Source organism: Gallinula chloropus (assembly GCF_964237585.1).
Source record: "Gallinula chloropus genome assembly, chromosome: 25".
Classification (NCBI taxonomy): Eukaryota; Metazoa; Chordata; class Aves; order Gruiformes; family Rallidae; genus Gallinula; species Gallinula chloropus.
Window position 1 is genome coordinate 4,268,459 of NC_140110.1, and position 71,345 is coordinate 4,339,803.

Below are 71,345 nucleotides of genomic sequence, written 5' to 3' on the forward strand. Positions count from 1 at the left end.
CCAGCAATAACTCCCAAACCAAAGGAGCCAGGACTGAAAGACATAGCTGGCCTGAAACCTCCCCAGGCAGCCCACAAGCAGCCCCTAGCATTGTGGCTCTGAGGGCTTTAGTTTGACAGAAAACCTTTGAGCTGTCTCCATAGGTGCTGTTCACGGTGGGTCAGGGGAGGTGACAGGTCAGGTCAGGTTGCGGGTTAGGTGGCCACCATGCACACTGGCTGCCTGGCCTGACCGGCCGCCTTGCCCAACCGGCCACCTGAGTGACCTGCTGCCTTAGTGACTGGCTGCCTCACTGACCGGCCACCTGCCTCACTGGCCACCGTCACTGACCGGCCGCCTCGGCGACCGATCGCCTTGCCTGACCGGCCGCCTCGGCGACCGATCGCCTTGCCTGACCTGCCGTGCCTGACCAGACACCTTGTTTGACCAGCCTCCCTGCCTCACTGGCCACCTTGCCTGACCATACACCTGCCTGACCAACTACCTTGGTTACCGGCCTCCCTGCCTGACCAGCTGCCTACCTGACCTGATACCTTGCCTGACCAGCCACCATGTAGACCGGTCTCCTTGCCTTACTGGCCGCCATGTTGACCGGTCTCCTTGCCTGACCGGCCGCCTTGCTGACTGGGCCTTACCTGACCGGCCGTATGTGGGGAGATCACATGGGGAGAAAGTCAGAAGGGCTGAAGCCCAACTGGGACTCAGCCTGGCCAGTTCTGTACCAGAGAATCAAAGTCCTTCTCTAGGGAGATGAACAGGAACAGGAGGGTCAAGGGGAATCTCCAGCCCTGACTGGACACAGGGGGAACAGGAGTGACAAGGGATGAGGACAAGGCTGAGGTCCTGAATTCCTTCTTTCCCTCAGCCTTTACTAGTCAAATTATTTGCAGGAGACTGCGGGCGCTCCACTTACAGTGCCTTCCTCCTCCTCCTCCTCCTCTGCATGGGGGTGCAGCGGTGCAGGACAGAGCGGCGCCCTGGGTAAAAAGGGAATCTGTGAGTCCCCTGCCTCGCTCCCTGCTGCCAGGCCACCCTTGCGTCGCCCACCGCCCGCAGCCCCAGGACATCCCACAATGCCTGGGGACGGGCCCCCGTTTCCATGGCCTCCATTGGCATTGCTGCCTGTGGCTGGCAGCTGGCTGCCTCCCCCTTCTCCGGCTGTGTGTCTGCCGGGTGCGCCTGGAGCGGGGTCTCTGCCGGCGGCTGCTCCAGCTGTGGCTGCAGCGGTACCCAGCCATGGCTCCTGCTGCCACGGCTGCTCCTGGCCTTCTGGCAGCCCCACAGCCGCAACACCCCAAGTTATAGTGGAGGGTGAGTGTGACGTGTGATGACATCACAGTGCCGAGAGGTGACGGTGCAAGGGGCAGCCAACCACGTGCCACCACCTGGGCAAAGTCAGTGCCTGGCGTCGCCTGGGAGACCAAGAGGAGCTGGCCCTGGCCCCCCAAATGCCCCCAGCCCTTTGCCCGGGGGGTGAGGGTCAGCTGGGGGCCTGCTGAGGCTTTGATTCTGGCTTTTCCAGGATTCAGGATGAGTCCCCAAGCCTGCCAGCTTCCCAGAGGCCATGTAAAAGCCACGGTAAGAAGATGGGAAAGGGAGTGAACCTCTGGGTCAAAGCCCCCCCCAAGCACAGCACTTGGTCTGAGCAGCCCCTCTTCTCTCCCAGCACCCAGCGACCCAGAACTGGGACAGAGCTGGAGGAGGCCGAGCTGGGAGCAGGACGCCAAAGCTGGGCCACGCGTCGCTCCAAGGGCAGATGGCTGGCGTGACCAGTGGAGGGTTGGGGTGGAATGGTCATGGCTGGGTCCTTTGACCGTTCCCCTCATTGCTCAGCCGTATTTGCCCCAAACCCCAACCCAAACCTTGACCCCAGGAGCCATGGCAAAGGCTCAGCCCAGACTTGCTCCCCTTGAAGGATGAGGACACGGACGTGGAGGCGACTTCTTGGATCTCTCTCCTCAGCCAAGCTGGCTTCCTTCCTGGCCGACTCCTCTTCCCACAGCCTGGGACAGCCTGTTCTTGTGCCGCCAAGTTTTCCTTCAAGGGATCGGTGGGCCCCACAGTTGGGTTCTGAAGGAAACTGGGGGAGATTTTGGCCAGAAACACTCCAAGTTGACTTAAAAGAGATCGAGAATGGGACAAAATGGTTCTCCAGGGAGGTGGGGATACAGGGATGGGGTCAAGGCCACCACCAGCACCACCAGTAGCACCACCAGGAGCTCTGGCTCAGTAGTAGGTGGCCATGTCACCATCCCTGAGGCTGTTCATCTGCAGCATCACCGTGCTCTGGGAGTTGTCCTTGGAGATGGTGAACCGGCCCTTGACCGATGACCCGTAGTCAGTGCTGCTACCATCGTTACTAATGTGTGTGACCCACTCCAGCCCATTACCGGCGGCCTGGTGAGCCCAGAATATGTGGGTGCTGCTGAAGTCAAAGCCAGACGCCTTGTAGAGGAGGCGCAGGGACCCCCCGGGTGTCTTGAAGCCCCTCTGTACTCGACCACTGTCCCAGCTGGAAAAATTAGAGGGTTTTGGAGGAATATAAAGGAATTTTGGGGGAAATGAAGGAATTTGTGGAAAATATGAGGGAATTTTGGGGTAAATTAAGGAAATTTAAAAGATAATTAAGGAATTTGTGGAATAATTATGAGAATTCTGGGAAAAATTAATAGAATTTGGGGGTAAATTAGGGGTGAGGCTGTTTGAGAGAATGGGGGCTGCAGAAAATGGGTGCTGTAAGAAGCAGCCAGAAGCTCTCTGCAGACCCCAGAGAGTAAACATTGGCTGATTCAAGGCCAGAGCTGCTGCTGACTAAGGCCGAGCCAATTGGCGATGGTCACAGCGCCTCTGGGAATCACATACAGGAGAAAGAGAAACACAAGCAGCTGCATTTACCGCCAGAGAAGGGAGCAAAATCCTGACTAAAATTAAGTCTGCTAAGAAGGGAGGGGTGGGGGAAGGTGCTTTGAGATCTGGTCACGCTTCTGACTCGACTCTGGTGTCACTGTCTGTGTAGTGCAGTGTCATCAATCAGAGAGTTTTCTTTCCTTCACTCTGTGTTGAGTCTGTTCTGCCGTGTTGTTGATTACAGGATGATCTCTCCCTGTGCTTATCTTGACTCCTGAGCCTCTCTATATCTATTTTCTCCCCTGTCCAAAAAAAGGGGAGTGATAGATCGACTTTGGTGGGCGTCTGGCCTCCAGCCAGGCCTAAACCACCACACATACTAATCTCACAGAACTGGGGCCTCATTGTTTCCTTGCACCCCCTCAGGATGCTGGGAGCTGTGGTACCCTTGTACCACACGCTGCATCACACACCCCATGTGACACTGGCCCAGGAAGAGCCCTGAGGCAGTGCAGGGGGCAGAATCCCACTTCTGTGGGGCTGGCTCTTCTGCTTGATAAAATACATCAAGGCTTTACTCAGCATCACATCCACCTGCACAGTGCCTTAGTCTACCTTAAATCACAGACTCCAATTTTCTGCTCTAACCCCTTCATGAGGAGAGAGGCTTTCTCAGTAACGGGCCTCAGTGGGGCCAATTAACACTCTACAGCAGTCCAGCTTTTTCTTCTGACCTTAACTCTTGGAGAGACTGCTTCCATCTCCTCACAGGATCTGCAGTTCATGGAATCAGCACCAAATACACCATGGGGCTCATTAAAATTGAAAAAGCCCTAACAAGCTTTGTGTCTTTTCTTCAGGGTTTCAAGACTTGTACAGCTAATTGGAGAGGTTTCAGGACTCGATTTAAAGTGGAAGATTTCAATAAGCACTTAATTAATAAAATAAAAAAGAAGTTTTAATATTTTTCAGGCTTTTTAGTTTTTCAATTTACAGAAGTGACAGGAGCTTTCTCCAACTAAAATTGAAACAGAGGATCTCCTAAGGAGGTGTGGAAAGATCATAACAGCTGTCTCCCTGAGTTCCCACACTGCCTAGACACCTTTACACCTCCCCAACTCCACCATGTCTCCAAGGGATGTTTGGGAGTTGCACGCTTTTCCTCCATCAGGCTTCTGCTCTGAGTCTGCAGCTGAATGTTGCAGCCCCTTTGCTGCAATTCCCACCACATTTACCCTGAGGACTGGCTGGGAATAGAAACAGAATTCTTCCTCATTTTGAAAAATGTTATAAAAGAAATAAAACACATTCCCCAACTAGGAGTAAAAAACTGTAAGGGGGTGGAGTAAATCCCAAAAGCAAAGGACAGGGCACATGGCCAGAGAGTCTGCTGAACAGGGGCCCTGAGACACAGTCGGTTTCCTCAGGGCAGGTGGAAATACCCGAAAGGCAAGTTTCAGTGCACAGTGTGACAGTGTCCTGACACCCCAAGGACTCAGGAGCATGTGTATTTCCCCTCCTACTTTTAATACATATCCCCAGAGCTCCTAACTTAGTCTGAGTTGAGAGGCAAGAATAAACTGATGATAGTGGCTGCACACTGACAAGCTTCCAGGGGAAAGGCACTGAGTGTGGAGAGCCATGGCAGGAATGAAGATTCCTGGAGGTTTAGTAGAAGCTGCTAAGGGCTGTGGGTGATGAAACTCCTTCAGAACATTGACACGTGCCTTATGAATGCTGATTAGAGCAGGAAATCAGAGGGAGCAATTTCAGGACGACAAAGTGAGAAGATACAGACGTGCTGTGTCATGGAGCCACTTGGATGTGTCCTGGCACACCACAGGGCCCAGTGGTAGTCCAATGCCCAGTGAAATGGGGAGGCTTTTGGTCATCACTTCTCCCCCTCCTCTTTTCCTTTAAAGAGCAGGCAGCTGCCTGGATCTCAGCTCTCAGCTGGGGTAAAACCATGACCCTCAGGTCTTTCCTTGGCAAGGGAATGGTCCTAACGATGCCTCTGTCATTCCGTGTGCTAACAGTGTCCATATTTAAACTGATAAAGGTCCAGCAGTAGCTCCCAAACAAGAGGATTGAGGGCAGAAATATGTTCCTGTCCTGAGATCATCCCACGCAGCCCAGTAGCAGCCCCAGTAACCTTGGGACTCATGTCTGTCCCTACCAAGAGATCGTTCCTAACAGTGCCTGACTTCATCACCTGGGAAGGAATAACTGCTGGAATCAGTACAGGCTGGGGGATGACCTGTTGGAGAGGAGCTCTGCAAAGAAGGACCTGGGGGTCCTGGTTGATGACAGGTTGGCCATGAGCCAGCAGTGTGTCTTGGGGGCTGAGAGAGCCAATGGGATCCTGTGGGGCATCAAGAGAAGCGTGGCCAGCAGGTCAAAGGAGGTGATCCTCCCCCTCTACTCTGCCCTGGTCAGGCCCCACCTGGAGTATTGTGTCCAGTTCTAGGCTCCCCAGGACAAAAAAGCCAGGGATCTCCTGGAGAGAGTCCAGAGAAGGGCTACAAAGATGATTAAGGGCCTGGAGCATCTGCCCTATGAGGAAAGGCTGAGTGAGCTGGGACTATTCAGCCTTGAGAAAAGAAGGTTAAGAGGGGATCTTATCAATGTTTATAAGTATCTGAAGTGTAGGACACAGGGGAAAATTTTCAGCCTCTTATCAATGGTCTGTGGGGGCAGAACAAAGGGCAATGGTTTCAAGTTGGAGCACAGGAAGATCCGCACAAACATGCGGAAAGATTTTTTCCCAGTGAGGGTGACAGAGCCCTGGGACAGGCTGCCCAGGGGGGTTGTGAAGTGTCCCTCTCTGGAGATATTCAAGACCCCTCTGGACACTGACCTGTGCGACCTGTCCTAGGGAAGCTATTTTGACAGGGGGTTGGACCTGAAGATCTCTCAGGGTCCCTTCCAACCCCTAAAATTCTGTGACTCTGTGACTAATAGATAGATTGTGAGGCAAGGGGATTGACTGATACATTGAAAGATGAGGTAAGGGGATTGACTGATATATAGATAGTGAGGTAAGCCAGTAGACGGGGATTCACTGATAGATAGATGTGAGGTAAGGGGACTGATAGAGAGATTGTGACATAAGGGGATTGTGAGGTAAAGAGATTGATAGATAGATTGTGAGGTAAGAACATGGACTGATAGATAGATGTGCGTTAATGAGATTGATAGATTATGAGGTAAGGGGATTGTGAGGTAAGGGGATTGTGAGGTATGATGACTGAGAGGGGGATTATGAAGTCACAGGATTGATTGACAGACAGATTGTGAGGTAAGGGGATTGAATGAGATAGATTGTGTGGTAAGGAGAGTAACTAATAGATTTTGAGGTAAGGGGATTGTGAGGTAAAGGGGATTTTGAGTTAAGGAGTTTGTGAGGTAAAGAGATTGATTCATAGACAGACTCTCAGGTAAAAAGATTGAGAAATAGATTGTGAGGTCAGGAGTTTGACTGAGAGATAGTTTGTGAGGTAAGGAATTTGTGACTGTCACAGTTTTGTGTAGCTGGGTACTGGGAGAGAACTGGGGCTCCAGAAAATGTCTGGTGTAAGGAACAGCGAGAGCTCTCTGCAGGTCCTGAAGAGCAAACATCGGCCAATTCAAGGCCATAGGTGCTGCTGACCAGGGCCGAGCGAATCTGCGATGGTCACAGAGCCTCTGGGAATCACACAGAGGAGAAAAAAACCACAAGCAGCTGCAACGCCCATCGTGAAGAGTGGCCAGAGGGAGGGACCAGAGAACTGCAGGCCTGTCAGCCTGACCTCGGTGCTGGGGAAGGTGATAGAACAAATCATCTTGAGTCCCATCATGGAACACATGCAGGACACTCAGATGATCAGGCCCAGTCAGCATGGGTGTAGGAGAGGCAGATCGTGATGGACCAACCTGATCTCCTTCTATGACAAGGTGACCTGCTGCTCAGGAGATGAGGGGAAGGTTGTGGATGTGGTCTATCTAGATTTCAGTGAAGCCTTCAAAGCTATCTGCCAAAGCATTTCCCCCGCTGTAGAAACTAACCGCTCATGGATTAGATGGGTACACTCTGTGCTTGGTTAGAAACTGGCTGGGCAGCCAGGCCCAAAGGGATGTGGTGAACAGAGTTAAGCCCAGTTGGCAGCAGGTCAAAAGGTGTATTCTCCAGGACTCAGTGCTGGGACATGTGCACCCTCAGTAAGTTTGCAGATGACACCAAATTGTGTGGGAGTATTAATTGTCTGGATGACACGTAGGCTCTGAAGAGTGATCTGGACAGGCTGGATCGATGGGCAGAGGCCAACTGTATGAGGTTCTTGGGTTCTTGTGGCCAAGTGCCAGGTCCTGCATTTTGATCAGAATAACCCCAGGCAACGCTACAGGCCTGGGTCAGAGTGGTTGGAGACTCCCTGGAGGAAAAGGATCTGGGGGTGTCTGTGGATACCTTGGCTGAACATGAGCCAGCACTGTGTCCAGAAGAAGGGCAAGAAGGCCAACAGCATCCTGGCCTGGATCAGGAATAGTGTGAACAGCAGGAGTAGGAAGTGATTGTTCCATTATCCTCAGCTCTGGTGAGGCTGCACCTCAAGTGCTGTGTCCGGTTTGGGCCCCTCACTACAAGAAGGACCCTGAGATGCTGGAGCATGTCCAGAGAAGGGCAACAAAGCTGATGAAGGACTTGAAGGACAAGTCCTCTGAGGAGCAGCTGAGGCAACTGGGGCATTTTAGCCTTGAGAAAAGGAGGCTGAGGGGGAGACCTTGCCGCTCTCTCCAACTACCTGCGAGGAGGAATGTAGAGAGGTGAGAGCCAGTGTCTTCTCTCAGGTAACATGTGACAAGATGAGAGGAAATGGTCTCAAATTGCACCAGGGGAGATTTAGGTTGGATATCAGGAAGAATTTCATTACTGAAACATTAGTCAAGTATTGGAACAGGCTGCCCAGGAAAGTGGTGGAGTCACCATCCCTGGAGGGAATTAAAAGGTTCCTATAGATGTTGTGCTTGAGGACATGGCCTAGAGGTGGACTAGGCAGGGGTTGGCTTTGGTTGGACTCAATGATCATAAAGGCCTCGTCCAACCTAAGTGATTCTATGATTCTGTGGTACAGTTCCAGGAAATTCCTGTTCTGTCATGGTGGGAAAACACTGTCATTTCAGAAACATAGTTGAGTGGTTCTGCTGTTGGAAATGTGCTTGTAAAGCTTTTATAAATGTCGGGGGGGGGGGGGGGCGGGGAAAGAAGAAAATGTTGTGCCCCTTTCCAGGCAGACATGATGGAATTTGAGCACAGCTCATCATCGCGCAGTGTTTGGGTCACACAAGACCAGGAGATACTGCATTAGCAATGGGATGAAGCTGGTCCGTGTTATTAAAGCTTAGACAAACTAAGAGGGGGAAAACAAAACCCAAACCCAACAGCTAAAACCCCTACTAAATACAGACTGGTCCTAAGGTGAGTTACATGGCCAGTGATATGCAGAATGAGCAGTTTGTTGCTGCTTAGAGACATCCAGTCATCACTTTCCAAAGGGCATCATTGAGCTCCTGGTTCCTCATGCTGTAGATGTGAAATTTTAATTCTGGAGGAACCACTGACTAAAAACTGTCACTACCAAGTGCAAATGATGGAGAGAAGCTTCAGGTAGGTGAACACAGCAGTGATGAGGAACAGGGAGACCACGGCCAGGTGAGGAAGGCAGGTGGAAAAGGCTTTGTGCCGTCCCTGCTCCAAGGGGATCCTCAGCACAGCCCTGAAGATCTGCACATAAGACACCACGATGAACACAAAACACCCAAAAGCTAGACATGCTCTGATTACAATTTCACTGAGGTAGGACCATGAGTGAGAGAGCTTGAGGATCTGGGAGATTTCTCAGAAGAACTGGTCCCAGGCATTGCCCTTGCAGAGGGGCAGTGACAATGCATTGGCCGTGGTGATCAGAGCACTGTGAATCACAACGCTGGGACAGTATTTTTAAGAAGGGAAATAAAAACCAGCAGCTGCTTTTTGCCACCAGACAAAGGAGTGAGAAAGAGTAAGGGAATTTGCAGAGAACAAGGTCGGTGATGTAGGGGGAGAAGGTCCTCCAAGCCTCACTGCAGAGATTCCCCTACAGCCTGTGGAGAAGACCATGGTGACTGAGGCTGTACCCCGCAGCCCATGTTGGATGATGTGGAACAGTGATTCTACCTGCAGCCTGTAGAAGTCCCCAATGTTGAGCATGTGAGGACACTGAAGGAGGCTGTGACCTCATAGGAAGCCTGTGCTGGAGCAGGTTAGCTGGCAGGGCTTTGGAGAACCCACGCTGGGGCAGCCTGTTGCTGAAGGACGGCACCCCACTAAAGTGACCCACCCTGGAGCAGTTGGTGATGATTTGAAGCCATTTGGGAAGGACTCACGTTGGAGGGGTTCATGGGGGACTGTCTCCTGTGAGTGGAACCAAATGCTGGAGCATGGGGAGACTGTGAGGAACCCTCCCCCTGACCAGGAAGGAGCAGCTGAGATGATGTGTGATGAACAGACCCCAACCCCCATTCCCTGTCCCCCAGTGCCACTCACTCAGAGAGAAGAGAGAGTTAAAGAGTGAAGTGGACCCTGGGATATGAAGGGAGGGTCGTAGGTGGGTGTTTAAAATTTCATTTCTTTAGGTTTTGTTCTCATTTCTCTGCTCTCTTTGGATTGACTAATGAATTAGATTGATTTTATTGTTGGTGTCAAGTCTGTATTGCCAGTGAGAGTAACAGCTGCATGGCCTCCTCCTGTGCTTTCTCCCTGCATGATATCTCCCTGTCCTGATCAATCTGCTCCCAGGTAGAATGATCTCAGAGATGAGGTCATAGAATGATCCCCATGAGGCCTGAGACACCAAGAGGGAGCCTACAAGAACTGGTCTTCTGCTGAGCTGGGCCAGGCTCCTGGGATGGAAAGAGCTCATGGCAACCCAGCAGTGCTGCAGAGACAGCTCTGCCCAGGAGCAGCTCCTCTGCCAAGCACACAGGGCTGGGGACACTGCCTGTAGGCACCGAGGGGAGACCTGTGAGGCTGAGAGAGCTGATGGATGCTGAGAGCTCTCAGAAGGAGAAAGGTAAAGAGACTTTGCTTTGTATTTTCTGCTCCTGGTGACTGGGTGGGAAGTGGGAGCTGAGCTTTTATTAATAACTTTGCAGCAGGCAGTGCAAACTCATTGGTCATTAAGACTTGTCTGAGCTTCTCCTGAGTCCTGCACACACAAAGGTTCCCAGGGCAGTGCCCTGATGACAGGAGGGCTCTGCAGAGCAGAGCTGAGCACAGGGCAGTTTGGATGAGGTCTGTGAGCACAGAGCAGGAGGTGACATGTGCAAAGAGAAGTAGTTCCAGGGACAGCTCCAGGCAGCAGTAACATTGTTAGGGAGGGAGAAGGAGCTGCTCCCAGAAATGCCTTGACAGTGGGGATTTGGTACGTCCTGACAGCCCCGCAGTGCTGATATGATGAGGGCATTCCATGAGAAGTAGAAAGAGTTTTCCTCAAAGAAGCATTTCCCAATTTCTCACTGCATTTCCCTCCTTGGACAGGTCTCCACATCTGACAGCAGCAGATGTCCAACAGCAGCTCCATCAGCCGGTTCCTCCTCCTGCCCTTTGCAGACACACAGGAACTGCAGCTCCTGCACTTCTGCCTCTTCCTGGGCATCTACCTGGCTGCTCTCCTGGGCAATGGCCTCATCATCATCACCATAGCCTGTGACCACCACCTCCACACCCCTATGTACTTCTTCCTCCTCAACCTCGCTGTTAATGACCTTGGCTGCATCTCTACCACTGTTCCCAAATCCATGGCCAATTCTTTTTGGGACACCAGGGCCATTTCCTACACAGGATGTGTGGCTCAACTCTTTTTCTTTGTATTTTTGATCATCACAGAGCTCTGTCTTCTCACTGTCATGGCCTATGACCGCTATGTTGCCATCTGCCACCCCCTGCACTACGGGACCCTCCTGGGCAGCAGAGCTTGTGTCCACATGGCAGCAGCTGCCTGGGGCAGTGGGTTTCTCAGTGCTGTGCTGCACACAGCCAATACATTTTCAGTGCCCCTCTGCCATGGCAATGCTGTTGACCAGTTCTTCTGTGAAATCCCTCAGATCCTCAAGCTCTCCTGCTCAGATGCCTACCTCAGGGAAATTGGAGTCATTGTGGTCAGTGTCTGTTTAGGTTTTGTGTGTTTTGTGTTCATTGTGGTGTCCTATGTGCAGATCTTCAGGGCTGTGCTGAGGATCCCCTCGCAGCAGGGACGGCACAAAGCCTTTTCCACCTGCCTCCCTCACCTGGCCGTGGTCTCCTTGTTTGTCAGCACTGGTGTGTTTTCCTACCTGAAGCCCCCCTCCATCTCCTCCCTATTTCTGGACCTGGTATTGGCATTTCTTTACTCAGTGGTTCCACCAGCAGTGAACCCCCTCATCTACAGCATGAGGAACCAGGAGCTCAAGGATGCCATGTGGAAAGTGATGACTGGATGTTTCTAAGCAGCAATAAACTGCTTGTCTTCTGCATACCACTGAAAATGTAACTCCTGATCAGTTCATTTTTAATAGGGGTTTTAGTTGTTCTTTTTTGGTTTCACTCTAGTTTTGTTAAGCTATAAAAACACAGTCAACGTTCATCTCATTCTTAATGCAGTATCTCCTGCTCTTCCATGTAATGTCGAGCTGTGCTTTCTTTGCATCATGTCTGCTTCCACAGAGCCATTTTTTTCCTCTTTTTTTTACCCTTTTATTAATAAAAATATTACAAGAACATTTTCATCAGCTGAACAAATTGAGGACGTGCCTGTAATGTTAATGCTTTCCCACCTTGACAGAAGGGGATAAGGACAGTTTGCTGACAAAATTCACCATGAAGGTAGAATAATATTGGCCATTTACACTGACAGCCAGTGCTAACACTGAGTACCTTATTGACCTTACAATTAGAGAGTGCTGTCTGACAGCAAAGACAGACTGCCAGAACCAGGACATTATCCACCCCTGTTTCCACACCATCCACAACATGGCCAGATCTTACATGTTCAGAGTATTGGGGACGCTCATAACATCACCGATCTATTATGTAGAACATCTGCCATGGACCCATTTAGTTATACACCAAAAATTTATTGTCTATCCTTACCTAGAACTACAACCCCTTTGGGTACACACTGGACTTCCCCATTCTTTCACATCCCCCACCAAGTGGACCAAAATCCCTGAGCAAAAGCAACCCCATCAATGGGTTTGCCTTTGTCTGAAGAAGGAACATCCCAGAATGTCTTCCCTAACATGTTTTTCATGTGTAATACAGGCACTTTATGCCCCTCCACAGTCTGTGGAGGACTGAAATGGTTTGGCCCTGGCTAGAGGCCAAATGCCCATCAAAATCCCCCTATCACTCCCCTTTTCAGCCAGAAAGGGGAAAACACATGTACTGGGAGGCTTAGGATTTGACATAAGGACAGAGAGGTATCACTCTGCAATTAGTGTCACGGGCAAAACAAACTCAACACAGAATAAAGGAAAAAAAGTAATTTATTACACTACAGCTACACACCCAGTGACACCAGAGTCAGGTAATGAGAAGAGTGACCAGGTCTTGAAGCACCTTCCCCCATCCCTCCCTTCTTAGCACACTTCACTTTAGTCATGATTTTTCTCCTGTCATCCACCCCACAGTGACACAGGGAGGGGCAGGGCCTGGGGGAATGTGGTTTCAGTCAGTTGCTCCCGAGTTGTTTTCCTTCTTAGTTGGGGGGGGTGGAAATCCACACCCCCTTCCCCTGCTGCACACTGTCTGTCTCTCTCTCTCTCTCTCTCAAATCTTCTAAATCTTCTAGGGAGATACCATGACAAAAGGTTCCAGCATAACACCCACACATCAAGGCAGCTCAGACATGACTAGATGGGGAAGTGGCTGCAAGGAGAAGAATTTGGGCATTGCAGGGGATGCCATAGCAGTCAGAGGTGCTGAACTGGAATCTGGCCATGAGCAGATTGGGCTGCACTGGGAGGAACATGGCCACGCAGACAAGTGCCCTTATGGTCCATCTGGACTCAGCACAGGTGAGGCCACCTCTGGAGCAGTCAGTCCCAGTGTGGGGCTCCCCGGTCTGAAGGAATGGGGAGGAACTGTCACATGGGCAGAAAGTCTGCCAAGATACAGGTAGGGGTCTTGTGTGGAGAGGATGACAGACCTGGGCTTCTTTAGCCTGGGGAAGGGGAGCCTGAGGGAAGCCCTCTTTCTGCTAGAGGGAAAGAACATAAGAAAGGAAGTCCACGTGAAACTGCAGCTTTGAATGTCAGAGTTGCCATGAGGATAAAGAAATGTCACTCTGAGGGCAGTGCTGTGGTGCTTAAAGTCACTTGGAGGAGATGTGGATGAGCTGGTGGCTTTGTGTTTGTGGGAACAGCTGATGAGGAGGGAAAGACAGCAGAACAGGCAGGGACATCATGGAGTGAGATCAAGGTGGGGAAGGGGGTTGGGTACCTGCAGCCTGCAGGGAAACAGCACAGGCGTGGGGCAGTGTGGGATGGGCTGTGGTGCAGATGGCCAAGGGTGCCAGCCAGGTCTTTGACTCCTTGACTAGAGCTGATATCCCTGCCATAGAGGCCTCAGAGGAGACACATTGTCCTCACAGTCATGGAGTATCATTGCCTCCTTACATCCATGCCAGGGGAGGACACCATTTGTTATACCAATGTCCGTCCCTTGTAATCACACCCCAAGGAAGAGCCCTGAGACACAGACGGGGGTCAGAGTCTCCCTGCCCAAGGGCTGGGGGTCAGCACTTGGCATTTCTGCTTCATCAGACCAAGCCAGGGTGTCCTCAGCATCAGAGCTGCCTGCGCTGAGCCTGTGTTTGTCCTCATGGCCTCCAGTTGTCTGCTTTAAGGAGCCCATGGGGAGGCTTTGTCAGTAACGGCTCCCAGTGGGGCCTGTTAATGCTTCAAGGTACTTTGGGCATTACTCCTGACTGAACTTCTTGAGAGGTTTCTTCACTCTCCACTTGGTATCTGAGGTCTGTGGACTCAGAAGAAAAGACACCATGGGGCTCATTAACATCCAGAAAGCCCTTACAAGAATGTCTCAAAATTTAAAAAAAAAACCAAATTAAAGAACTCAAGACTTCTACAACTACTTGGACTTTAGTTAGGTCTTTAGTGATGAAGATTCCAAAGGAATTTCCCATGAAGGAGCTTTTTCCAGTCACAGGTATTTTCTGCCATGGCTCAGTTGATATAAGGAGTGACAGCAGCATTCTGTGATGGATATCGGTCTCCTAAGGAGATCTGGACAGGCAGGAAAGGCAGTTTCTTAAGATCCAACCTTTTATGGAGAACCTTGCTCTTCCTGGAGATCAACAGTTCTCCAGCTGGCCTCCTGGGACTCCCAACACTTTTCCTCACAGTCTCTCCCAGAACAGTTTAAATCAGATACATAGAAAGGTCGCTTACAAACACACTGACCTCCTGCCAGAACAGTTCATAAGAGTACTGAAAGATGGGATGTTTTCCAACTCTCTGAAGCTCAAAGTAGACACCAGAGACTGAGCATCATCTGAAAGACCTAAGAGCAAGCAGAGGTGGAAACCTGTAGGCCAAGTGAAGTGCATACGTCCAGGCAGTCTGCTGAAAAGCGATCCTTAGGATATCAAGCTGTCAATGATGTGGTTCACTGCTGGTGGAACCACTAAGTGAAGAAATGTCACTACCTGGTGCAGAAATATGAAGGACGTGGAGGGGGGCTTCAGATTGGCAAACACACCAGTGCTCACAAACAAAGAGACCACAGCCAGGTTGAGGGAGGCAGGTGGAAAAGCTTTGTCCTGTCCATGCTCCGATGGGATCCTCAGCACAGCCCTGAAGATCTGCACATAGGACACCACGATGAGCACAAAACACCCAAAAGCTAGACAAGCTCTGACTACATTTTCCCTGAGGTAGGCATCTGAGCAGGAGAGCTTGAGGATCTGGGGATTTCACAGAAGAACTGGACAACAGCCATGGCAGAGGGGCAGAGACAATGTATTGGCGATGTGGAGCAGAGCATTTTTAAGAGCAACTCTGTGACAATATTTTTAAGAAGGAAAATAAAAATCAGCAGCTGATTTTTGCCACCAGAAAAAGGAGTGAGAAAGTGTAAGGGACTTTGCAGACAATGAGGTCGGTGATGTAGGGGGAGAAGGTCCTCCAAGCCCTGTGGTGAATGAGTATCAATTAAAAAGGGGACACGGATGGTGGTGTCATTTAAAGCATTGTAAAGGGAGCAGACTCCCCATACCACTGGTGGGTCATCACATCTTACGGCCAGGGCCACCTTGGGGTCCTGTCCCCAAAGGGTGGTTCCTGCAGTCCCTGAGGTGGAGGCAGGTTTGCTTGGAATGTTGTTGGGCTATATAATTGGTCGCTTCTTGAGGGGGAAATGGGTTCGGAATCGCCTTGCCCCATTTGTGGCTGGTGTAGTTGGGCTGCCTCATGTCCCACTCGGGAGAGGGCTGGGTGCGGCCCAGCAGTCCCCTACCCATGAAGTTTCCCTGATTGTTACCCCCGCAATCCTTGGCAAAATGTCCCCTCCTTCCACAAGCCCAGCACTGTCTCCTGGGCTGAGTTTGGCGCGGGGGGAGCGCTGTTGGCAAGTATCCAGATTGAGGGCAATTTCTCCATATGTGGCCTGCCTGACTGCATTTAAAACCCACCACTGCATTGGCTACTGGGGCGTGAACAGCTGCCTGGATTGGAACTGAATGTTCTTCCCTCGCAACATGCTTAATCATGTCCACAATGTTTGACCCTGCTGGTAGTGATCGGAGAAATTCTTTGGTTGCCGAATTACACTGCTGACGTCAGCATTCTGCTACGACCGGGCCTTTTGCTTCCGGAGGCAGCGCTGACGAGTCTACTGCTGCTTGGAGGTGATCCACAAATTGTGTGAAGCTTTTGCTTTCACTCTGCTTTATTGTGGCCCATGGCAATGGCCTAGTGATGGCTCTAGAGACTGTGCTAATGGCTTCTCTGGCTACGCCAGTAGTTGCTGCGACCTCAGGGGCCTGTAAGCCCTCTGCTTGTGCCTGAGGGGTAAGCATTGCTGGATCTGTACCCATTAGCCGCTGCAGGCTAGAGCCACGCAGAGCATGATCGTCCCCAACTGCTTGGGCCAGTAGCCTTGCACAGTTCTCCTCCCATTCTTGTTTAAAAACGATCATTCCTGCCCCGTCAAAAATCAGTCTACAAGTTTGCTTTATATCAAAGGGAAGTAGGACATCTCCTCCAAAAACCCCATCTATGAGAGTGGAGACCATGGCCGAATTAAGCCCCTTATCCGCAATTGCTGTAACGATCGCTTGTATATCCTTAGGGTTTATTGGCGAGTGAGCCCTCTGTCTCCCAGGCATCACCCGGACCAGGAACGCTAACGTGGCTGATGGGGTCCAATCGGCACACGCAATTTGTATTTTTTTCCAATCCATAAGAGGAATATTTTCCTCTAATAATTCTTTTTTATTTTGGATGCGAATATTTTGGCGTATGATTTTGTCTATTCTCATTTCCTCCTCTGAGTCACATTCGGTTGTGAGCTGCTCACCCTGACTAGTGTCCGAGTCGGATCCGGAACTCGACTGACTGGCCATTTCCGGTGATACCCTTCTTTTTGTCAGGCTCCGACCCCGCCCACCATCTTTGTGGGTGGATCCTTGTTCCCTCCCCCTTGACCCACCCCTTTTCTTGAGTGGGTTCTGATTGGCTCTCCGCCTGTCGCTCTTGTTCTTGTCCCTTCCTTCTCTACCTCTACCCACCCTTCTCTTCCCCTTCCTTTTCACGTGATCCAGGCAGCTCTGGAATTTCCTCCATTTTCTCGCCAAAAGTATGCTTTCCCCGCCCTTCTCCACTGTCAGCGCCACCTTTGAGCATATAGGGAGGTGGCTCTGAGCAGACTTGATGAGATTCTGATATCTTAGTGGCAGCCCTGGCCTCCTCGGCTAGCCCACCCCAGAAAGATTTCGCTCGCTCCTCCCCCCGCTGTAAGAGTTTTAGCTCGCTCCTGCCCCGCCGCAAAAGTTTCAGCTTGCTCCTGACTCTCCGTGAGTGGATCGGGCTTCGGGGATGGAGGCGGCGTATCGCCCTCTCGATCTTTGGGCTTGGCAGGCTTATCACAGTCTGGGGGCTGCAAAGTTTGTGTGGCCGCCCCGATTCCCAATTTTGTGGTGACCAACAAACATTCTTTCACCGCCCTCCAAGTGTCCTGCTCTTGTATCGCTTTCCAGAGTGCCTGCACGACCCTCCCCCACGATTTCAGATTTTTCCCACTGCCGGAGGACATAGTTTCCTCAGCTAAAACCTTAGTACATTTAACCCACACCTCAGGATGGAGAGTATCAACCGGCTGGTCAATGACCCCGATTTTTAAAAGTCTTGTATCAGTGAGAGTAAAATCTTTAGCCTTACACTCAATACCCCACTGCTTATGCAATTCCAATACGACCTTCACAAGGGCTTCCATCCTCCTTCTTGGTCCGGGAGCGTCCTCCCCGCCGGGCTGGTCCTGCTGCTCCGGCCACCATTTACCCGAATTCAGGCGAGTTTCCCGGGTTTCGGCTCCACTTGTTGCCTTTGTTAGGCACGGCGACCTGGTTCAGGAATGGCACTGCACTCTGGCAGCTCAGTCCATCAGCTTGCAGACACCAATGTGGTGGATGGCAAATGGCGTTTATTAGCGAGGGACATGGTGTTTTATAGCCTAGGGCTAAGATGTCATTCCCGTCCGCTTACCTCACCGGCTACCTACTATTGGTTACCTGAGGAGAGGTGGGGCCCTATCTTTCCATACAGCCCGAAATCTTTCGACCGCAAGGCCCTATCTACCGACAGGAAGGGAGATGCTGGTAGAGCCACAAAATGATGTCAGGCACTGATAGGCGCGTTCTCTTGGTTATGAAAACTGTGAGCCTCAAGCTTACAGGGGTGGCTAATGGCCTTCCATAGAGGATTTCAGGCCAGGAACCTTTTTCAGCCCTCCCAGCTTTTGTTTGCAACCTACAATAAAGGTGGGAAATTCTCCCTTTCCCTGTCTTCAGCAGCACATATACTAAAATTGGAACGATACAGAGAAGATCAGCATGGCCCCTGCGCAAGGATGACACACAAATTCATGAAGCCTTACACATGTATTTAAATTCCCACCTGGAGTGTTGTGTCCAGTTCTGGGCTCCCTGGGATAAAAAAGACAGGGATCCATCTCCTGGAGAGAGTCCAGAGGAGGCTACGGAGAGAAATTAATAAGGGCCTGCACCATCTCCCCTATGAGGAGAGGCTGAGTGACCTGGAACTGTTTAGCCTTGAGAAAGGGGGGACCTTATTAATGTTTATAAATAACTTAAGTATGGGATGCAGGGGGAAATGGCCAGCCCCTTTTCAGTGGTCTGTGGAGACAGGACAAGGGGCAGTGGCTGCAAGTTATAGCATGGGAAGTTCCGCACTAACATGGGGAAGAACTTTTACACAGTGAGGGTGACAGAGCCCTGGGACACGCTGCCCAGGGAGGTGGTGGAGTCTCCTTGTCTGGAGATATTCAAGACCTGTCTGGATGCCTATCTGTGCAATATGAGCTGGGGAGCTGCTTTGGCAGGGGGTTAGACCCAATGATCTCTTGAAGTCCCTTCCAACCCCTATGCTTCTATGATTCTATGATTCTCCTTTTGTTACTAATTTTGTAAATACATTAATAACAAATAAGGGCCAGGGAGAATTTCAAAGATGGATGCTGGTGGAGCTGGAAAAGATGTCAGACAAATTTTGGACTATTCAGTTGTCTATGAAAGACCTGTGCCCCAGGACTGAGGTACTTAAAGACATTTTTTGCTTCAGTCTTTAGTAGTATGATCAGTTGTTTCCTGATCCCCAACCCCTGAGTGGAAATATGGGGACAGGAAGTAGACTGAAGCCCAAATCATCCTAGGGGAATTGGTAAGTGACCTGCTCAGCCACTTAGATCCACATACGAGGGCACTGAGGGAGCGGGTGGAAGTTCTTGCCAAGCCACTTTCCCTTATTTACCAACAGGCTGACTGAGGTGGTTCTGCCTGACTGGAAGCTGGCACATGTGACACCCATGTATCACAAGAAGGGACAGAAGGAGGACCCAGGGAACTAGAGGCCTGTCAGCCTGACCTCGGTGCTGGGGAAGGGGATGGAACTAATCATCTTGAGTACCATCATGCAGCACATGCAGGACACTCAGGTGATCAGGCCTGGTTAGCATGGGTTTAGGAAAGGCAGATCTTGCTTGACCGACCTAATCTCCTTCTATGACAAGTTGACCTGCTGCTTAGTGGATGTGGGGAAAGCTGTGGATGTCATCTACCTGGACTTCTGTGAAGCCTTCATCACTGTCACCCACAGCATCCTGATGGAGAAACTCACCTCTCATGGATTCGATGGATACACTCTGTGCTGGGTTAGAAACTGGATGAAGGCTGGGCCCAAAGTGTTATGGTGAACAGAGTTAAATCCAGCTGGCAGAACGTTACAAGTGTTGTTCCCCAGGGCTCAGTGCTGGGGCACGATCTCTTTGACTCCTTTATTAATGATCTGGACAAGGGGATTGAGTGCACCCACAGTCAGTTTGCAGACGACACAAAATTGTGTGGAAGTGTGGATCTGCTGGAAGGAAGGAAAGCTCTGCAGAATGATATGGACAGGCTGGATTGATGGGCAGAGACCAGCTTTTTGGGGTTGACATGGCCAACTGCCAGGTCCTGGACTTTGGTCACAATAACCCCAGGCAATGCTACAGGCCTGGGACAGAGTGGCTGGAGATTTTCCTGGAAAAAAAGGATCTGGGGATCTTAGACAGGCAGATGTACGTGAACCAGCACTGTGCCCAGGTGGCCAAGGAGGCCAAAAGCATCCTGGGCTGTGTATGGAACAATGTAACCAGCAGGAGCAGGGAAGTGATTGTTCCATTATACTCAGCTCTGGTGAGGCCGCCCCTCAAGTGCCGTGTCTGATTTTGGGCCACTTAACAAGAAGGACATTCAGATGTTGGAGTGTGTCCAGAGAACGACAACGACTCTGGAGATGAGTTTGGAGCACAAGTCCTCTCAAGATCAGCTGAGGGAAATGGGCCTTTTTAGTCTGAAGAAAGGGAGGTTGAGGGGAGACCTTACCACTCTCTACAACTACCTGCAAGGAGGGTGCAGGGAGGTGGTATTCAGTTTCTTATCTCAGATAGACAGGGAGAGAATAAGATCAAATGGCTTCAAAATGCACCAGGGGAGATTTAGGTTCCATATCAGGAAGAATTTCTTTACTGAAACAGTAGTCAAGTGTTGGAACAGGCTCCCCAGGGAAGTGGTGGATTCACCATCCCTGGAGGTATTTAAAGGGCCTTTAGACATTGTGCTTGAGGACGTGGTCTAGAAGTGAACTGCGCAGGGTTAGGCTGTGGCTGTGGACTTGATGATCCTAAAGGTCTTTTCCAACCCCAGTGATTGGATGATTCTATGGTACAGAGGAGACAGGAAATTCCCGTTCTGTCATGGTGGGAAAGCATTGCCATTTCAGAAAATTAGTGGAGTGACTCAGCTGATGACAATGTGCTTGTAAGTTTTTATAAATGGCAGGAGAAAAATAAATAAGGCAAAAAATGTGCACCTTTCAAAGGAAACATGATGCAAAAGAAGCACAGCTCGTCGATACACACTGTCTGGGGAAAAAAAGTCAGCTACATACAGCACTAGAAATGGGATGAACGTGAAACATCTTATTACAGCTTAGACAACATAGAAGGAAAACAAAACTAATAAATATAGACTGGTCCTCACGTGAGTTACATGGCCAGCGGTATGCAGAAGATGATGAGCAGTTTATTACTGCTTAGAAACACCCAGTCATCAGTTTCCACATGGCATCCTTGAGCTCCTGGTTCCTCATGCTATAGATGAGGGGGTTCACTGCTGGTGGAACCACCGAGTAAAGAAATGCCAGTATCAGGTCCACAATAAGGGAGGACATGGAGGGGGGCTTCAGGTTGGCAAAAACAGAAGTGCTGAGAAACAGGGAGACCACGACCAGGTGAGGGAGGCAGGTGGAAAAGGCTTTGTGCCGTCCCTGCTGCGAGGGGATCCTCAGCACAGCCCTGAAGATCTGCACATAGGACACCACAATGAACACAAAACACCCAAAACCTAAACAGACACTGACCACAAGGACTCCAGTTTCCCTGAGGTAGGCATCTGAGCAGGAGAGCTTGAGGATCTGGGGGATTTCACAGAAGAACTGGTCAACAGCATTGCCATGACAGAGGGGAAGGGAAAATGTATTGGCTGTGTGCAGCACAGCACTGAGAAACCCACTGGCCCAGGCAGCTGCTGCCATGTGGACACAAGCTCTGCTGCCCAGGAGGGTCCCGTAGTGCAGGGGGTGGCAGATGGCAACGTAGCGGTCATAGGCCATGACGGTGAGAATATAGTACTCTGTGAAGAGCAAAAATAAAAAGAAAAAGAGTTGGGCCACACATCCTGTGTAGGAAATGACCCTGGTGTCCCACAAGGAATTGGTCATGGATTTGGGAACAGTTGTAGTGATGCAGCCAAGGTCAAGTACGGCGAGGTTGAGGAGGAAGAAGTACATGGGGGTGTGGAGGTGGTGGTCACAGGCTATGGTGATGATGATGAGGCCATTGCCCAGGAGAGCAGCCAGGTAGATGCCCAGGAAGAGGCAGAAGTGCAGGAGCTGCAGCTCCCGTGTGTCTGCAAAGGGCAGGAGGAGGAACTGGCTGATGGAGCTGCTGTTGGACATCTGCTGCTGTCAGTTGTGGATACCTGTCCAAGGAGGAAAAAGGTAGTGAGAAGTTAGGGAGCGATTCTTTGAGGGAAAGAGTTTCCAATTCACATTAACTCCCTGTATTCAGGAGGATATTTGGCTGGCCCCTTTTGGGAGGTCTGCTTTGTGCTGGCTTGAGTGTGCCACTGCTGGGAGGAGGGTCAGCTGTGGGGTCTTGAGAACTCAGTCCTGCCTTGCAGCAGTAAGTGAATAGAAGGATGTTGTGATCTCAGACTAAATCCCCTGTGGATAGCAATGAGCTTTTCAGCACTGTCACTCCTGTTTCACGAAGGGAAGAGCAGAGCTTTGGAGCTGTGGTTTTCTCCTGACTGAGAGCTGAGGAATCCAGTCTTGCAGGGCAGAGCTCCAAAGCCCTCCTGCAGTCTCATCCCACCCAAGGAGGATCTCAGCTCCCCGCTCCCAGCCAGGGACACACAGGGCTCAGTGCAGCAGCCTACACACAGGTGATGAGTGGCATTGCCACGGCCTCTGTGCCGAGATGTCTCCTGCATGGGGCTCCTCTCTGGGGCACAAGAGTCCCTGGGAGAGTGGTGCCATTGTGGGAGGCAGCTGCAGCCCAGCAGGAGCCCCCTGGAATTCCTCAGACCTACAGACGGGGGTTCTGAAGTGAGGGTCAGCTCAGTGCCAGCCCCACCAATGGATTTGCCCAGAGCCCCAGGAAACAGTGGGAGAAAGGCAACAAGAACAAGAGGGGAAACAGCGAGAAACATTCCACAGAAGGCTAGAAGGACAGGCACTCGGAGGGTTCTTCTCTCTGGGACAAGGACTCTGCACCATATTTCCATGTGTCAGACTTTACATCCACCACTTCTTTCCACAGTGCGAATGCAGCCATTCCCAGGAGAAGACAGCTGTCCTGCCCTGCCCCTCTGATGGGGCAGAAGGGCATCCTTTCCAGGCAGCACTTCCTGGTCCTAGAGAGAACCTGTCCTCCTGACAGACCCCACACACTGTCCCATGTCCCAGCCTTAAGAGATCTCTCCAGGAACAGAACCTGCATTGCCTTGCACCAGGGAAATGCTGTGGAAATTTCTCCTCCAGTGAGCTCTCAGCATCTGTCAGCTCTCTCAGCCTCACAGGTCTCCCCTCGGTGCCTACAGGCAGTGTCCCCAGCCCTGTGCACTTGGCAGAAGAGCTGCTCCTGGGCAGAGCTGTCTCTCTGCAGCACTGCTGGGTTGCCATGAGCTCCCCCCATCGCAGGAGCCTGGGCAAGCTCAGCAGGAGAAGACCAGTTCTTCTAGGCTCCCTCCTGGTGCCTCAGATCTCATGGGGATCATTCTATGATCTCATCTCTGACAATCTCAGGATGTCCCTGCCCAGGGGCTGGGGGTCAGCACTTGGCATTTCTGCTTCATCAGACGAAGCCAGGGTGTCCTCAGCATCAGAGCTGCCTGCACTTTGCCTGTGTTTGTCGTCATGGCCTCCAGTTGTCTGCTCTAACGAGCCCCTCGGGAGGCTTTGTCAGTAATGGCTCCCAGTGGGGCCTGTTAATGCTTCAAGGTACTTTGGGCATTACTCCTGACTTGGACTTCTTGAGAGTTTTCTTCACTCTCATCTTGGTATCTGAGGTTTGGGGATTCACAAGAAAAGGTACCATGGGGCTCATTAACATCCAGAAAGCCTTTACAAGCATGGATCTTCAACTCATTTTCATTAAAGAGCTCAAAACTCCTACAGCTACTTGGATTTTAGTTGGGTCCTTACGTTTCAAAGGAATTTCCCATGGAAGACCTTTTTTCAGTCATGGGTATTGTCTGCCATGGCTCAGTTGATAGAAGAAGTGACAGTAGCATTCTGTGATGGATATCGGTCTCCTAAGGAGATCTGGACAGGCAGGAAAAGCAGTCTTTTGAGATCCAACCCTGCATGGAGAACCTTGCTCTTCCCAAGCCCAGCAGTTCCCTCACTGGCCTCCTGAGACTCCCAACACTTTTCTTGGCATCATCTGTGCTCACAGGCAGGGACAGATTTCTCTGACAACAAACAGCAGTTCAACTTGACACAGTTTAATAACCATGAAATCTCTCTCCTCAGCTGCCTGCTACAGCCAAGCAGTGTGTGAAGGGGGTCAGCTTTCAGAGGAGATTCTCTCCCAGGACATTGTTATTCAGATACATAGAAAAGTCAGTTATTGTTGCAGTCTGGCGTATCTGGGTGCTCTGAGAGGATGGGGGCTGCAGAGATGGCTCCTGCAAGAAGCAGCTATAAGTTCTCTGCAGGCCTTGCAGAGCAAACATTGGTTGATCCAAGGGCAGAGTCACTGCTGACCAAGGCCAAGCCCATCAGTGATGGTCACAGCGCCTCTGGGAATCACATTTAGGAAAACATAAATGCAAGCAGCTGCCTTTTTCCACCAGAGAAGGGAGTGAGAAGATGCAACGAGCTGTGCAGACATCAAGGCCATGAAGAGGAGGGAGGATGCCCCCAATGTGCCAGAGTGAAAGATGCCCCTGCAGCCTGGGGAGAAACCCATGGTGGAGCGGGTGTCCCACTGCAGCCCATGGAAAAGGCCCAGACCCCACCTGCAGCCTGTGGAGAGGCCCCACGCTGGATGGAGCAGGGGGAGACATACAGGAGATGCTGTGACCTGTGTTGGAGCCAGCCCCTGCCAGCACTGGCAGCCCGTGGAGAGAGACAGAGACACAGAGATGAGCAAGGGAGAGATTTGTGCCAGACCAGTTTTGCTGGGGGGAGGCTGGTGGCCCCATGGAGGACTGGGACTGAGAGACACTGTGACTGATGACTGCACCCATAGCAGTGACCCACGGTGGGGCAGCTGGGGAAGAGCTGAAGCCCTGTGGGAAAGGACTCACCTTGGAGAAGGTCGTGGAGGACTGTCTGCCCTGGGTGGGACCCCACGGTGCAGCAGGGGGAGGGTGTGAGGAATGAATGACTCCCCTGCCCTGGCCAAGAAGGAAACCAACTTGCAAGGGACAGACCAAACCCCCATCTCCCAGTCCCTGCCCTTCCCGTGCCACAATGGGGGGGAAGAAGGGGAAGCAAAATCCTGACTAAACTGAAGTCTGCAAGAAGGGAGGGGTGGGGGGAAGGTGCTTTAAGATCTGGTCCCGTTGTTTTAAGATCTGGTCACACTTCTCATTATCCAACTCTGGTGTCACTGGGTGTGCAGTGTAAGAAACTAGAGAGTTTTCTGTCCTTCCCTCTGTTGAGTCTGTTTTGCCCATGTCGTTCATTACAGGATGATCTCTCCCTGTCCTTATCTTGGCTCCTAAGCCTCTTGATATCTATTTTCTCCCCTGTCCAAATAAAAAGGGGACCAACTTTGGTGGGTGTCTGGCCTCCAGCCAGGGCTAAACCACCACACCCACAAAAGCCACATGCCTTCTCTCAGCATCAAAGCTAATCCAGCACCAATGAAACCATAACGTCGTGCACAAGTAAGGTGCACACTCCTGCCCTGTCCACCACTCAGGCAAAGGTGATCTCACAGCATCTACCACTGACATGTCCCCATCCCTGGCTTGTCAGGTATTTTGGCACCACTGACATCACAAGGACATTCATAAGATATCTGTCAGTTCCTGGCCAGTCATACGTCCAGCTACCAGTAGCCTCAGAAGGACCTATTCTTCCCATAAGCCTGGTCCTAGACTCAGGCTAGAGATATTTCCTCAGAACCCACACAGCCTATTGGTCTTTTCTCTGCCTATCAACTATTCAGGGAGTAATGATACTCTCTACACAAGTTTTGGGCTTTTTCTGAGCTATCAGCTACTTGAGAACCACTGACATCTCAACACAGACCATCTGCCTTCTCTTGTCCTGTCAACTGTTCCAGAATCAGTGACCTCACAACAACCTCCACTGTCCACAGCCTGCTCCAGAGAGAGCACCCTGATGTGTCCAGTTGTTGCCAAGCAATCAAGGACTTTTCCTGTTGTTCATATTTCCCTACTAATGAGAAAGGATGGGACGCAGCCAGGACAGGTGACCCGAACTGGCCAAAGGGGGCATTCCATACCCATTCTGTCATGCTCAGCATAAAAGCAGGGGCTGGTCGGACAAGGCAGCTCCAGGACGTGCAGTTTTGGGGATGGTCCAGTTTTTGGGACGGCTCTGGGCTGCACAGTCTGAGTTGCGGGTTTGGTGAGAAACTGCATTGTGTGTCACCAGTTTCAAAGATTTTGCTACAAAGTCCTGTAACTATTGTTACATCTCTTTCTGCTATTCTAGTAAACTATCCTTACCCCAAGACGTGGGGTTTTGTTTCCTTGGTTTTGGGGTTTTTTTCCCTTTCCCTTTCCCTTCCCCCTCCCCCCCCCCCCCCACACTCCCTTTTAAAGAACAAGCGACTGTGTGGTGCTCGGCTCTCAGCTGGGGCAAAACCACATCTACTAAAATCCAAAACAAATCTGCCGCGACAGAGAGAGACGGGACACAGCTTGATGCAAACAAGAGTCGATTTATTGCAAAGAACCATTCCTTCTTATATGCTCTGCAGACAGCTGCTTTCTTTCAAACATGTGGTGTTCGGGTGCTACATCTGATTGGTCAACCTTTTGCTGTCACAGCAGCATCTCTATCTTATCATGCTAATAGAACTTCTAAAACCTCGTCAGACAGCAGATATACCTTAACAATAGAGGACACATTTTCCTGAAGCCTGTCCCAGCAGGGGGCCGTCAAAGATGCTGCCACCTTGTTTAGTTTCCCCGAGGTTCATGGCCTAAAGGCTCCATCCCGTTATCTGTTAACCTGGCAGTGCTTGAGGCTCTGTTTCCCAAACTGCATGCCACACCTCACAATCCTCTTACCTCACAATACCTTTAACTCAAAAACCCTTTACCTCACAATCCTTTTACCTCACAATCCCCTTACCTCATAATCCCTTTACCTCAAAATCACCTTACCTCATAATCCCCTTACCTCACAATCCCCTTAACTCACAATACTTTTACCTCACAGTCCATTTACCTGACAATAATTTTGCCTTCCAATCCCCTTAACTCACAATCCCCTTACCACACATTCCCATTACCTCAGAAATCCTTTACCTCACAATCCCCTTACAATGCAATCTCCTTACCTCACAATCCCCTTGCCTCACAATCCCCTTAACTCACAATCCCCTTAACTCACAATCCCCTTACCGCACAAACCGTTAGCTCAAAATACCTTTAATTTACAATCCCCTTACTTCAAAATCCTCTTACCTCACAATCCTTTTACCTCACAATCCCCTTACCACATAATCCCTTTACCTCACAATTCCCTTACCTCACAATCCCTTTACCTCAGAAACCCTTTACCTCACAAACTCTTTACCTCACAATCGCCTTACATCACAATACCTTTACCACACAATCTCCTTACCTCACAATCTCTGTACCTCACAATCCCCTTAATTCACAATCGCCTTACCTCTCAATCCCCTCACCTCAGAGTCTCCTTACCTCAGTCCCCTTACCTCACAATCCCTTTACCTCACAATCCCTTTGCCTCACAATCCCTTTGCCTCACAATCCCCTTGCCTCACAATCCCCTTACCTCACAATCCCCTTACCTCACAAACCCCTTAGCTCATAAAACATTTACCACACAATCCCCTCACTTCAAAATCCACTTAACTCACAATCCTTTTACCTCACAATCCCCTTACCTCATAATCCCTTTAACTCACAATCACCTTACCTCATAATCCCTTTACCTCACAATCACCTTACCTCAAAATCCCCTTACCTCACAATCCCCTCTACTCACAATACCATTACCTCACAATCCCCTTGACTCACAATCCCTTTACCTCACAATCCCTTTACCTCACAATCTCCATACCTTACAATCCCTATTACTCAGAAACCCTTTATCTCAAAATCCCCTTGCCTCACAGTCCCATTTCCTCACCATCCCCTTACCTCACATTCCCCTTTACCTCACAGTCCATTTACCTCACAACCCCCTTATTTTACAATCCCTTTACCTCACAATCCCTTTACCTCACCATCACTTTAACTCACATTTCCTTACCTCACAATCCCTTTACCTCACAATTCCCTACCACACAATCCCCTTACCTCACAATCCCCTTACATCACAATCCCTTTAACTCACAATCACTTTACCTCACAATCCCCTTGACCTCAAAATCCCTTTACCTCATAATTCCTTTACTTAACAATCCCTTTAACTCACAATCCCTTTACCACACAATCCCATTTCCTCACGATCCCCTTACCTCACAATCCCTTTACCTCACAGTCCATTTACCTCACAATCCCCTTACCTCACAATCCCTATTACTCAGAAACCATTTATCTCAAAATCCCCTTGCCTCACTGTCCCATTTCCTCACCATCCCCTTACCTCATAATCCCCTTTACCTCACAGTCCATTTACCTCACAATCAATTTATTTTACAATCCCTTTACCTCACAATCCCTTTACCTCACAATCCCTGTACCGCACCATCCCTTTGACTCGTCATCCATTTAACTCACAATCCCTTTGTCTCACAATCCCTTTACATCACAAATCCCTTGCCTCACAATCCCCTTACCTCACAATCCTCTTACCTCACAATCTGTCAATCAATTCTGTGACTTCATCATCCCCTTAACTCACAATCATCATACCTCACAATCCCCTTACCTCACAGTCCATTTACCTCACAATCCCTTTACCTCACAATCTCTTTACCTCAGAATTTCTTTACCTCACAATCCCTTTACCTCACAATCCCTTTACCTCACAATCCCTTTACCTCACAATCTCTTTACCTCTCAATCCCCATGCCTCACAATCCCATTACCTCACAATCCCTTCACCTCACAATCCCCTTGACTCATAATCCATTTAATTCACTATCACTTTGTCTCACAATCCCTTTACCTCACAATCCACTTGCCTGACAATCCACTTGCTGAAAATCCCCTTTAAATCACAATCCCTTTGCCTCAACATCACCTCACCTCCCGATCCCCTTACCTCACAATCCCCTTACCTGACAATCCCCTTACCACATAATCACCTTACCTCACAATCTGTCAATGAATTCTCTGACTTCATAATCCTCTTAACTCAAAATCATCGTACCTCACAATCCCCTTACCTCATAATCCCTTTACATCACAATCACCTTACATCACAATACTCTTACCTCACAATCCCCTTACCTCACAATCTCCTCAATTCAGAATCCCTTTACTTCAAAATCCCATCAACTCAAAACTCCTTACCTCAAAATCCCTCTACCTCACAATCCCCTTCTCTCAAAATCCTCTTGCCTCACAATCCTCTTACCTCACACTCTGTCAATCAATTCTGTGACTTCCTCATCCCCTTAACTCACAATTATCATACCTCAAAATACCCATACCTCACAATCCCTTTACCTCACAATTCCCTCAACTCAGAATCTCTTTACCTCATAATCCTTTCAGGTCACAATCCCCTTACCTCACAATCCCTTTACCACACAATCCCATTTCCTCACCATCCCCTTAACTCACAATCGCCTTTACCTCACCATCCCCTCAACTCAGAAACTCTTTACCTCACAATCCCTTCAACTCACAATCACCTTACCTAACAATCCCTTTACCTCGCAATCCCCTTAACTCACAATGATCATACCTCACAATCCCCTTACCTCATAATCCCTTTACATGACAATCTCCTTACATCACAATCCCATTACGTCACAATCCCTTTACCTCACAATATCCTTCCCTCACAATGTCCTTAACTCACAATCCCTTTACCTCACAATCCCCTTAACACACAATCCCGTTATCTTACAATCTTCTTACCTCACAATTTCCTTATCTCACAATTCTTTTAGCTCACAATATCCTTACCTCAGAATCCCTTTACCTCACAATCTCTTTACCTCACAATGACCTTACCTGTCGGTAGATAGGGCTTTGCTGTCGCAAGATTTCGGGCTGTACGGAAAGGTAGGACCCTCCCCTCTCCTCAAGTAACCAATAGTAGGTAGGCGGTGAGGTAAGCGGACGGAAGTGACATCCTATCATTGGGGTATAAAGCCCCGTGCCCCTCTCTAATAAATGCCATTTGCCGTCCACCACATTGGTGTCTGTGAGCTGATGGACCATGCTGCCAGGGTGTGGCACCGTTGCCGTTCCTGAACCAGGTTGCCATGCCTTAACAAAGGCAACAATTGGTGCCGAAACCTGGGAAACTTGCCTGCGTCAGGTGAACAGTGGCCGGGCGGGAGGATCTGCTCCCCGGAGGGGATGCACTGGGACCCGCCAGAGGGATGGAAGCCCTTGTGAAGGTTGTATTGGGATTGTGTACGTAGTGGGGTATTGAGTGTAAATCTAAAGATTTTACTCTCACCTTTGAGAGATTAGTAAAAATCAGGGTCATCAACCAGCCGGTTGATACTCTCCATCCTGAGGTGTGGGATAAATGTACTAAAGTTTTAGCCGAGGAAACTATGTCCTCCGGCAGTGGGAAAACTCTGAAATCGTGGGGGAGAGTCGTGCAGGCCCTCCGGAAAGTGATACAAGAGCAGGACACTTGGAGGGCGGTGAAAGAATGTTTGTTGGTCACCACAAAATTGGGAATCGGGGCGGCCACACAAACTTTGCAGCCCCCAGACAGTAATAAGCCTGCTGAGCCCGAAGATCGAGAGGGCGATAAGCCTCCTCCATCCCCAAACCCCGATCTGAACACGGAGGGTCAGGAGCGAGGTAAAACTTTTGCGGCGGGGCAGGAGCGAGCTAAATCGCTTACGGAGGAGCAGGAGCGAGCGAAATCTTTCTGGGGTGGGCTAGCCAAGGAGGCCAGGGCTGCCGCTAAGATATCAGAATCTCAGGAAAAATGGCCACCGCCATGTGCTCCCCAAGATGGCGCTGGCGGAGAAGGGCAGGGAAAGCATACTTTTGGCACGAAAAGGGAGGAAATTCCAGAGCTGCCTGGATCATATGAAAAGGAAGGGGAAGAGAAGGGCAGTAGAGATAGAGAAGGAAGGGACAAGAACAAGAGTGACAGGCAGAGAGCCAATCAGAACCCGATCAAGAAAAGGGGCGGGTTGAGGGGGAGGGAATGAGGATCCACCCACAAAGCAGGTGGGCGGGGTCGAAGCCTGACAAAAAGGGTAACACCGGAAATGGCCAGTCAGTCGAGTTCCGGCTCCGACTCGGACACTAGTCAGGGCGAGCGGCTCGTAACCGATTCTGACTCAGAGGAGGAAATGAGGATAGACAAAATCATATGCCAAAATATTAGCATCTAGAATAAAGAAGAATCACTAGGGGAAAATATTCCTCTTACGGATTGGAAAAAAAAACAAATTGCGTGTGCTGATTGGGCCCCATCAGCCGCGTTAGCGTTCCTGGTCTGGGTGATGCCTGGGAGACAGAGGGCTCACTCGCCAATAAACCCTAAGGATATACAAGCAAACGTTACAGCAATTGTGGATAAGGGGCTTAATTCGGCCGTGGTCTCCACTCTCATAGATGGGGTTTTTGGAGGAGATGACTTACTTACCTTTGATATAAAACAAACTTGTAGACTGATTTTTGACGGGGCAGGAAATGATCGTTTTTAAACAAGAATGGGAGGAGAACTGTGCAAGGCTACTGGCCCAAGCAGTTGGGGACGATCATGCTCTGCGTGGCTCTAGCCTGCAGCGACTAATGGGTACAGATCCAGCAATGCTTACCCCTCAGGCACAAGCACAGGGCCTACGGGCCCCTGAGGTTGCGGCAACTACTCGTGCAGCCAGAGAAGCTATTCGTGCAGTCTCTAGAACCATCGCTAGGCCATCACCATGGGCCACAATAAAGCAGAGTGAAAGCGAAAGCTTCACACAATTTGTGGATCGCCTCCAAGCAGCAGTAGACTCGTCAGCGCTGCCTCCGGAATCAAAAGGCCCGGTCGTAGCAGAATGCTTACGTCAGCAGTGTAGTTCAGCAACCAAAAAAATTCTCTGTTATAGGCAGCAGTTGGTGGGATCCTTGCAATGGCTACGTACCATTGTCCTAATCCCTCCAGAAATCATGAACCCCCTGTACGATCTCTTAAAGGGAAAAAACCCATGGGAGCAAAAATGTTTGACAGCGGAGGCAATGAACACTCTCGATTTTATCGAGCAACAGATATCATCAGGCACGCTCACCAGATGGAACCTGGATGTACCACTTGATCTGTATGTACACTTCTCAGAAGGAGGGGGTGTAGGAGCACTAGCCTAAGGCCCCCCTGAAAAAGCCCAACCGATACAATGGATAGTCCTGGGGAAGCCATCGCATACATTCTCACCAGGAGTCAAGTGCCTCGGTAACCTTATCATGAAAGGTAGAAAACTTGCCCTAAGACACCTGGGCATCGAACCAGCCAAGATATACCTACCCTTCCACAAACAGCTCCCAGCACAATCAGTGACAATGTCAGAGTACCTGGCCATAGCCCTGGTCGGATTTGGCGGAGAAATCGTGTACGCTGCAAAACCCCCATGGACTCAGATGCTGGCGGTTATCGACATCAAACTTCCACAAAAGGTCTTGGACCGACCCCAACAGGGACCAACGGTCTTCACAGATGCATCCTCAGCAACCTCAACAGCAGCTGCGGTATGGCAAGCAGAAGAAGAATGTCACTGTGTTGAAATGACTGACTGTGGGCTTTCAGTGCAGCAGTTAGAAGCAATGGCCATCGTGCTGGTGTGCGAGCTGTTTCCAACAGAGCACCTCAATATAGTGACTGACTCAATGTTCACAGCCAAGCTTTGCTTAGCCATGTCGGGACCTGGTGTGTCAACATCTACAGTAGCCTTAATGCTAGAAGAAGCGCTTTCTTCTCGAAAGGGCACCGTATCAGTCATCGACATCAACAGCCACAACCCGGTAAAAGGTTTTTTCCAAACAGGCAATGGCAAAGCAGATGCTGCTGCAAAAGGGTTGTGGATGCTAAGAGACGCTCGTCAGCTACACGAGACTCTCCATATAGGAGCTAAAGCGCTAGCATGGAGATGCGGGATCTCAGTCACGGACGTGAAACATGTAGTAGCCACGTGCCCTCACTGCCAGAAATCACCACTGTGGTGCAGTGGAGTCAATCCCAGAGGCCTCAAAGCCTCCGAGGTGTGGCAAACAGATTTTACACTCTGTCAGCTGCTGAAACCTCAAGCATGGCTAGCGGTAACTGTAGACACATATAGTGGGGTGATCGTAGCTACACAACACCTTAAGGCTGACTCGAAAGCAACCATCCAGCACTGGCTAACAGCCATGGCATGGCTTGGCATCCCTAATCAGATTAAAACAGACAATGGCTCAAACTTTGTCTCCAAATCAGTCAAGGCATTCGCTCAGAAATGGGGTACTACCTTAACGTATGGCATCCTGTATAATAGCACAGGGCAAGCCATAGTCGAGCGAGCGAACCAAACAGTAAAATCTAAATTAGAAGTGATAGCAAAGGCAGAGGGTTTCACCAATGCCATTCCTACAGGAGACCAAACACACCTGTTGGCAACTGCTCTGTTAGCACTGAATCAGTTCCCCAGAGGAGAGGAGGTAAACAGTCCTACCCAGAAACATTGGGCCACTTTAGCGCTAGATGAAGGTCCACTGGTAGTAATCAGAAATGAGCTGGGAGAATGGGAACAGGGGTGGAGGTTGGTCCTAACAGGACGAGGGTACGCTGCCATTAAAAATGATGGCAGAATTAAATGGTGTCCGCTTAAGTCCATTAAGCCAGACCTCCGGAATAAGACTAATGAAAATGGTGAGTCTTTGTCCACAGGACTGGATCATTGGGTGCCCCCGTGACCAATACACCCTGGTGGCTGAGGACGACGACAAGTCAGCAAGCATCCCGTCTGCATCCAAGACTCCCAAACAGGTAGAACCCAAACAACAGCAAAACAGCCCCTGTGGCAAAGGGCCACAATGTCTCTGTGTGATTTTACTTTTAGGGCTTGTCATGCCAACTACTGGTTTGTATGAACATCGACCGTGGGAATGGGTGTTAGGAAGATGGGAGGATAGTGAAATGGAGGATCAGAAAATACTCCAGAAAATCATCACCTCAGGCCCTCCTATCTTTAAGCTGCACCTCTGTAGCTTAGTCCCAGTGGACCCTTGTCTGTGGGACGCAAGGTACTATGTATGTCCTAGCTTCAATCCAGGCAGACCTCAGTGCTACTCCCCTAGTCAATACCATTGTCCTACTTGGGGATGCAAGCCCATAGCCTCTGACTGGACACCGGCAGCAGGACCAGACAGGTACCTCAGAATGCAACTCGGACCTCACAATTGTGTTAGGTACAAAAAACTGGTAGTGGAGAGATCTTGGAGGGCTCTGAGCGTAAAAAGACCTAAGGACGGAGAGTTATGTAGATATTTTATGCTAAATGTAACAAATTAGAATGACTGGGGATGGACTACTGGCAAAACCTGGGGCTTTAGGTACTGGGAAGGTGGCATTAATAGGGGAGGACTATTTTTTATTAAAAGACAGGACCTGAAAACCACCTCAGCAATCGGTCCCAATGTCATTATCAAAAGCAATAACCAACAAGGAAAAGAAAACTTGACAGTTTCTACTTTGGCCCCAACCAGTCCCTTACCAACTAAATGAAAGGTTCCCTTAGACTCTCACCTTTCAGCTGGCAAATCATTTTTAGGTGTGTTAGATGCTACTTTCCGATCGCTGAATCAATCCAACCCCAATCTTACTAATGCATGTTGGCTGTGTTATGATGTGTATCCCCCTTTCTATGAGGGTATTGCCCTCAACACTCCTTTTAGCTATTCATCGAAAGATAACCCGACTCAGTGCAGGTAGGATACACCACAGAGAGGAATCACTTTGGACCAAGTTAGAGGCCAAGGCATATGTTTTGGCAATGCCACCTTAGTGAGCTGGAACAGCGCGGTCTGTGCAAAAACTGTTGCGATCGATAGAACCCATAAATGGGCAATTCCATCAGCATCAGGGATGTGGATCTGTCATCAGGCAGGTCTAACCCCCTGTGTGTCCATTAAGCGTTTCAACTTCACAACTGACTTTTGTGCACAAATTTTGATTGTTCCCAGGGTCCTATATCATTCAGATGAAGAAATAAGCTATCATTGGGGAGAAGTAGACAACAGAATTCAAAAGAGAGAAATACTGACAGCACTGACAATAGCAACACTGCTCGACCTGGGAGCAGCTGGCACAGCCACAGGAGTGACCTCTCTGGTGAACCATCAGCGAGACCTGTCTCAACTACAAACTGCCATTGACGAAGATCTGCAAAGACTCAAGGAATCTATGACCCATCTAGAACAATCTGTCTCCTCACTCAGAGTTTGTCTTGCAGAACAGATGAGGATTAGACCTCCTGTTCATGCAACAAGGAGGCCTTTGTGCCGCCTTGAAAGAGGAGTGTTGCTTTTAAGCTGACCACACTGGAATAGTCAGGAATTCGAAGGCTCAACTGAGAGAAAGGTTAGCTCAGAGAAAAAAGGAAAGAGACGGCCAATGAGGATGGTTGGAATCATGGTTTAACTATTCGCCATGGCTAATCACCTTAATATCTACCTTGTTGGGATCAGTTGTAATGATCATAATAGCACTGATTTTCGGACCCTGTGTACTGAACAAGCTCTCAGCATTCGTCAAGAGTCAGCTAGAGAGGGTTAACATTCTCTTTGTAGAAAACAGACAGATGCTTTGAGAAAGTAACCACTGAGCACTACCTCTACTGTTCTGTAGTTGTCCCTAGTACACCCTACTGTCTAGGCTACCTCTGACTATCATTCAGATATGTGTGCCTTATGTTATCACTATTATAAGCTATCACCATTATAACTTATCACTATTATTATCACTATTATATATTATCACTATTGTTATCACTATTATATATTGTCACTATTGTAGTCTAACACTGTTATAAGCTATCACCTTTTTATATATATCAGTATTGTGTGTCACTTTTGCACCTTGCACTTTGCACTGTGAGTAGTTTTAGTGAGCACGGGGAGGGGGGAAATGTCGGCAGGTAGGGCCTTGCGGTCAGAAGATTTCGGGCTGTATGGAAAGGTAGGACCCTACCCCCTCTCCTCAGGTAACCAATAGTAGGTAGCTGGTGAGGTAAGCGGACGAAGTGACATCCTATCCCTGGGGTATAAAGCCCCGTGCCCCTCTCTAATAAACGCCATTTGCCGTCCACCACATTGGTGTCCGTGAGCTGATGGACCGTGCTGCCAGAGTGTGGAGCCGTTGCCGTTCCTGAACCAGGTCGCCACGCCTACCAAAGGCAACAGGGCTTGGAGGACCTTCTCCCCCTACATCACCGACCTCATTGTCTGCAAAGTCCCTTACACTTTCTCACTCCTTTTTCTGGTGGCAAAAATCAGCTGCTGATTTTTATTTTCCTTCTTAAAAATATTGTCACAGAGTTGCTCTTAAAAATGCTCTGCTCCACATCGCCAATACATTGTCTCTGCCCCTCTGCCATGGCTGTTGTCCAGTTCTTCTGTGAAATCCCCAGATCCTCAAGCTCTCCTGCTCAGATGCCTACCTCAGTGAAAATGTAGTCAGAGCTTGTCTAGCTTTTGGGTGTTTTGTGCTCATCGTGGTGTCCTATGTGCAGATCTCCAGGGCTGTGCTGAGGATCCCATCGGAGCATGGACAGGACAAAGCTTTTCCACCTGCCTCCCTCAACCTGGCTGTGGTCTCTTTGTTTGTGAGCACTGGTGTGTTTGCCAATCTGAAGCCCCCCTCCAAGTCCTTCATATTTCTGCACCAGGTAGTGACATTTCTTCACTTCGTGGTTCCACCAGCAGTGAACCACATCATTGACAGCTTGATATCCTAAGGATCTCTTTTCAGCAGACTGCCTGGACGTATGCACTTCACTTGGCCTACAGGTTTCCACCTCTGCTTGCTCTTAGGTCTTTCAGATGATGCTCAGTCTCTGGTGTCTACTTTGAGCTTCAGAGAGTTGGAAAACATCCCATCTTTCAGTACTCTTATGAACTGTTGTGGCAGGAGGTCAGTGTGTTTGTAAGCGACCTTTCTATGTATCTGATTTAAACTGTTCTGGGAGAGACTGTGAGGAAAAGTGTTGGGAGTCCCAGGAGGCCAGCTGGAGAACTGTTGGTCTCCAGGAAGAGCAAGGTTCTCCATAAAAGGTTGGATCTTAAGAAACTGCCTTTCCTGCCTGTCCAGATCTCCTTAGGAGACAGATATCCATCACAGAATGCTGCTGTCACTCCTTATATCAACTGAGCCATGGCAGAAAATACCTGTGACTGGAAAAAGCTCCTTCATGGGAAATTCCTTTGAAATCTTCATCACTAAGGACCTAACTAAAGTCCAAGTAGTTGTAGAAGTCTTGAGTTCTTTAATTTGTTTTTTTTTAAATTTCGAGACATTCTTGTAAGGGCTTTCTGGATGTTAATGAGCCCCATGGTGTCTTTTCTTCTGAGTCCACAGACCTCAGATACCAAGTGGAGAGTGAAGAAACCTCTCAAGAAGTTCAGTCAGGAGTAATGCCCAAAGTACCTTGAAGCATTAACAGGCCCCACTGGGAGCTGTTACTGACAAAGCCTCCCCATGGGCTCCTTAGAGCAGAGAACTGGAGGCCATGAGGACAAACACAGGCAAAGCACAGGCAGCTCTGATGCTGAGGACACCCTGGCTTGGTCTGATGAAGCAGAAATGCCAAGTGCTGATCCCCAGCCCCTGAGCAGGGAGACTCTGACCCCCACCTGTGTCTCAGGGCTCTTCCTTGGGATGTGGGCTGTGATTCCAAGGGATGGACAGTGGTATAACAAATGGTGTCCTCCCCTGGCATGGATGTAAGGAGGCAATGATACTCCATGACTGTGAGGACAATGGCAGGGATATCAGCTCTAGTCAAGGAGTCAAAGACCTGGCTGGCACCCTTGGCCATCTGCACCACATCCCATGCCACACTGCCCCACGCCTGTGATGTTTGCCTGCAGGCTGTAGGCACCCACCCCCCTTCCCCACCTTGATCTCACTCCATGATGTCCCTGCCTGTGCTGCTGTTTTTCCCTCCTCATCAGCTGTTCCCACAAACACAAAGCCACCAGCTCATCCACATTTCCTCCAAGTGGCTTCAAGCACCACAGCACTGCCCTCAGAGTGACATTTCTTTATCCTCATGGCAACTCTGACCTTCAAAGCTGCAGTTTCACCTTGACTTCCTTTCTTATGTTTTCTTCATGTAGCACAAGAGGGCTTCCCTCAGGCTCCCCTTCCCCAGACTAAAGAAGCCCAGGTCTGTCATCCTCTCCACACAAGACCCCTACCCATATCTTGGCAGACTTTCTGCCCATGTGACAGTACCTCTCCATTCCTCCAGACCGGGGAGACCCACACTGGGACTGGCTGCTCCAGAGGTGGCCTCACCTGTGCTGAGTCCAGATGGACCATAAGGGCACTTGTCTGCGTGGCCACGTTCCTCCCAGTGCAGCCCAATGTGCTCTTGGCCAGATTCCAGTTCAGCACCTCTGATTGCTATGGCATCGCCTGCAATGCCCAAATTCTTCTCCTTGCAGCCGGTAACCATCTAGTCATGTCTGAGCTGCCTTGATGTGTGGGTGTTGTGCTGGAACCTTTTGTCATGGTATCTCCCTAGAAGATTTAGAAGATTTGAGAGAGAGAGAGAGACAGACAGACAGACAGTGTGCAGCAGGGGAAGGGGGTGTGGATTTCCACCCCCCCAACTAAGAAGGAAAACAACTCGGGAGCAACTGACTGAAACCACATTCCCCCAGGCCCTGCCCCTCCCTGTGTCACTGTGGGGTGGATGACAGGAGAAAAATCATGACTAAAGTGAAGTGTGCTAAGAAGGGAGGGATGGGGGAAGGTGCTTCAAGACCTGGTCACTCTTCTCATTACCTGACTCTGGTGTCACTGGGTGTGTAGCTGTAGTGTAATAAATTACTTTTCTTTCCTTTATTCTGTGTTGAGTTTGTTTTGCCCGTGACACTAATTGCAGAGTGATACCTCTCTGTCCTTATGTCAAATCCTAAGCCTCCCAGTACATGTGTTTTCCCCTTTCTGGCTGAAAAGGGGAGTGATAGGGGGATTTTGATGGGCATTTGGCCTCTAGCCAGGGCCAAACCATTTCAGTCCTCCACAGACTGTGGAGGGGCATAAAGTGCCTGTATTACACATGAAAAACATGTTAGGGAAGACATTCTGGGATGTTCCTTCTTCAGACAAAGGCAAACCCATCCACGGGATTGCTTTTGCTCAGGGATTTTGGTCCACTTGGTGGGGGATGTGAAAGAATGGGGAAGTCCAGTGTGTACCCAAAGGGGTTGTAGTTCTAGGTAAGGATAGACAATAAATTTTTGGTGTATAACTAAATGGGTCCATGGCAGATGTTCTACATGATAGATCGGTGATGTTATGAGCGTCCCCAGTACTCTGAACATGTAAGATCTGGCCATGTTGTGGATGGTGTGGAAACAGGGGTGGATAATGTCCTGGTTCTGGCAGTCTGTCTTTGCTGTCAGACAGCACTCTGTCAGGTCAATAAGGTACCCTGTGTTAGCACTGGCTGTCAGTGTAAATGGCCAATATTATTCTACCTTCATGGTGAATTTTGTCAGCAAACTGTCCTTATCCCCTTCTGTCAAGGTGGGAAAGCATTAACATTACAGGCACGTCCTCAATTTGTTCAGCTGATGAAAATGTTCTTGTAATTTTTTTATTAATAAAAGGGTAAAAAAAAGAGGAAAAAAATGGCTCTGTGGAAGCAGACATGATGCAAAGAAAGCACAGCTCGACATTACATGGAAGAGCAGGAGATACTGCATTAAGAATGAGATGAACATTGACCATGTTTTTATAGCTTAACAAAACTAGAGTGAAACCAAAAAAGAACAACTAAAACCCCTATTAAAAATGAACTGATCAGGAGTTACATTTTCAGTGGTATGCAGAAGACAAGCAGTTTATTGCTGCATAGGAACATCCAGTCATGAGTTTCCACATGGCATCCTTGAGCTCCTGGTTCCTCATGCTGTAGATGAGGGGGTTCACTGCTGGTGGAAACACCGAGTAAAGAAATGCCAATACCAGGTCCAAAGATAGGGAGGAGATGGAGGGGGGCTTCAGGTAGGAAAACACACCAGTGATAATAAACAGGAAGACCACAGCCAGGTGAGGGAGGCAGGTGGAAAAGGCTTTGTGCCGTCCCTGCTGCGAGGGGATCCTCAGCACAGCCCTGAAGATCTGCACATAGGACGCCACAATGAACACAAAACACCCAAAACCTAAACAGACACCAACCACAATGACTCCATTTTCCCTGAGGTAGTCATCTGAGCAGGAGAGCTTGAGGATCTGGGGGATTTCACAGAAGAACTGGTCAACAGCATTGCCCTTGCACAGGGGCAGTGAAAATATACTGGCTGTGTGCAAAATGGAATAGAGAAACCCACTGGCCCAGGCAGCTGCTGCCATGTGGACACAAGCTCTGCTGCCCAGGAGGGTCCCGTAGTGCAGGGGGTGGCAGATGGCAACGTAGCGGTCATAGGCCATGACAGTGAGAAGACAGGCCTCTGTGACGATCAAAAATACAAAGAAAAAGAGTTGAGCCACACATCCTGTGTAGGAAATGGCCCTGGTGTCCCACAAGGAATTGGTCATGGATTTGGGAACAGTGGTGGAGATGCAGCTAAAGTCAAGTACAGAGAGGTTGAGGAGGAAGAAGTACATGGGGGTGTGGAGGTGGTGGTCACAGGCTATGGTGATGATGAGGAGGCCATTGCCCAGGAGGGCAGCCAGGTAGATTCCCAGGAAGAGGCAGAAGTGCAGGAGCTGCAGCTCCCGTGTGTCTGCAAAGGGCAGGAGGAGGAACTGGCTGATGGAGCTGCTGTTGGACATCTGCTGCTGTCAAGTGAGGAGACCTGTCCAAGGAGGAAAAGGTAGAGAGAATTTAGGGAAATTTTCTTTGAGGAAAATCCCTTTATCTATTTATGGAATGCCCCCAGGTTGACTCTTTGTATTCAGGGAGACTTTTATCAGGTCCCTTTTGGGAGGTCTGCTTTGTGCTGGCTTGAGTCTGTCACTGATGGAAAGAGGGAAGTCCTGTGGGATGTCTGTAGATGGGGGTTCTGAAGTGAGGGTCATCTCAAGGTCATCCCCCCCAATGGATGTGCTCAGAGCTCCAAGTAACCGGGTGAGAAAGGCAGCAAGGACAGAGGGGGAAACTGGGAGAAATGCTCCAGCCATGGCTGGAAATACAGGGACAGACAGAAAGGTACTCAGGTGTTTTTACTCTCTGCGGGTTGTGCTGCCAAGAAGAAGACTCAGCCTGAAACCCTGGAACTCTGTGTGCAGAGTCTGTGCTGGGTGGCAGAAACCAGGGGGTCGGTGAGGGAAACGGTCTGCATTGCAAGGAATGTCAGGGAGGTACCAAATCCCCACTGTCAAGGCATTGCTGAGAGCAGCTCCTTCTCCCTCCCTGACAATGTCTCTGCTGCCTGCAGCTGTCCCTGCAGCTGCTTCTCTTTGCCCATGTCACCTCCCGCTCTGTACTCACAGACATCATCTAAACTGCCCTGAGCTCAGCTCTGCTCTGCAGACCCCTCCTGGCATCAGGGCACTGCCCCGGGGAACCTCTGTGTGTGCAGGGCTCAGGAGAATCTCTAACAAGTCACAGAATCACAGAATCGCTGAATTGTAGGGGTTGGAAGGGACCTCGAGAGATCATTGTGTCCAACCTCCAGATCATCGGGTCCAACCCCTAATGAGCAATGTGTTTCCACTGCCTTCTGCAAAGTTATCGAGAAAACCTCAGCTCCCACTTCCCACCCAGTCACCAAGAGCAGAAAATTCAAAGAAAAGTCTCTTTACCTTTCTCCTCCAGTGAGCTCTCAGCATCCATCAGCACTCTCAGCCTCACAGGTCTCCCCTCGGTGCCTACAGGCAGTGTCCCCAGCCCTGTGTGCTTGGCAGAGGAGCTGCTCCTGGGCAGAGCTGACTCTCTGCAGCGCTGCCGGGTTGCCATGAGCTCTTTCCATCCTAGTTCCTGTAGGCTCCCTCCTGGTGTCTCAGACCTCAAGGGGATCATTCTATGACCTCATCTCTGAGATCATTCTGCCTGGGAGCAGAATGATCAGGACAGGGTGAAATCATGCAGGGAGAAAGCACAGGGGGAGGTCATGCAGCTGTTACTCTCATTGGCAATACAGACTTGACACCAACAATAAAATCAATATATTGCATCACTCAATCCAAAGAGAGCAGAGGAATGAGAAAAGAACCTAGAGAAATGAAATTTTTAAACACCCACCGATGACTCTCCCTTCATATCCCAGGGTCCACTTCACTCTTTAACTCTCTACTGTCTCCAGCTGAGTGGCACTGGGGGACGGGGAATGGGGGTTGGGGTCTGTTCATCGCACATCGTCTCAGCTGCTCCTTCCTGGTCAGGGGGAGGGCTCCTCACTGTCTCCCCTTGCTCCAGCATTGGGTCCCACCCACAGGAGACAGTCCTGCATGAAAGTGAGTCTTTCCCACATAACTTCAGATAATTACAGGCTGCTCCAGCGTCGGTCCTCCACAGCCCTACCAGCAAACCTGCTCCAGCACAGGCTTCCTATGAGGTCACAGCCTCCTTCAGTGTCCTCACATGCTCAACCTTGGGGACCTCTATCAGCTGCAGGTAGAATCACTGTTCCACATCATCCAACATGGGCTGCAGAGAACAGCCTCATTCACCATGGTGTTCTCCACGGGCTGCAGGGGAATCTCTGCAATGAGGCTTGGAGGACCTTGTCCCCCTACTTCACTGACCTTGTTGTCTGCAAAATCCCTTACACTTTCTCACTCCTTTCTCTGGTGGCAAAAAGCAGCTGCTGGTTATTATTTCCCTTCTTAAAAATACTGTCACAGCGTTGTGATTCACAGTGCTCTGCTTCCCACGGCCAATGCATTGTCACTGCCCCTCTGCAAGGGCAGTGCCTGTGACCAGTTCTTCTGAGATATTTCCCAGATCCTCAAGCTCTCTCACTCATGGTCCTACCTCAGTGAAATTGTAATCAGAGCATGTCTAGCTTTTGGGTGTTTTGTGTTCATTGTGGTGTCCTATGTGCAGATCTTCAGGGCTGTGCTGAGGATCCCCTCGCAGCAGGGACGGCACAAAGCCTTTTCCACCTGCCTCCCTCACCTGGCCATGGTCTCCCTGTTCCTCATCGCTGCTGTGTACACCTACCTGAAGCTTCTCTCCATCATTTGCACCTGGTAGTGACAATTTTTAGTCAGTGGTTCCTCCAGAATTAAAATTTCCCATCTACAGCATGAGGAACCAGGAGCTCAATGATGCCGTTTGGAAAGTGATGACTGGATGTCTCAAAGCAGCAACAAACTGCTCATTCTGCATATCACTGGCCATGTAACTCATGTTAGGACCAGTCTGTATTTAGTAGGGTTTTTAGCTGTTGGGTTGGGGTTTTTTTCCCCTCCTAGTTTGTCTCAGCTTCAATAACACAGACCAGCTTCATCCCATTGCTAATGCAGTATCTCCTGGTCTTGTGTGATCCAGACACTGTGTAATGATGAGCTGTGCTCTCTTTCCATCATGTCTGCCTGGAAAGGTGCACAACTTTTTCTTCCTTTTATTTCCCCTGACATTTATAAAAATTTTACAAGCACAGTTCCAACAGCAGAACCACTCAACTATGTTTCTGAATGACAATGCTTTCCCACCATGACAGAACAGGGATTTCCTGGAACTGTACCACAGAATCATAGAATCACTTAGGTTGACAAGAGGCCTTTACGGTCATTGAGTCCAACCAAAGCCTACCCCTGCCTAGTCCACCTCTAGGCCATGTCCTCAAGCACAACATCTATAGGAACCTTTTAAATCCCTCCAGGGATGATGACTCCACCACTTCCCTGGGCAGCCTGTTCCAATACTTGACTAATGTTTCAGTAATGAAATTCTTCCTGATATCCAACATAAATCTCCCCTGGTGCAATTTGAAACCATTCCCTCTCATCTTGTCACTTGTTCCCTGAGAGAAGACACTGGCTCTCACCTCTCTACATTCCTCCTCGCAGGTAGTTGTAGAGAGCGGCAAGGTCTCCCCCTCAGCCTCCTTTTCTCAAGGCTAAAATGCCCCAGTTGCCTCAGCTGCTCCTCAGAGGACTTGTCCTTCAAGTCCTTCATCAGCTTTGTTGCCCTTCTCTGGACATGCTCCAGCATCTCAGTGTCCTTCTTGTAGTGAGGGGCCCAAAACCGGACACAGCACTCGAGGTGCAGCCTCACCAGAGCTGAGGGTAATGGAACAATCACTTCCTACTCCTGCTGGTCACACTGTTCCTGATCCAGGCCAGGATGCTGTTGCCCTTCTTGCCCTTCTTCTGGACACAGTGCTGGCTCATGTTCAGCCAAGGTATCCACGGACACCCCCAGATCCTTTTCCTCCAGGGAGCTCTCCAACCACTCTGACCCAGGCCTGTAGCGTTGCCTGGGGTTATTCTGATCAAAATGCAGGACCTGGCACTTGGCCACAAGAACCCAAGAACCTCATACAATTGGCCTCTGCCCATTGATCCTGCCTGTCCAGATCACTCTTCAGAGCCTACGTGTCATCCAGACAATTAATACTCCCACACAATTTGGTGTCATCTGCAAACCTACTGAGGGTGCACTCGATCCCCTCGTCCAGATCATAAATAAAGATGTTAAAGTGGACAGGCCCCAGCACTGAGTCCTGGAGAACACACCTTTTGACCTGCCACCAGCTGGATTTAACTCAGTTCACCACATCCCTTTGGGACTGGCTGCCCAGACAGTTTCTAACCCAGCACAGAGTGTACCCATCTAATCCATGAGCGGCTTGTTTCTCCAGAGGGGGAAATGCTTTGGCAGATAGCTTTTAAGGCTTCACTGAAATCTAGATAGACCACATCCACAGCCTTCCCCTCATCTCCTGAGCAGCAGGTCACCTTGTCATAGAAAGAGATCAGGTTGGTCCATCACGATCTGCCTCTCCTAAACCCATGCTGACTGTGCCTGATCATCTGAGTGTCCTGCATGTGCTGCATGATGGGACTCACGATGATTTGTTCTATCACCTTCCCCAGCACTGAGGTCAGGCTGACAGGCCTGCAGTTCCCTGGGACCTCCCTCTGGCCTCACTTCAGGATGGGCGTTGCAGCTGCTTCTGGTTTTTTTCTCCTCTGTGTGATTCCCAGAGGCTCTGTGACCATCGCAGATTCGCTCGGCCCTGGTCAGCAGCACCTATGGCCTTGAATTGGCCGATGTTTGCTCTTCAGGACCTGCAGAGAGCTCTAGCTGTTCCTTACATGAGACATTTTCTGCAGCCCCAGTTCTCTCCCAGCACCCAGCTACACAAAACCGCGACACTCACAAAATCCTTACCTCACAATCCACTTAACTCACAATCTGTCAAATTCCTTACCTCACAAACTATCTCTCAGTCAATCTCTTTACCTCACAATCTGTTTCTCAGTCAATCTCTTTACCTGACAGTCTTATCTATGAATCAATCTCCTTACCTCACAAACTAGTTAACTCAAAATCCGCTCTCCTCACAATCCCCTTACCTCATAATCTATGTATCAATCTCCTTACCTCACATCCAATAAATCCGTCAATCTACTTACCTTATATCTCTCTATCTGTCAATCCTGTTACCTCACAATCCCCTTAACTCACAATCCGTTACTGTCCTTACCACACAATTTGTATGTCAATCCCCTTACCTCACAATCTATCTGTCAATCAATCCTGTGACTTTATAATCCCCTTACCTCACAATCATCATACCTCACAATCCCCTTACTTCATAATCTATCAGTCATTACCTCACATGCATCAGTCCATGTTCTTACCTCACAATCTCCTTACCTCACAATCTATTTATCCATCTATCAGCTTACCTCACTATCTATATATCTGTCAAACTCTTTACCTCACATCTATCAGTCAATCCCCTTACCTCATCTATCAATGTATCAGTCAATCCCCTTGCCTCAAAATTTATTTATCAGTCAGAGATCTTCGGGTCCAACCCCCTGCCGAAGTGGATTCCCTAGGACAGGTCACACAGGTCAGCGTCCAGAAAGGTCTTGAATATCTCCAGAGAGGGACACTTCACAACCCCCCTGGGCAGCCTGTCCCGGGCTCTGTCACCCTCACTGTGAAAAAGTCTTTCCACATGTTGGTGTGGAACTTCCTGTGCTCCAACTTGCAGCCATTGCCCCTTGTTCTGCCCCCACAGTCCATTGTTAAGAGGCTGAAAATTTTCCCTTGTGGCCAACACTTCAGATACTTATAAACATTAATAGGATCCCCTCTTAACCTTCTTTTCTCAAGGCTGAATAGTCCCAGCTCACTCAGCCTTTCCTCATAGGGTAGATGCTCCAGGCCCTTAATCATCTTCACAGCCCTTCTCTGGACTCTCTCCAGGAGATCCCTGGCTTTTTTGTCCTGGGGAGCCCAGAACTGGACACAATACTCCAGGTGGGGCCTGACCAGGGCAGAGTAGAGGGGGAGGATCCCCTCCTGTGACCTGCTGACCACGCTCCTCTTGATGCCCCGCAGGATCCCATTGGCTCTCTTAGCCACCAGGACACACTGCTGGCTCATGGCCAACCTGTCACCCATCAGGACCCCCAGGTCCCTCTCTGCAGAGCTCCTCTCCAACAGGTCATCCCCCAGCCTCTACTGATTCCAGCAGTTATTCCTTCCCAGGTGATGGTGTCAGGCACTGTTAGGAACGATCCCTTGGTAGGGACAGACATGAGTCCCAAGGTTACTGGGGCTGCTACTGGGCTACCTGAGATGGTTTCAGGACAGGAACATATTTCTGCCCTCAATCCTCTTGTTTGGGAGTTACTGCTGGACCTTTATCAGTTTGAAATATGGACACTGTTAGCACACGGAATGACAGAGGCATCGTTGGGACCATTCCCTTGCCAAGGAAATCCCTGAGTGTCGTGGTTTAACCCCCGCTGAGAGCTGAGATCCACGCAGCTGCCTGCTCTTTAAAGGAAAAGAGGAGGGGGAGAAGTGATGACCAAAAGCCTCCCCATTTCACTGGGCATTGGACTACCACTGGGCCCTGTGGTGTGACAGGACACATCCAAGTGGCTCCATGACACTGGACGTCTGTATCTTCTCACTTTGTCATCCTGAAATTGCTCCCTCTGATTTCCTGCTCCAATCAGCATTCAGGGAGTCACGTGTCAATGTTCTGAACGAGTTTCATCACCCACAGCCCTCAGCAGCTTCTACTAAACCTCCAGGAATCTTCATTCTTGCCATGGCCCTCCACACTCTGTGATTTTCCCCTGGAAGCTTGTTAGTGTGCAGCCACTATCATCAGTTTATTCTTGCCTCTCAACTTCTGTACAGTTGCAGGGGGACTTTAAGGAGACACTGTCTTCTAGAAAGAGTCTTGCTGATGTTATGATGGCAGCTAACACAGGATACAGCACAAGTCCATTTCTTTCTCAGTCATGACTAACTAATATTTTCAGCATCAACAAACATTTTCATTTGACTGTAAAATGTTGCCCAAAACCCCTCCAATTTCATTTTCTAAAGATGGGCCTGGGGTCAGGGGACACAGCCAAGTAGAAGGGACCATAGGAGGCTGGGCAGGGTTTTCACTAGGGACAGGAGTTGGTGGCAAGGCTCTGGGCAGGAAATTTGGCCAGGAATAAGGCCAAAGTAGGTGCTGGAGCTCTGCCAGAAAAGCCTGAGAAATTTCTTCACATTTAAAAAGATACAAGTACATTTTCACTGACTGAATATTTCCAACCAATCAACTGTTGTTTTCCACAATCAGACTAAGTTAGGAACTCGGGGGATAAGTATGAAACATAGTAGGAAAAACACACATCCTCCTGAGTCCTTGGGGGTGTCAGGACACTGTCACACTGTGCACTGAAACTTGCCTTTTGGGTATTTCCACCTGCCCTGAGGAAATGGACTGTGTCTCAGGGCCCCTTTTCAGCAGACTCTCTGGCCATGTGCCCTGTCCTTTGCTTTTGGGATTTACTCCACCCCCTGACAGTTTTTTACTCATACTTGGGGAATGTGTTTTATTTCTTTTATAACTTTTTTCAAAATGAGGAAGAATTCTGTTTCTATTCCCAGCCAGTCCTCAGGGTAAACAGGGTGGGAATTGCAGCAAAGGGGCTGCAACATTCAGCTGCAGGCTCAGTGCAGAAGCCTGATGGAGGAAAAGAGAGCAACTCCCAAGCATCCCTTGGAGACATGGTGGAGTTGGGGAGGTGTAGAGGAAGGTCATCTAAGCAGTGTGCGATATCAGGGAGACAGCTGTTGTGAGCTTTCCACACCTGCTTAGGAGATCCTCTGGTTCCCTATCAATTGGAGAAAGCTGCTGTCACTTCTGTAATTTGAAAAACTAAAAAGCCTGAAAATATTGAAACATCTTTTTTTTTTTTAATGAAGTGCTCACTGATATCTTCCACTTTAATTAGAGTCCTGAAACCTCTCCAATTAGCTGTACAAGTCTTGAAACCCTGAAGAAAAGACACATAGCTCGTTAGGGCTTTTTCAATTTTAATGAGCCCCGTGGTGTATTTGGTGCTGATTCCATGAACTGCAGATCCTGTGAGGAGATTGAAGCAGCCTCTCCAAGAGTTAAGGTCAGAAGAAAAAGCTGAACTGCTGTAGAGTGTTAATTGGCCCCACTGAGGCCCATTACTGAGAAAGCTTCTCTCCTCATGAATGGGTTAGAGCAGAAAATTGGAGTCTGTGATTTAAGGTAGACTGAGGCAGTGTGCAGGTGGATGTGATGCTGAGTAAAGCCTTGATGTATTTTATCAAGCAGAAGAGCCAGCCCCACAGAAATGGGATTCTGCCCCCTGCACTGCCTCAGGGCTCTTCCTGGGCCAGTGTCACATGGGGTGTGTGATGCAGAGTGTGGTACAAGGGTACCACAGCTCCCAGCATCCTGAGGGGGTGCAAGGAAGCAATGAGGCCCCAGTTCTGTGAGATTAGTATGTGTGGTGGTTTAGGCCTGGCTGGAGGCCAGACGCCCACCAAAGTCGATCTATCACTCCCCTTTTTTTGGACAGGGGAGAAAATAGATATAGAGAGGCTCAGGAGTCAAGATAAGCACAGGGAGAGATCATCCTGTAATCAACAACACGGCAGAACAGACTCAACACAGAGTGAAGGAAAGAAAACTCTCTGATTGATGACACTGCACTACACAGACAGTGACACCAGAGTCGAGTCAGAAGCGTGACCAGATCTCAAAGCACCTTCCCCCACCCCTCCCTTCTTAGCAGACTTTATTTTAGTCAGGATTTTGCTCCCTTCTCTGGTGGCAAATGCAGCTGCTTGTGTTTCTCTTTCTCCTGTATGTGATTCCCAGAGGCACTGTGACCATCGCCAATTGGCTCGGCCTTAGTCAGCAGCAGCTCTGGCCTTGAATCAGCCAATGTTTACTCTCTGGGGTCTGCAGAGAGCTTCTGGCTGCTTCTTACAGCACCCATTTTCTGCAGCCCCCATTCTCTCAAACAGCCTCACCCCTAATTTACCCCCAAATTCTATTAATTTTTCCCAGAATTCTCATAATTTTTCCACAAATTCCTTAATTATCTTTTAAATTTCCTTAATTTACCCCAAAATTCCCTCATATTTTCCACAAATTCCTTCATTTCCCCCAAAATTCCTTTATATTCCTCCAAAACCCTCTAATTTTTCCAGCTGGGACAGTGGTCAAGTACAGAGGGGCTTCAAGACACCCGGGGGGTCCCTGCGCCTCCTCTACAAGGCCTCTGGCTTTGACTTCAGCAGCACCCACATATTCTGGGCTCACCAGGCCGCCGGTAATGGGCTGGAGTGGGTCACACACATTAGTAACGATGGTAGCAGCACTGACTACGGGTCATCGGTCAAGGGCCGGTTCACCATCTACAAGGACAACTCCCAGAGCACGGTGATGCTGCAGATGAACAGCCTCAGGGATGGTGACACGGCCACCTACTACTGAGCCAGAGCTCCTGGTGGTGCTGGTGGTGGCCTTGACCCCATCCCTGTATCCCCACCATTTTGTCCCATTCTCAATCTCTTTTAAGTCATCTTGGAGTGTTTCTAACGAAAATCTCCCCCAGTTTCCTTCAGAACCCAACTGTGGGGCCAACCGACCCCTTGAAGGAAAACTTGGCGGCACAAGAACAGGCTGTCCCAGGCTGTGTGAAGAGGAGTCGGCCAGGAAGGAAGCCAGCTTGGCTGAGGAGAGAGATCCAAGAAGTTGCCTCCACGTCCATGTCCTCATCCTTCTATGGGAGCAAGTCTGGGCTGAGCCTTTGCCATGGCTCCAGGGGTCAAGGTTTGGGTTGGGGTTGGGGGCAAACACGGCCGAGCCATGAGGGTTATGGTCAAAGGACGCAGACATTACCATTCCACCCCAACCCTCCACTAGTCACCCCAACCCTCCACTGGTCACGCCAGCCATCTGCCCTTGGAGCAACGCGTGGCCCAGATTTGTCGTCCTGCCCCCAGCTCAGCCTCCTCCAGCTCTGTCCCAGTTCTGGGTCGCTGGGTGCTGGGAGAGAAGAGGGGCTGCTCAGAGCAAGTTCTGTGCTTGGGGGGGGGCCTTGACCCAGAGGTTCATTCCCTTTCCCATCTTCTTACCGTGGCTTTTACATGGCCTCTGGGCAGCTGGCAGGCTTGGGGACTCATCCTGAATCCTGGAAAAGCCAGAATCAAAGCCTCAGCACGCCCCCAGCTGACCCTCACCCCCCGGGCAAGGGGCTGGGGGCATTTGGGGTGCCAGGGCCAGCTCCTCTTGGTCTCCCAGGCGACGCCAGGCACTGACTTTGCCCAGGTGGCGGCACATGGTTGGCTGCCCCTTGCACCGTCACCTCTCGGCACTGTGACGTCATCACACGTCACACTCACCCTCCACTATAACTTGGGGTGTGGCGGCTGTGGGGCTGCCAGAAGCCCAGGAGCAGCCGTGGCAGCAGGAGCCATGGCCGGGTACCGCTGCAGCCACAGCTGGAGCAGCCGCCGGCAGAGACCCCGCTCCAGGCGCGCCCGGCAGACACACAGCCGGAGAAAGGGGGGGCAGCCAGCTGCCAGCCACAGGCAGCAATGCCAATGGAGGCCATGGAAACGGGGCCCGTCCCCAGGCGTTGTGGGATGTCCTGGGGCTGCGAGCGGTGGGCGACGCAAGGGTGGCCGGGCAGCAGGGAGCGAGGCAGGGGACTCACAGATTCCCTTTTTACCCAAAGCGCCGCTCTGTCCTGCACCGCTGCACCCCCATGCAGAGGAGGAGGAGGAGGAGGAAGGCACTGTAAGTGCAGCACCCGCAGTCTCCTGCAAATAATTTGACTAGTAAAGGCTGAGGGAAAGAAGGAATTCAGGACCTCAGCCTTGTCCTCATCCCTTGTCACTCCTGTTCCCCCTGCGTCCAGTCAGGGCTGGAGATTCCCCTTGACCCTCCTGTTCCTGTTCATCTCCCTAGAGAAGGACTTTGATTCTCTGGTACAGAACTGGCCAGGCTGAGTCCCAGTTGGGCTTCAGCCCTTCTGACTTTCTCCCCATGTGATCTCCCCACATACGGCCGGTCAGGTAAGGCCCAGTCAGCAAGGCGGCCGGTCAGGCAAGGAGACCGGTCAACATGGCGGCCAGTAAGGCAAGGAGACCGGTCTACATGGTGGCTGGTCAGGCAAGGTATCAGGTCAGGTAGGCAGCTGGTCAGGCAGGGAGGCCGGTAACCAAGGCAGTTGGTCAGGCAGGTGTATGGTCAGGCAAGGTGGCCAGTGAGGCAGGGAGGCCGGTCAAACAAGGTGTCTGGTCAGGCAGACGGCAGGTCAGGCAAGGCGATCGGTCGCCGAGGTGGCCGGTCAGTGACGGCCAGTGAGGCAGGTGGCCGGTCAGTGAGGCAGCCAGTCTCTAAGGCAGCAGGTCACTCAGGTGGCCGGTTGAGCAAGGCGGCCGATCAGGCCAGGCAGCCAGTGTGCATGGTGGCCACCTGACCCGCCACCTGACGTGACCTGTCACCTCCCCTGACCCACCATGAACAGCACCTATGGAGACAGCTCAAAGGTTTTCTGGCAAACTAAAGCCCTCAGAGCCACAATGCTAGGGGCTGCTTGTGGGCTGCCTGGGGAGGTTTCAGGCCAGCTATGTCTTTCAGTCCTGGCTCCTTTGGTTTGGGAGTTATTGCTGGACGTTCGGCATGTTTTCAAGGGAGCACTTCTGAGGCCGTGAACAGCAACTACGGAGAGAGCTCAAAGGTTTCCTGGCAAACAAAAGCCCTAAGAGCCGCCTACCTGACCTGAACGGCGGCCTTGCCTGACCAGCCGCGTAACCTGACTGGGCACCTTCGCTGACCTGACCAGCCGCCTTGCCTGACCTGACCAGCTGCCTTGACCGACTGGCCGCCTGACCTGACCTGCATGGCCGCCTGAACCGACCGGCCGCCTTGTCCAACTTGATAGGCCGCCTGCCCGACCGGCCGCCTGAACTGACCGGCTGCCTTACCCGACCTGACCAGCTGTGCGATCTGACTGGTCCCCCTGTCCTACGGGCCGCCTGACCTGACCTGACTGGCCGCCTGAGCTGACCGGCCACCTTGCCCAACTGGCCACTTGACCTTAGCTGACAGGCCTCCTGACCTGACCAGCCGCCATGCCCGACCAGCCTCCTTGACCGACCTGACAGGCCAACTGACCATCCGCCTCTCCCAACCTGACCGGCCGCCTGCCCGACCTGCCCGGCCGCCCGACCCACCAGACTGTCCACTGCCCGACCAGCCTCCTGACCTGACCGGGCTCCTTGCCCGACCTGACCGGCCGCGTACCCGACCGGCCACCCTACCTGACCAGCCACCTCGCCCGACCTGACCGGCCGCCTGACCTGACCTGACCCAACTGGCGGCCTGACCTGACCGGCCGTCTTGCCTGACCTGACCGGCTACGCGATCTGACCGGCCACCTGCCCGAACTGACTGGCCGTGTGACCCGACTGTCCACCTGAACTGATTGGCTGCCTTGCACGACGTGACCGGCTGCCTCCCTGACTGGCTGCCTGGCCTGAACTGACCAGCCACCTGACCTAACCACCCACCTCGCCCGACCTGACCACCCGCCTGCCCGACCGGGCCGCCTGACCTCACCTGACCGGCCACCTGACCTGACCGCCCGCCCGAACTGACTGGCCGCCTGCCCCACCTTACCGGATGCCTGCCTGACCTGACCAGCCTCCTTGCCCAACATTACCGTCCGCCTGACCAACCCGCTGCCTTCCCGACCTGATCGTCCGCCTGAGTGACCGGCTGCCTGTCCTGACCGGCCACCTGACCTGACTGGCTGCCTTGCTCTTCTTACTGGCCTCCTACCCGACTGGCTACCTGACCTGACCTGACCAGCCGCCTGACCTGACAGGCCTCCTTGCCCGCCTTGCCAGACCAGCCACCTGACGTGACCGGCCGCCATGCCTGACTCGATGCCTGACCTGACCTGACCGGCCTCCTGACCTGACAGGCCGCCTGCCTGACCAACGGCCCGACCTGTCCGGCCATCTTGCCCAACCTGACTGGCTGCCTGCCCGACCTGCTGCCTGACCTGACAGGACTCCTTGCCTGACCTGACTGGCCACGTGATCTGGCCTGCCGCCTGCCAGAATTGACCGGCTGCCTTGCCCGACCAGCCGCCTGACCTGACCGGCCACCTCGCCCGACCTGACCTTCCACCTGACCTGACCAGCCGCCTGGCCTGACCTGATCTGACTGGCCACCTTACCCGAATTGACCAGACGCCTGCCCGACCTGACGCCTTGCCCGACCTGACCGGCCACCTGCCCGACCGGCATCCTGACCTCACCGGTCGCCTTGCCCGACCTGACATGCCGCCTGCCCGACCAGCTGACTCACCTGAGCGGCTGCCTTGCCCGACTGGCCGCCTGACCTGACCTGACTTTCCACGTGACCTAGCAGTCCGCCTTGCCTGACCGGCCACATGACCTGACATGACCAGACACCTGACCTGACTGGCCGCCTTGCCCGACCGGCCACCTTGCCTGACCTGACCGGCCGCCTGACCAGCCGCCTTGCCCAACCTGATCGGCTGCCTACCTGACCGGACGCCTAACCTGACCTGACCTGACCGGCCGCCTGACCTGACCTGATCTGACCAGCCACCTTACCCGAATTGACCAGATGCCTGCCCGACCAGCCGCCACACGTGACCGTACAACTCTCCCGACCTGACTGGCCACCTGACCTGACCGGCCGCCTGACCTGACCTGACCTGACTGGCTGCCTGACCTGACCGGCTGCCTCACCTGACCTGTCCGGACCGGCCACCTTGCCCGAACGGACCAGCTGCCTGACCTGACCTGACCTAACCTGACCGGACGCCTGACCTGCCCATCCGCTTGACCTGACCGGCCGCCTGACCTGACTTGACTTGACCGGCCGTTTGACCTTTCCGGCCACCTTGCTGGACCAGCCGCCCCACCTGACCGGCCGCCTTCCTGACCTGAACGGCCGCCTGACCTGACTGGCCTCTCTGACCGGCTGCCTTTCCCGAACAGCCGCCTGACCTGACCTGACCAGCTGCTTGACCTGACCGGCCACCTTGCCTGACAGGCTGCCTCCCCGACTAGCCGCCTGCCTGATCTGACCGGTCGTCTTCCTTTACCTGACTGGCCACCTGACCGACCGACCACCTGACCTGACCTGACCTGACTGGCCCACTCCCTGACTGGCCACCTGACATGACCTGACCTGACCTGCCGCCTGACCTGTCCAGATGCCTGACCTGAACTGACGTGACCGGCCGCCTGACCTGATAGGCTGCCTTGCCAGACTTGAATGGCCGACTACCTGACTGGCCGCCCGACGTGACTGGCCGCCTTCCCAGACTTGTCTGGTCGCCTGCCTGACCGGCTGCACTACCTGACCGGCTGCCTTGCCGGACCGACCAGCTGGCCTGACCAGCCGTCTTCTCTGACCTGACTGGCCACCTGTCCAACAGACGGCCCAACCTGACCAGCCACCTAGCTCGACGTGACCGGCCTCCTGCCCGATCGGCCCCACGACGTGACGAGCCTCCTTCCTGATTGGCTGCCTGACCTGACCAGCTGCCTTTCCTGACTGGCCGCCTTGCCCGACACAACCGGCTGCATATCCAACTGTCCGCATTCCCCGACCGGCCGCCTGCCTGACCGGCAGCCTGACCTGACCGGATGCCTAACCTGACCTGGCCAGAATGGCCACCTGACCTGACCGTCTGCCTTGCCTGACCTGACCGGTCGCATGCCCGACCAGCCTCCTTGACCGACCTGACAGGCCAACTGACCATCCGCCTCTCCCAACCTGACCGGCTGCCTGCCCGACCTGCCCGGCCGCCCGACCCACCAGACTGTCCACTGCCCGACCAGCCTCCTGACCTGACCGGGCTCCTTGCCCGACCTGACCGGCCGCGTACCCGACCGGCCACCCTACCTGACCAGCCACCTCGCCCGACCTGACCGGCCGCCTGACCTGACCTGACCCAACTGGCGGCCTGACCTGACCGGCCGTCTTGCCTGACCTGACCGGCTACGCGATCTGACCGGCCACCTGCCCGAACTGACTGGCCGTGTGACCCGACCGTCCACCTGAACTGATTGGCTGCCTTGCACGACGTGACCGGCTGCCTCCCTGACTGGCTGCCTGGCCTGAACTGACCAGCCACCTGACCTAACCACCCGCCTCGCCCGACCTGACCACCCGCCTGCCCGACCGGGCCGCCTGACCTCACCTGACCGGCCACCTGACCTGACCGCCCGCCCGAACTGACTGGCCGCCTGCCCCACCTTACCGGACGCCTGCCTGACCTGACCAGCCTCCTTGCCCAACATTACCGTCCGCCTGACCAACCCGCTGCCTTCCCGACCTGATCGTCCGCCTGAGTGACCGGCTGCCTGTCCTGACCGGCCACCTGACCTGACTGGCTGCCTTGCTCTTCTTACTGGCCTCCTACCCGACTGGCTACCTGACCTGACCTGGCTACCTGTCCTGACTGGCTACCTGTCCGGCCATCTTGCCCAACCTGACTGGCTGCCTGCCCGACCTGCTGCCTGACCTGACAGGACTCCTTGCCTGACCTGACTGGCCACGTGATCTGGCCTGCCGCCTGCCAGAATTGACCGGCTGCCTTGCCCGACCAGCCGCCTGACCTGACCGGCCACCTCGCCCGACCTGACCTTCCACCTGACCTGACCAGCCGCCTGACCTGACCTGATCTGACTGGCCACCTTACCCGAATTGACCAGACGCCTGCCCGACATGACGCCTTGCCCGACCTGACATGCCGCCTGCCCGACCAGCTGACTCACCTGAGCGGCTGCCTTGCCCGACTGGCCGCCTGACCTGACCTGACTTTCCACGTGACCTAGCAGTCCGCCTTGCCTGACCGGCCACATGACCTGACATGACCAGACACCTGACCTGACTGGCCGCCTTGCCCGACCGGCCACCTTGCCTGACCTGACCGGCCGCCTGACCAGCCGCCTTGCCCAACCTGATCGGCTGCCTACCTGACCGGACGCCTAACCTGACCTGACCTGACCGGCCGCCTGACCTGACCTGATCTGACCAGCCACCTTACCCGAATTGACCAGATGCCTGCCCGACCAGCCGCCACACGTGACCGTACAACTCTCCCGACCTGACTGGCCACCTGACCTGACCGGCCGCCTGACCTGACCTGACCTGACTGGCTGCCTGACCTGACCGGCTGCCTCACCTGACCTGTCCGGACCGGCCACCTTGCCCGAACGGACCAGCTGCCTGACCTGACCTGACCTAACCTGACTGGACGCCTGACCTGCCCATCCGCTTGACCTGACCGGCCGCCTGACCTGACTTGACTTGACCGGCCGCTTGACCTTTCCGGCCACCTTGCTGGACCAGCCGCCCCACCTGACCGGCCGCCTTCCTGGCCAGAATGGCCACCTCACCTGACCGTCTGCCTTGCCTGACCTGACCGGTCGCATGCCCGACCAGTCGCCTGACCTGACCGGCCACCTGACGTGACCAGACCGGCCGCCTGACTTGACCGGCCGCCTTGCCTGACCGGCCAGCTTATCTGACCGGCCGCCTGATGTGACCTTACCTGACCGTCCGCGTGACCTGACCGACCGCCTTCCCAGAGTTGACTGGTTGCCTGCCTGACCGGCCAGCTGATCTGACCGGCTGCTTTGTCCGACGGGACCGGCAGCCTGTCTGACCAACGGCCCAACCTGACTGCCCCCCTTGCTCGATGTGACCGGCCTCTTGCCCAATCAGCCCACCGACGTGACCGGCCTCCTACCCGATTGGACGCCCGACCTGACCGGCCACCTTGCCCAAATGGCTGCCTTGCCCAACCAGACTGGCCACCTACCCGACCGGCCACCTTGTCCAAAAGGCTGCCTGCCTGACAGGCCACCTACCTGACAGGCTGCCTGACCTGACCGGCCACCTTGCCCAACCTCACCGGCCACATGACCTGACTGGCCACCTTGCACAACCTGACAGGCCACCTGACCTGACTGCCCACCTTGCTTGACTGGCCACCTGCCTGACCTGACTGGCCGCCTGACCTTACCTGACTGGCCGCCTGACCTGACCTTACCTGACTGGCTGCCTGACCTGACCTGACCATCCGCCTGCCTGAATGGTCGCCTTGCCAGACTTGACCAGCAACCTGCCTGACCGGCCACCAGCCCTGACCGGCCACCTCACATCACCGGCCAACTTACCTGACCGGCCATCTTGTCAGACTTGACCGGTCGCCTGCCCGACCAGGCACCCGACCTGACTGACTGCCTGACTGGCCGCACTACCTGACCAATCGCCTGACCTGACCGGCAGCCTGCCCGACCTTATCGGCCGCCTTCCCAACCGGCCGCCTAACCTGACCGGCTGACTTGCCCAACTTGACAGGCTGCCTGTCCGACCAGCTGCCTGAACTGAGTGGTGGCCTTGCCCGACATGACTGGCCACCAGCTCGACCGGCCGCCTGCCCAAACGACCGCCTGACCTTTCCGGCCGCCTGACCTGACCTGAGTGGCCGCATGACGGTCAGGTCGGGCAAGGCGTCCGGTCAGGACAGGTGGCCAGTCAGGTCAGGTAAGGCGGCTGGTCAGATCAGGTCAGGCGGCCAGTCGGGCAATGCGATCGGTCAAGTCAGGACGCTGGTTGGGCAAGATGGCCGGTCAGGTCGGGCAGGCAGCACGTCAGGCCGGGTAAGGAGGCCATTCGGGCACACGGCCAGTCAGGTCGGGCAAGGCGGCTGGTCATGTCGGGCGGCCGGTTGGGCAGGCTTCCAGTCAGGTCGGGCAAGGCGGTCGGTCATGTCAGACGGCTGGTCAAGCAGGCGGCCGGTCGGGCAAGGGGGCCAATCAGGATGGCAGACGGTCTGGTCAGGTCAGACGGCCAGTCAGGTCAGGTCAGGTGGCCAGTCGGGCAGACGGCTGGTCAGGTTGGGCATGGCAGCCCGTCAGGTCAGGAATCCGGTCAGGTCAGGTCAAGTCACTCAGCCGGTCAGGTCAGGTGGCCGGTTGGGCAAGGCGGCCTGTCAGGTCAGGTTGCCAGTCAGTTCAGGCAAGGCGGCCGGTCAGGTCAGGTCATGCGGCCAGAAGGGAGAGTCGACCAGTCAGGTCAGGTGACCAGTCGGGAAGGCGGCCGGTCAGGTTGGTCAAGCGTCTGGTCAGGTGGGGCAGGCGGCTGGTCATGTTGGGCCGTCGGTCGGGCAGGCGGCCAGTCAGATCGTGCAGGCGGCCAGTCAGGTCAGGCAGCTGGTCAGGTAAGGTCAAGTGGCCGGTTGGGCATGGTGGCTGGTCAGGTCAGGTCAGGCGGCTGGTCAGGTAGGGCAATGCGGCCAGGACTGAAAGACATAGCTGGCCTGAAACCTCCCCAGGCGGCCCACAAGCAGCCCCTAGCATTGTGGCTCTGAGGGCTTTGGTTTGCCAGGAAACCTTTGAGATATTTCCATAGGTGCTGTTCACAGCCGCAGAAGTGCTCCACAGTTGCTGTTCACGGCGTGTCAGAGGAGGCGACAGGTCACGTCAGGCGGCGGGTCAGGTGGCCACCATGCACACTGGCTTCCTGGCCTGATGGGTTGCCTTGCCCAACCGGCCACCTGAGTGACCTGACACCTGGCAGGTATCTCCCAGGTTCCCGGCCCAACGAAAGCCCCCAGACCCAAATGGAGAGGGGCTGCTTGGGGGCCCCCTGGGGCCCCTTCCGGCCAGCTAGGTCTTTGGGTCCTGGCTCCTATGCTTTGGGAGCAGTCGCTGGACGTTGGGCATGTTGGCCGGAGAGTGCTTCTCGGGCCGCGGCCTGCAAGCTGGCAGGTACCTCCCAGGTTCCCGGCCCAACGAAAGCCCCCAGACCCAAATGGAGAGGGGCTGCTTGGGGGCCCCCTGGGGCCCCTTCAGGCCAGCTAGGTCTTTGGGTCCTGGCTCCTTCTCTTTAGGAGCAGTCGCTGGACGTTGGGCACGTTGGCCGGAGAGTGCTTCTCGGGCCACGAACTGCAACCGGGCAGGTACCTCCCAGGTTCCCGGCCCAACGAAAGCCCCCAGACCCAAATGGAGAGGGGCTGCTTGGGGGCCCCCTGGGGCCACTTCAGGCAAGCTAGGTCTTTGGGTCCTGGCTCCTTCGCTTTGGGAGCAGTCGCTGGACGTTGGGCATGTTGGCCGGAGATTGCTTCTCGGGCCGCGGTCTGCAACCTGGCAGGTACCTCCCAGGTTCCCGGCCCAACGAAAGCCCCCAGACCCAAATGGAGAGGGGCTGCTTGGGGGCCCCCTGGGGCCCCTTCAGGCCAGCTAGGTCTTTGGGTCCTGGCTCCTTCGCTTTGGGAGCAGTCGCTGGACGTTGGGCAAGTTGGCCGGAGAGTGCTTCTCGGACCGCGGCCTGCCACCTGGCAGGTACCTCCCAGGTTCCCGGCACAACGAAAGCCCCCAGAGCCAAATGGAGAGGGGCTGCTTGGGGGCCCCCTGGGGCCCCTTCAGGCCAGCTAGGTCTTTGGGTCCTGGCTCATTCGCTTTGGGAGCAGTCGCTGGACGTTGGGCATGTTGGCCGGAGAGTGATTCTCGGGCCGTGGCCTGCAACCTGGCAGGTACCTCCCAGGTTCCCGGCCCAACGAAAGCCCCCAGACCCAAATGGAGAGGGGCTGCTTGGGGGCCCCCTGGGGCCCCTTCAGGCCAGCTAGGTCTTTGGGTCCTGGCTCCTTCGCTTTGGGAGCAGTCGCTGGACGTTGGGCATGTTGGCCGGAGAGTGCTTCTCGAGCCGCGTCCTGCCACCTGGCAGGTACCTCCCAGGTTCCCAGCCCAACGAAAGCCCCCAGAGCCAAATGGAGAGGGGCTGCTTGGGGGCCCCCTGGGGCCCCTTAAGGCAAGCTAGGTCTTTGGGTCCTGGCTCCTTCGCTTTGGGAGCAGTCGCTGGACGATGGGCATGTTGGCCGGAGAGTGCTTCTCGTGCCGCGGCCTGAAACCTGGCAGGTACCTCCCAGGTTCCCGGCCCAACGAAAGCCCCCAGAGCCAAATGGAGAGGGGCTGCTTGGGGGCCCCCTGGGGCCCCTTCAGGCCAGCTAGGTCTTTGGCACCCTGGATCCTTCGCTTTGGGAGCAGTCGCTGGACGTTGGGCATGTTGGCCGGAGAGTGCTTCTCGGGCCGCGGCCTGCCACCTGGCAGGCACCTCGCAGGTTCCCGGCCCAACGAAAGCCCCCAGAGCCAAATGGAGAGGGGCTGCTTGGGGGTCCCCTGGGGCCCCTTCAGGCCAGCTAGGTCTTTGGGTCCTGGCTCCTTCGCTTTGGGAGCAGTCGCTGGACTTTTGGCACGTTGGCCGGAGAGTGCTTCTCGGGCCGCGGCCTGCAACCTGGCAGGTACCTCCCAGGTTCCCGGCCCAACGAAAGCCCCCAGACCCAAATGGAGAGGGGCTGCTTGGGGGCCCCCTGGGGCCCCTTCAGGCCAGCTAGGTCTTTGGGTCCTGGCTCCTTCGCTTTGGGAGCAGTCGCTGGACGTTGGGCATGTTGACCGGAGAGTGCTTCTCGGGCCGCGACCTGACACCTGGCAGGTACCTCCCAGGTTCCCGGCCCAACGAAAGCCCCAGACCCAAATGGAGAGGGGCTACTTGGGGGCCCCCTGGGGCCCCTTCAGGCCAGCTAGGTCTTTGGGTCCTGGCTCCTTCGCTTTGGGAGCAGTCGCTGGACGTTGGGCATGTTGGCCGGAGAGTGCTTCTCGGGCCGCGGCCTGCAACCTGGCAGGTACCTCCCAGGTTCCCGGCCCAACGAAAGCCCCCAGAGCCAAATGGAGAGGGGCTGCTTGGGGGCCCCCTGGGGCCCCTTCAGGCCAGATAGGTCTTTGGGTCCTCGCTCCTTCGCTTTGGGAGCAGTCGCTGGACGTTGGGCATGTTGGCCGGAGAGTGCTTCTCGGGCCGCGACCTGACACCTGGCAGGTACCTCCCAGGTACTCGGCCCAACGAAAGCCCCCAGACCCAAATGGAGAGGGGCTGCTTGGGGGCCCCCTGGGGCCCCTTCAGGCCAGCTAGGTCTTTGGGTCCTGGCTCCTTCGCTTTGGGAGCAGTCGCTGGACGTTGGGCATGTTGGCCGGAGAGTGCTTCTCGGGCCGTGACCTGCAACCTGGCAGGTACCTCCCAGGTTCCCGGCCCAACGAAAGCCCCCAGACCCAAATGGAGAGGGGCTGCTTGGGAGCCCCCTGGGGCCCCTTCAGGCCAGCTAGGTCTTTGGGTCCTGGCTCCTTCGCTTTGGGTGCAGTCGCTGGACGTTGGGCATGTTGGCCAGAGAGTGCTTCTCGGGCCGCGACCTGCAACCTGGCAGGTACCTCCCAGGTTCCCGGCCCAACGAAAGCCCCCAGACCCAAATGGAGAGGGGCTGCTTGGGGGCCCCCTGGGGCCCCTTCAGGCCAGCTAGGTCTTTGGGTCCTGGCTCCTTCGCTTTGGGAGCAGTCGCTGGACGTTGGGCATGTTGGCCGGAGAGTGTTTCTCGGGCCGCGGCCTGCAACCTGGCAGGTACCTCCCAGGTTCCCGGCCCAACGAAAGCCCCCAGACCCAAATGGAGAGGGGCTGCTTGGGGGCCCCCTGGGGCCCCTTCAGGCCAGCTAGGTCTTTGAGTCCTGGCTCCTTCGCTTTGGGAGCAGTCGCTGGACTTTGGGCATGTTGGCCGGAGAGTGCTTCTTGGGCCGCGACCTGCAACCTGGCAGGTACCTCCCAGGTTCCCGGCCCAACGAAAGCCCCCAGACCCAAATGGAGAGGGGCTGCTTGGGGGCCCCCTGGGGCCCCTTCAGGCCAGCTAGGTCTTTGGGTCCTGGCTCCTTCGCTTTGGGAGCAGTCGCTGTATGTTGGGCATGTTGGCCGGAGAGTGCTTCTCGGCCCGCGACCTGCAACCTGGCAGGTACCTCCCAGGTTCCCGGCCCAACGAAAGCCCCCAGACCCAAATGGAGAGGGGCTGCTTGGGGGCCCCCTGGGGCCCCTTCAGGCCAGCTAGGTCTTTGGGTCCTGGCTCCTTCGCTTTGGGAGCAGTCGCTGGACGTTTGGCATGTTGGCCGGAGAGTGCTTCTCGGGCCGCGGCCTGCAACCTGGCAGGTACCTCCCAGGTTCCCGGCCCAACGAAAGCCCCCAGACCCAAATGGAGAGGGGCTGCTTGGGGGCCCCCTGGGGCCCCTTCAGGCCAGCTAGGTCTTTGGGTCCTGGCTCCTTCGCTTTGGGAGCAGTCGCTGGACGTTGGGCATGTTGGCCTGAGAGTGCTTCTCGGGCCGCGGCCTGACACCTGGCAGGTACCTCCCAGGTTCCCGGCCCAACGAAAGCCCCCAGACCCAAATGGAGAGGGGTTGCTTGGGGGCCCCCTGGGTCCCCTTCAGGCCAGCTAGGTCTTTGGGTCCTGGCTCCTTCGCTTTGGGAGCAGTCGCTGGACTGCCGCAACTGAGAGACGGGACACTGCTTAATGTAAGCAAGTGACCGGTTTATTGCACACATACAGCAGCTTATATATTTTCTAAGTGCGTCAAGCTTATCGAGCTTTAAATCAATTGGATAATATAAAACCGTCAGAAGGCTTTTTACAGGTTACTGATGTCTTCACACTGCAGCTGCAGTTACACCGTCAACACAATGGAATGCTCCTCGCTTCATGATGTTTTGAGACGCCCCGTTCTTCGGGTCTCCCACAGCCTTCACAGCCTTCGTCCGACCAAGGCTATCAGGCCTCCCACAACTTTCATCCGACCAAGGCTATCTGATCTTGGTCGCTTGCTCCACTGTGCAATTTCGCAGCTGCAGAATCATCGTCTGCTTTTCCCACATCTCCCCCGTTCTGTTGAACAATAAGAACCTTGTGAATAGCATTAGATATCATTGTCTGTACACACTGTAAAAAGCACGGCAAAAGTATTAAAAACAACAAAATAACAAGTACTACATATAACATTGTTTTGATTAAGCTTCTTATCCACCCTGTAAAGCCCCAGCTAAAAAATAGCTGGTCTAGCCAGTCCCATCTATCATCTTCTCGGAGTTTCATAACTCCGTTCTTAAGTTGTTGTATGCTGGCGTGGATAGATTCCGAGTGGTCTTAAAGATTCATACAACACATGCCTTCAAAATCCTCACAGCCATGTCCTTGAGCGAAAAGCAAAAAATCTATAGCAGCACGATTTTTCAAAGTTGCATGTCGTACACTATCTACATCAAGCAAAAGACCAGAAAGCGCTTTACTAGTAGCATTGGTCTTCCTTTCTAGCCAGCATCCCAATTTGTCCAAGGTGCCGAGTGCTTTTGCAGACATGACACCAGGGGCAAGGAATGAAGCTGTAAAGCGTTGTCCAATTATCAAGTGGCAATCCTACCAGACAGGTAGAAAAGGGATTTTCTGGGGAGGCAGTAGCCAAAGAGTATCTTGACCTGTTAGGTTGGCCAGTGTAACCCATATGTTAACCTTAGGGAAAAATGGGGGAAAAGGATTAGCTTTCACTGCGGCTCCAAACAAAAGCAAAAGGAGTATCATGATAGTAGTTTTCAAGTAGGCAGTGAAACGTCCGCGTCCGGTTCTTCGGCTGGGGTCGTTGTCAGTGGTTCTCTAAAGCGTTTAACGTTCCTCGCCGGGATCCACCGCGGACCACGTTCTGTGGAAACACAAGCATAACCCCTTCCCCAAGTGACAAGCGGATAAGGGCCTAAAATTTTTCCTGTTTCTAGGTCTCTTATTAAAACTGGTGCCTTTTTTGATTCTGTAAATTCTTGGCTCATATTAAAGTGTCGAACAAATTTTTTTTGTAAAATATTTTTGGCTCATATTAAAGTGTCGAACAAATTTTTTTTGTAAAATATTTTTTAAAGATTGGTGGGAGCGCTCAATGAGAGATTGACCAGTAGGGGAATGAGGTATTCCTGTAATATGTGTAATGCCCCAGGTATTGAAAAAGTTTTGTATAGTAGCAGAAATATATGCAGGTCCATTGTCTGTTTTTATTTTTTGGGGTATGCCTAAAGTGGCAAAGGCTTGTAAAAAGTGGCGTTTAGCATCGCGAGCCTTCTCTCCCATATGACAGGATGCATACAAGGCTCCCGAAAAGGTGTCTATTGAGACATGTATATATTTTTGTTTTCCAAATTCTGGATAGTGTGTGACATCAGTTTGCCATAACTGTAAGGCTTGCAGTCCTCGGGGGTTAATTCCACCCGCGACTGATGGGAAAGACACTCGTTGGCAATCAGGACATGTAGCAATAATTTCTGTTGCCTGTTGTGTAGTGAGGTTGAAGGAGCGTTTTAATGCTCCGGCATTCTGGTGGAAAAAAGAATGGCCTGGTAAGGTGGTATGTGAGCGGACATGCATAATAAAATAAAAGAGAGTTAGAAACATCTTTCAAAACAGCGGCTTCTGCACGTTGAACTATTCCTGTAACATAGGCAGAATCAGTAATTATGTTAAGTGGTTCTGACCATTTACGGAAAACACGTACAACTGCTGCAAGTTCTACAATTTGAGGCGAGCCTGGTACTAGAGAAATGTCTGAGTTCCAGTTTTGGGTTTGTTGGTCCCACCAGATAATGACAGACTTATGAGTTTTTCCGGACCCATCCGTAAATACTGTGAAAGCTTCCAGAGGTGTCTCACTTCGCTTTGGTTTCTGTGACAGTTGAAAGTCAAGGTGTAAGAGTTTATGAGCTGGTAGGTGAGAAGAGATTTGTCCAGAGTAGTCTGCGAGGGCCATGGCAAAGACGTCTGACCGGTGGTATAGCCACGAAAGGTAAGCCTTGACTACTGGTAGGTATATGTGTACAAAGTCAACTCCTGCTAAGGCTAGTAATCGTTGACGCGCTTTAAGAGTCAGAGAGGCAAACATCTCATGTTGTGTAAGTATAGTTTTTGAGGGTTGGTGTGATAAAAATATCCATTCAATGATTATCAATGGGTCTTTTTGTGTAATATCCCATTGGAAAATGAGGGCGTATGGCTGTCGTGCAGGATTTAAAATTGCTAAATAAAAAGGAAGGTTTAAGTCACAACGGTGTGCCTGTCTAGACTCAATAGCCTCAGTCACCTTCGCAATGGCCATCTGAGATGGTTTGTCTAATGTTCTCGGAGCACAAATGTTAGTGTCTCCTTTCAGGAGTTTAAAAAGAGGGTCAAGATCAGAGTTTGTGATTCCCAATAGTGGACGAACCCAGTTTATGGTTCCCAGGAGTTTTTGCACATCATTCAGATTGGTAATTTTTGTGTTTAGGGTAAGTGGCTGAGGTGCTATGGTTTTTGATCGTATTAGCCAGCCCAAATATTTCCATGGGGATATTGATTGAACCTTTTCAGAGGCAATACAGAATCCAGCTGCATTTACAGCTTTAATGACAAGGGCTAGGGCCTTCTGCATGTCTTCTTCATGAAGTGCGGCTACAAGGATGTCGTCCATATAATGGTATATTAAAATAGTAGACATGGACTTCCTTATTGGGCTTAAAATTTTTGCTACATACCATTGGCAAATTGTTGGACTGTTTTTCATTCCTTGTGGCAGCACTGCCCAATGGAATCGGCGTAAAGGCTCTTGTACATTGACGCTTGGAATTGAAAAGGCAAATTTGGGTGCATCCTGAGGGTGGGCAAATTTGGGTGCATCCTGAGGGTGCAAAGGTATGTTAAAGAAACAATCTTTTAAATCAATCACTGTAAGATGCCAATCTTGAGGTAACATGGTTGGTGAGGGGAGCCCCGGTTGGAGGGGTCCCATATCTTCCATAGCGTCATTAATTTTTCTAAGATCATGCAGTAGGCGCCACTTGCCATTGGGTTTTTTGATAACGAAAACAGAAGAATTCCAGGGACTGACCGAGGGTACCACATGTCCCTTTTGTAATTGTTCCTCTACTAGGTCATTTAGAGCGCGCAATTTCTCAATAGGAAGGGTCTCATAGCTGCAAAAGCAGCGACCATAGTCTCAAATTTATGATCCATTGTCCCTATGCGATTGCATGCCTCAATCATTTCGATTAGAGTAGGATTCCTGTTTGGTAAAGCCTGTAAGACTCGCTTACAGTCCACATTAGCATTCTCTACAGCCAGTTTTAAAAGTAGTATTTCTCTCGCTTCCTTGTTGTCAATCTGTTTCTCTAACGCCATGCTCAGTCTATCTATAAATTGCATATAAGACTCGCGAGGTTCCTGTATTATAGCAGTAAAGGCTTTTTGTGGTTTTTGAGTATCAGGGGTCTTTAAGAGTGCCTTTTTTGCTTCCTCGCGTACAGCTCTCAGAGCTTCCCTTGGGACCTCTCTGGCTTGGGTTACGGGGTCAGCGTACTGCCCCGTCCCCGTTAAATGCTCCAAAGTTAATGCAGCCATATTAGGATCATTATGTCCTACATAGCTAGTCAAGAGGGTTTGTAACCCCTGTCTCCATTGAGATTCCCACAAGGTGTATTGCGTGGGTGTACACAGTAATTGTGCGAGAGCTTTGAGATCATGGGGTGTCATAGTGTAAGTATCAAAAACTGACGATAGCATAGTAACAAAGTAGGGTGAAGATAAACTGTGCTCCGTAGCCGTACGACGCAATTCCTTAATCACAGAAAAAGACAGAGGTTCCCAGTGAGCCCTGCACCCGAGCCCTTGATACATGACCGGTGCTACGATTTTTTGTGCCATTTCCAAATCCCCTTCCCGTAACGCTTGCCGTTTGATTTTGGTCCATACGTTGTGCGGGTCAGGGGGGAACAAATCAGGCTCATCCTCCGGGTCCGAAGGACCAGGATCAAAGGGGTCGTCTTCAGGAGGGTAATTTACTAATCCCCCTTTATTTGAGGATGGCTTTGGCACTAATGAAGGGTCGGTTTCAGAGGAGGGAGGCAGTTCCAGTGGGGCTGAAGGAGCGACAGGGGAATCGTCCCCGTCAGAGTCTTTTCCAGGCGATTGATTCGCTCTATTAGAGCGCTCTTGCTCTTATATTTTAAACTTTAAAAGAGCAAGAGCGCTCTAATAGAGCGCTCTTCTCCACCAAGGGAGCAGTTTTTGCGCCTGGGGGTCACCCTTTGTGGCTCCGTCCCAAAGTTTAACACCCACGGAGTCCCATATATCCGTTAGTGGGGATTTTAACCTGGACCCACTTCAAGGTGCATTTAAGATCGTGACCCGAAATAGTCTTATCATGTCGAAACTTGCCCTCCCATCTGGATTACCCGCAGCTCACCTCTCTTCCCCGAGGGATTGTTTGCCGGCTCCTGCTTCCTTTCAGCAGCGTACTCTGTAGTTCTGCGGGAGTTGCGACCAGCTGCCAGATAGGCAGTTCTCCAGTTCCTTGGAGTGCCGAGTCGTCCGGTCCGCTTCGGATCGAATCACGTCCTGCGGTCCGCTTAGGATCGAATCACGTCGTCTGGTCCGTTTTGGATCGAATAACGTCGGGGTCACCATTTGCCGCAACTGAGAGACGGGACACCGCTTAATGTAAGCAAGTGACCGGTTTATTGCACACATACAGCAGCTTAACCTGGACCCACTTCAAGGTGCATTTAAGATCGTGACCCGAAATAGTCTTATCATGTCGAAACTTGCCCTCCCATCTGGATTACCCGCAGCTCACCTCTCTTCCCCGAGGGATTGTTTGCCGGCTCCTGCTTCCTTTCAGCAGCGTACTCTGTAGTTCTGCGGGAGTTGCGACCAGCTGCCAGATAGGCAGTTCTCCAGTTCCTTGGAGTGCCGAGTCGTCCGGTCCGCTTCGGATCGAATCACGTCCTCCGGTCCGCTTAGGATCGAATCACGTCGTCCGGTCCGTTTTGGATCGAATAACGTCGGGGTCACCATTTGCCGCAACTGAGAGACGGGACACCGCTTAATGTAAGCAAGTGACCGGTTTATTGCACACATACAGCAGCTTATATATTTTCTAAGTGCGTCAAGCTTAGCGAGCTTTAAATTGATTGGATAATATAAAACCGTCAGAAGGCTTTTTACAGGTTACTGATGTCTTCAGGGTTAAAGGTTATCTTCACACCGCAGCTGCAGTTACACCGTCAACACAATGGAATGCTCCTCGCTTCATGATGTTTTGAGAAGCCCCGTTCTTCGGGTCTCCCACAGCCTTCACAGCCTTCGTCCGACCAAGGCTATCAGGCCTCCCACAACTTTCGTCCGACCAAGGCTATCAGATCTTGGTCGCTTGCTACACTGTGCAATTTCGCAGCTGCAGAATCATCGTCTGCTTTTCCCACAGAGGGGCTGCTTGGGGGCACCCTGAGGCCCCTTCAGGCCAGCTAGGTCTTTGGGTACTGGCTCCTTCGCTTTGGGAGCAGTCGCTGGACGTTGGGCATGTTGGCCGGAGAGTGCTTCTCGGGCCGCAGCCTGCAACCTGGCAGGTACCTCCCAGGTTCCCGGCCCAAGGAAAGCCCACAGACCCAAATGGAGAGGGGCTGCTTGGGGGCCCCCTGGGGCCCCTTCAGGCCAGCTAGGTCTTTGGGTCCTGGCTCCTTCGCTTTGGGAGCAGTCGCTGGACGTTGGGCATGTTGGCCGGAGAGTGCTTCTCGGGCCGCGACCTGCAACCTGGCAGGTACCTCCCAGGTTCCTGATCCAACGAAAGCCCCCAGACCCAAATGGAGAGGGGCTGCTTGGGGGCCCCCTGGGGCCCCTTCAGGCCAGCTAGGTCTTTGGGTCCTGGCTCCTTTGCTTTGGGAGCAGTCGCTGGACGTTGGGCATGTTGGCCGGAGAGTGCTTCTCGGGCCGCGGCCTGCAACCTGGCAGGTACCTCCCAGGTTCCCGGCCCAAAGAAAGCCCCCAGACCCAAATGGAGAGGGGCTGCTTGGGGGCCCCCTGGGGCCCCTTCAGGCCAGCTAGGTCTTTGGGTCATGGCTCCTTCGCTTTGGGAGCAGTCGCTGGACGTTGGGCATGTTGGCCGGAGAGTGCTTCTCGGGCCGCGGCCTGCAACCGGGCAGGTACCTCCCAGGATCCCGGCCCAACGAAAGCCCCCAGAGCCAAATGGAGAGGGGCTGCTTGGGGGCCCCCTGGGGCCCCTTCAGGCCAGCTAGGTCTTTGGGTCCTGGCTCCTTCGCTTTGGGAGCAGTCGCTGGACGTTGGGCATGTTGGCCGGAGAGTGCTTCTCGGGCCGCGACCTGCAACCTGGCAGGTACCTCCCAGGTTCCCGGCCCAACGAAAGCCCCCAGACCCAAATGGAGAGGGGCTGCTTGGGGGCCCCCTGGGGCCCCTTCAGGCCAGCTAGGTCTTTGGGTCCTGGCTCCTTCGCTTTGGGAGCAGTCGCTGGACGTTGGGCATGTTGGCCGGAGAGTGCTTCTCGGGCCGCGGCCTGCAACCTGGCAGGTACCTCCCAGGTTCCCGGCCCAACAAATGCCCCCAGACCCAAATGGAGAGGGGCTGCTTGGGGGCCCCCTGGGGCCCCTTCAGGCCAGCTAGGTCTTTGGCTTCTGGCTCCTTCGCTTTGGGAGCAGATGCTGGACGATGGGCATGTTGGCCCGAGATTGCTTCTGGGGCCGCGGCCTGCAATCTGGCAGGTACCTCCCAGGATCCCAGCCAAACGAAAGCCCCCAGACCCAAATGGAGACGGGCTGCTTGGGGGCCCCCTGGGGCCCCTTCAGGCCAGCTAGGTCTTTGGGTCCTGGCTCCTTCGCTTTGGGAGCAGTCACTGGACGTTGGGCATGTTGGCTGGAGAGTGCTTCTCGGGCCGCGGCCTTCAACCTGGCAGGTACCTCCCAGGTTCCCGGCCCAACGAAAGCCCCCAGACCCAAATGGAGAGGGGCTGCTTGGGGGCCCCCTGGGGCCCCTTCAGGCCAGCTAGGTCTTTGGGTCCTGGCTCCTTCGCTTTGGGTGCAGTCGCTGGACGTTGGGCATGTTGGCCAGAGAGTGCTTCTCGGGCCGCGGCCTGCAACCTGGCAGGTACCTCCCAGGTTCCCGGCCCAACGAAAGCCCCCAGACCCAAATGGAGAGGGGCTGCTTGGGGGCCCCCTGGGGCCCCTTCAGGCCAGCTAGGTCTTTGGGTCCTGGCTCCTTCGCTTTGGGAGCAGTCGCTGGACGTTGGGCATGTTGGCCGGAGAGTGCTTCTCGGGCCGCGGCCTGCAACCTGGCAGGTACCTCCCAGGTTCCCGGCCCAACGAAAGCCCCCAGAGCCAAATGGAGAGGGGCTGCTTGGGGGCCCCCTGGGGCCCCTTCAGGCCAGCTAGGTCTTTGGGTCCTGGCTCCTTCGCTTTGGGAGCAGTCGCTGGACGTTGGGCATGTTGGCCGGAGAGTGCTTCTCGGGCCGCGGCCTGCCACCTGGCAGGTACCTCCCAGGTTCCCGGCCCAAAAAATGCCCCCAGACCCAAATGGAGAGGGGCTGCTTGGGGGCCCCCTGGGGCCCCTTCAGGCCAGCTAGGTCTTTGGGTCCTGGCTCCTTCGCTTTGGGAGCAGATGCTGGACGATGGGCATGTTGGCCGGAGAGTGCTTCTCGGGCCGCGACCTGCAATCTGGCAGGTACCTCCCAGGTTCCCGATCCTACGAAAGCCCCCAGACCCAAATGGAGAGGGGCTGCTTGGGGGCCCCCTGGGGCCCCTTCAGGCCAGCCAGGTCTTTGGCTCCTGGCTCCTTCGCTTTGGGAGCAGTCGCTGGACGTTGGGCATGTTGGCCGGAGAGTGCTTCTCGGGCCGCGGCCTGCAACCTGACAGGTACCTCCCAGGTTCCCGGCCCAACGAAAGCCCCCAGACCCAAATGGAGAGGGGCTGCTTGGGGGCCCCCTGGGGCCCCTTCAGGCCAGCTAGGTCTTTGGGTCCTGGCTCCTTCGCTTTGGGTGCAGTCGCTGGACGTTGGGCATGTTGGCCAGAGAGTGCTTCTCGGGCCGCGGCCTGCAACCTGGCAGGTACCTCCCAGGTTCCCGGCCCAACGAAAGCCCCCAGACCCAAATGGAGAGGGGCTGCTTGGGGGCCCCCTGGGGCCCCTTCAGGCCAGCTAGGTCTTTGGGTCCTGGCTCCTTCGCTTTGGGAGCAGTCGCTGGACGTTGGGCATGTTGGCCGGAGAGTGCTTCTCGGGCCGCGGCCTGCAACCTGGCAGGTACCTCCCAGGTTCCCGGCCCAACGAAAGCCCCCAGAGCCAAATGGAGAGGGGCTGCTTGGGGGCCCCCTGGGGCCCCTTCAGGCCAGCTAGGTCTTTGGGTCCTGGCTCCTTCGCTTTGGGAGCAGTCGCTGGACGTTGGGCATGTTGGCCGG

General features: G+C 52.8%; 2 protein-coding genes across 2 annotated transcripts; one reads left to right on the plus strand and one right to left on the minus strand.

Annotated features, from left to right (window-relative positions):
• Positions 1–10,422: 10,422 nt before the first annotated feature.
• Positions 10,423–11,346, plus strand: LOC311200958 (olfactory receptor 14A16-like; the record flags this gene model as incomplete). The annotated part of the gene is made up of 1 exon (XM_084275258.1): positions 10,423–11,346. One exon carries the CDS (start codon positions 10,423–10,425, stop codon positions 11,344–11,346), a length of 924 nt encoding a protein of 307 aa, XP_084131384.1.
• A 9,378-nt stretch (positions 11,347–20,724) lies between these two features.
• On the minus strand, positions 20,725–21,648 carry LOC311200978 (olfactory receptor 14A16-like; the record flags this gene model as incomplete). Its single annotated transcript, XM_084275277.1, has 1 exon — positions 20,725–21,648. The coding sequence occupies one exon, from the start codon at positions 21,646–21,648 to the stop codon at positions 20,725–20,727; it is 924 nt and encodes a 307-aa protein (XP_084131403.1).
• Positions 21,649–71,345: the final 49,697 nt, after the last annotated feature.